Source organism: Eubalaena glacialis, chromosome 15, assembly GCF_028564815.1.
Source record: "Eubalaena glacialis isolate mEubGla1 chromosome 15, mEubGla1.1.hap2.+ XY, whole genome shotgun sequence".
NCBI lineage: Eukaryota > Metazoa > Chordata > Mammalia > Artiodactyla > Balaenidae > Eubalaena > Eubalaena glacialis.
The window spans coordinates 671,105-733,081 of record NC_083730.1 but is presented as its reverse complement, the minus strand read 5'-3'; the positions used below and the strand labels follow the sequence as shown (position 1 = coordinate 733,081).

The 61,977-nt window shown below is 47.6% G+C and overlaps 3 protein-coding genes and 1 long non-coding RNA gene across 6 annotated transcripts in view; 2 read left to right on the top strand and 2 right to left on the bottom strand.

Moving 5' to 3' along the window:
* The window catches only part of TXNL4A (thioredoxin like 4A), a 12,198-nt gene extending 11,566 nt beyond the window's left edge, over nt 1–632 (bottom strand). The window contains exons 1-2 of one of the 3 annotated variants that reach the window (XM_061169814.1): nt 568–632; nt 107–275 (exon numbers count right to left, since the gene is read on the bottom strand). In XM_061169814.1, coding sequence (XP_061025797.1) covers nt 107–259 — 153 coding nt within the window. In that variant the 5' untranslated portion in view covers nt 260–275; nt 568–632. Of the gene's footprint in view, nt 1–106; nt 276–386; nt 532–567 lie in introns of those variants that run through there. The other 2 variants (XM_061169813.1, XM_061169815.1) reach the window with 2 other exon arrangements.
* A 7,126-nt stretch (nt 633–7,758) lies between these two features.
* LOC133075991 (uncharacterized) lies at nt 7,759–23,719 on the bottom strand. Its single transcript, XR_009697439.1, has 4 exons — nt 23,606–23,719; nt 9,602–9,677; nt 8,821–9,201; nt 7,759–8,701 (listed from the first exon to the last, which is right to left on the bottom strand). It is a non-coding gene; the product is annotated as an uncharacterized LOC133075991 (long non-coding RNA).
* Nucleotides 8,375–19,069, top strand: LOC133075990 (putative 2-hydroxyacid dehydrogenase SERP1888). The gene is given in 6 exon segments (XM_061170492.1): nt 8,375–8,651; nt 12,616–13,000; nt 14,524–14,695; nt 16,471–16,541; nt 16,544–16,591; nt 16,594–19,069. Coding segments are annotated over 5 exon segments (828 nt in total). The 5' UTR covers nt 8,375–8,651; nt 12,616–12,618; the 3' UTR covers nt 16,749–19,069.
* On the top strand, nt 23,623–37,255 carry RBFA (ribosome binding factor A). The gene is made up of 7 exons (XM_061170491.1): nt 23,623–23,933; nt 26,621–26,663; nt 27,696–27,872; nt 28,440–28,552; nt 30,969–31,053; nt 35,255–35,325; nt 36,368–37,255. Exons 1-7 carry the CDS (start codon nt 23,806–23,808, stop codon nt 36,744–36,746), a joined length of 996 nt encoding a protein of 331 aa, XP_061026474.1. The 5' UTR covers nt 23,623–23,805; the 3' UTR covers nt 36,747–37,255.
* Nucleotides 37,256–61,977: the final 24,722 nt, after the last annotated feature.

Below are 61,977 nucleotides of genomic sequence, written 5' to 3'. Positions count from 1 at the left end.
TCACCGGTGAACGTGCCGCACTTTTAAATCTTACCGGCAAAGCCATCCAACACGATGAAATGACCCAACGGAAGGCGGGACGCGTTGGGAGGCGGGGATGCGTTACCTTTTCAGCTATGCTGTACAGAACCTCGTCCATCTTCATACAAGTAGGGTCCCAGTCGTGTCCAAACCGAATGACGACCACGCGGTCTTCTTCCGAGAGGATGGCCTGATCCACTTGCCAGCCATTGTGTAGGTGCGGGAGCATGTACGACATCTTGGGGCCGACGGGTCTGCGGGAGGGAACCACCGGCCAGCTCCTCCCGGCTCCAGCGCGGCGCACCCACGGGGCCCCCACCCCACGGAGCCTCCCCCCGCGGGGTCCCCACCCCACGGGGCCTCACCACGCGGGGCAGTCGGTGCGCTGCCGGGAAGGCCAGGCCCGCGTCCACCTCGTCCCCAGACCCCGACCCCACCAACGGATCGCCTCCGCCCCGCGGCCCAGAACCCAGGGCGAAGGGACCCCTGGGGTCGTACACCCACGCCTCCCTCGCCACCCGCTCCGGCCCCCGGCCCGGCACGCACACTGGGCCCTGCGGCTCAGCGGTCCTTTCGGGCGTGGACGCGCGCCCGCAGTGCGTGCGCGCCGGCGAGTGCGTGCGCGCGCCCCGGGCCGGGGCCTGGGGGCCGACTGGGCGCCGCAGTGATGGGCGTGGCTGGCAGGTCCTTATCGTGAGCGGCTCAGAGGCGGTTCGGCTGGATAGGGCTGGTCCAGAGCTGCTCCCTCTCCGGTCAGTCCATCGGAGTCTGAGCTCCTACGGTGCCACCGGGGCCCGGGGTGGACGGAGAGGATGGCATCGCTGAGGAAGGGCTCGTCCCCGTTTACCCCCAGACGAAGTCCCCCAAATTAATCATTTTGGCGGTCACGCTTTCCAGATGTAAACACAGTTGCTTTACTCGTCTAAAGCAAGTAATTAACAGAGGAGTCCTGGTAAGACTCACATGCGCTCAAATAATTTATTTAAATTAGTATTTCTAAACATTTTTTATTGTGGTAAAATATAGATAATATAAAATTTACCATTTTAGCCATATAGTTCAGTGGCATCGTTGACATCCTTGTACAGCCATCACCACTCCAAATACTTCTTTTGTTAAAAAGCTTTGTTGAGGTATTATTCACGTACCATAAAGTGATTCCCCCATTTCAAATAAGATGGGTTCTCCCAGAGTTGTGGAACACTACAGTCTGATTATGGAAAATTTTCATCACCCCAAATCCTGTACTCCTTAGCAGTCAGTACCATACTCCTCCCATCCCTTTGGCTTTTGTCAACTACTAATCTATCCTAGACATTTCATGTAAATGGAAGCATAAGTATGTAGTCTTTTGTGACTGACTTCGTTCACTGAGCCTAATACTCTCAAGGTTCACCCACACTGTAGCAGGCATCAGCACACTTGACACTTGAGCAACAGGGGTTTGAACTTACACATGTGCTATGTGTACTACATGATCTGCAGTTGGTTAAATCTGCAGATGGGGAACCGCGGGTATGAAGGGCCAACAGGAAAATTTTGCGTGGATTTCTGACTTCACAGAGGGTCATGGTTGAAGGGTCAACTGTACTTGGTTCCTTTTTGTTGCTGATTAATCTATTGTTTGGATATATTGCATTTTATCTCTCCATCAGTTAAGTGACATCAGGGTTGTTTCCACTCTTTGGCTGTTATGAAAAATGCTGCTATGAACATTTGTGTACAAGTTTTTGTATGGATTTTAAGTCTTCATTTCTCTTGGGTATGCAGGTGGCGTGGTTGAATCATGTGATAATTATGTTTACTGTTTTGAGAAATTGCCAAACTGTATTTAAAAGCGGCTATACCGTTTTACATTTCCAACTGCAATGTGGTGGGGTTGGATTTCTCCACATCTTTGTCTACTCTTGTTATTTGTGTGTTTTTGTTTTTGTTTTTTTACAATGATATCCTGGTAGTTGTGAAGTGATGTCTTATTATGGTTTTGACTTGCATTTCCCTAATGGCTAGAGATATAGAGCATCTTTTAATGTACTTACTGGCAATTTGGAGAAATGTCTATTCATCTCCTTTGGCCACTTAAAAATGGATTAGTTGTCTTTTGATTATTGAGTTGGAAGAGTTCTTTATATATTCTGGATAGAAATTCCTCATCAGATATATGATATGAAAATATTTCCTCCCATTTTATGAATTGACTTTTCACTTTTTATTGGTATCATTTGCAGCATAAAACTTTTAAATTTTGATTAAGTCCAAGGTATCTGTTTTTCCCTTTGTTGCTTGTGCTTTTGGTATTGTGTCTGAGAAACCATTGCCTAACTCAAGATCATGAATATTTATTCCTCTTTTCTTCTTAGACTTTTAAAGTTTTAACTCTTACTTTTAGGTCTATGATCATTGTGAATAAATTTTTATGTATGGTGTTAGGTAGGTGTCCAACTCTATTCTTTTGGTTTTTTGTTTTGTTTTGGCGGTGCCACGTGGCTTGTGGGATCTTAGTTCCCCCACCAGGGATTGACAGCTCTATTCTTTTGTATGTGGATATCCAGGTGTCCCAGCACCATTTATTGGAAAGAGTTTTCTTTCCCCATCAAATTGACTTGGCTCCCTTGTTGAAAATCAATTGACTTTAAATATAAGGATTTATTTCTGTAGTCTCAATTCAATTCCGTTGATCTATATGTCTAGCCTTATGTCAGTACCACACTGTCTTGATTAGTGTAGCTTCATGATAAGTTTTGAAATCAGGAAGTGTAAGTCCTCCGACTTTGTTCCTTGTCAAGATTGATTTGGCCATTCTGGGTCCCTTGCATTTCCATATGATCTTTAGGATTAGTTTGTCAATTTCTGCCAAAAAAAAAAAAGCATCTGGGATTTTGATAAGAATTGTGTTGAATCTGTACACCAATTTAGGGAGTATTGCCATCTTAACACTATTACGTCTTCTAATCCATGGATATGGGATGTCTTTCCATTTATTTAGGCCTTCTTTAATTTTTATGACTTTTATAGTTTCCAGTATTCATGTCTTGCCCTTTTAATTAATTTTATTCCTAAATATTTTATTCCATTTGATGCTATTTAAATGGAATTGTTATTTTAAATATTTTCAGATTATTCATAATCAGTGTATAGAAATAGAATAGATTTTTGTGGGGGGAGGGAAGAATCATTTTTTATTTTTATTTTATTTTTTGAATCTTTTACAGTTGTATCAACCACACATAATTTAATGGAAATTTTTAGTGACTCATCTTTATTGCCTTTCTAAAGCATATAACTTAGTCGTCATAGATATAAGCATTCTATGCCTTTTGCACTCATACTTCGTAGTTTTATGGGACATTTAAATTATGTAACTTCAATAATCCACAAAATTTGCATAAACTGGTTTGGGATTAAATTCGATCACATATAATTCAATTGGTGACAGCAAAAATGCACAGATGTATAGGGAGCTGCTTGAGCATTCAGCTTGGTTTGTGAAGAGAGTGAAGAAATGCAGTTACTCCTAAGAATCTATTAGGTAGAGGTCAATTTGAAGATCTTTGAATGTATATGGAAAGTGATATTTGCATGCTTGTAGATTTTACAAATCTATGTTATCACATTGAATAAATATAGTAATACGGAGACTGCAAAATAGAATTGATTTTTTTCATCTGTTTTTATTTTGTTTTTTCTCCAAGTTTTATTGAGATGTAATTGACATATAGCACTGTATAAGTTTAAGGTGTACAGCATAATGCTTTGACTTATGTACATCATGAAATGTTTATCACAATAAGTTTAGTGTAGATGCAAAAGAAAAGAAAAAGAAAAAATACTTTTTCCTTGTGATGAGAACTCTTAGGATTTATACTCTTAACAACTTTCATACATAATATACAGCAGTATTAATTATATTAATCATGTTGTACATTACATCTCTAGTACTTATAACTGGAAGTTTGTACCTTCCGACCACCTTCTTACAATTCCCCCTCCCCCAACCCCCCACCACTGGTAACCACAAATCTTATCTGTTTTTCCATGAATTTTTTGTTTGTTTTTTGAAGTATAATTGACCTACAACACTATGTTAGTTCCTGGTGCACAACATAGTGATTTGATATTTCTGTATATCACAAAATACAATTGAGTTTTGTATAGTGATCTTGTAGTCTGCAACCTTGCTGGATCATTTATTATTTTGAATAGTTTTTTAGTGGATTCCTTGGGATTTTCTATATATAAGATCATATCATCTGCAAATAGGGACAGTTTACTTCTTCCCTTCCAATCTGGATGCTTTTTATTTTTTCCTTGTCTAACTGCCCTAAAACATCCAGTACAATGTTGAATAGAAGTGGCAAGAGCAGACATTTTGTCTTGTTCCTGATCCAAGGGGGGGAAGCATTCAGACTTTCACTGTTAAGTAGGATATTTATTGTGGGCTTTTCACAGATGCCCTTTATGAGGTTAAGGAAATTCTCTTCTATTCCTACTTTGTTGAGTGTTTTGTTTTTTTTTTGTTTTTTTTTTAATCATGAAAGGTTGTTAGGTTTTGTCAGATGCTTTTTCTAATGCATTTATTGAGATGATCATGTGAGTTTTGTCCTTTATTCTCTTAATATGGTGTACCACATTGATTTTTGTATGTTAAACCAATCTTGCATTCCTAGGATAAATCCTATTTGGTCACAGTCACTTTTCAAAATATGTCTCTGGATTTGGTTTGCTAGTATTTTATTGAAGATTTTGTGTCTGTAACTCACAAGGGATATTGGTCTGTAGTTTTCTTGTGGTATCTTTGTCTGATTTTGATAATAGTGGCCTCAAAGAATGAGTTGAAAAGTCACCAGCCCAGCCAAGAAAAATCGATTATTTGACCAAGACTCCGCATTTCTACTTCCATTTGACTTCTTCATTTAAAAAAATGACTAAACATAAGCATTAAATAATGCAGTCTCGTATTCTCAAGTAAGAGCAAGACAGATGTTTGGTGGAAGATGTCCCTGTGTCTCCTAACTGGGAAAGGATACACATGTCCAAACAGAGTGCCCATTCCTGCAGAGCAACTGGCTTGAGTTAAGTTGAGAAGAAGGCAATTTGACTGAACTAATTGTTACTAATAAAAAAATCACTGGAGAGGCTTATAACTTTTCTAGAGGGATTTGCATTTTTAAAAGAAGAAATGGTTTAAGTCATATGTAAGACAATGTTACAGTGAGACTTTCCTCTCAAATTTCAGCAGAGGCCCCAAATTGAAGATTAAATGATTTAAAATGCCATATTCCAAATAAAGAAGGCAGACCAGCTTTTTCCAGATTTTGCAGAGAAGAGAGTAGTTTAAACACTCTTTGTCCATCACTCTTGAGGATATGGAAGAGGAGGTAAGAAAATGTGTTAGGGAAAAATTGTGACATCGTTTCTTTGGAGGAAGTTGTGGAGTGATGTACAGTCCCATTCTCATTCTCTTCTCTTTGGGAAAGAGAGGGATGCTTCCATCCTGCCTCAAGCCAAGCAAAGGAGTTCTAAAAGAACCCCTCACTTTGGGTGGGAAATGGTCAGGAGGCAAAAGACCCTGTCACCCAGGACTGTATGCTTAGGTGAAGAAATTTCTACATCCAGGCCTGCTAAAGGGACCAGAGTTGAATTCTTGGGAGAAACCCTCAAATTTATACAGTGTGCTCTCTTTGAAAGTGGCCAGTGCTCAACCTTACTTACCCTAAGAGCAATGCAAATATCCAACTGCAGAAAAATAGATAAACTGAGGTGTACTTATTGATATTATATAGCTGTAAAGATGAATGACTACACCTCCATGTATAAACGGGGATGAATCTCACATACTGACAAGCTTAGAAAAAAAGCAGGTTACCAAAGACTACATAAGGTATAATTCCATTAACATAAAATGCAAAAATATGCCAAACCAGACAATATATTATTTAGGCAAATTTTCTATCTATCTATCTATATCATAAAATTCAAGATTGGAGTTATATCTGGAGCAGCAGGGAGTGGCACAGGGAAATTCAAAAGTAGCGGTAATGGTATATTTCTTAAGTTTGGTGGTATATAACCAGGGGCTCATTTTATTGCTGTTTTCATAACATGTATATTTTATAACATTGTGTATTTATAACATGTGTACTTAATTTAAAAGTTAAGGCCAGTTTTATCAAATTCTAATTTTTTCATTATATTTACTTCCAACTGAACACAGCAGGGATTCTGGCAATTTGTGAATTCTTCTTGCTGGACCAAATTCAATAGAGGCCCTCTGGCTAGGTAGCTGGTTGGTAATAAAACTCCAAATAATCTTTCGTGACAGGTAGTATTCACTTTTGCAAGGCGATGCTTTCTCAAGAGTTTTTTATGATCTTGAGATAGAATAGTAAAACTCTATGTCCTCTTTCAGTCTAGACTTTCCAAACAGTTCTAAGAAGCTTTCTTCCCTTATTTGTATTTTATTCTTTAGTTTTTCAACAAATATTTATTGAGCATGTACACATGCCAGACAGGATATCAGGTGCTGTTATCAAGAAATAGGACAATAACACGACTGAGTCCCTGCCCTCATGGAGTGGAGTCTAGCAGAAGGCCTGACGTTACACAGAAGATCGTACACTGAATTTGGATTCACAAAAAAGTCCTACAGGTAAAGAGTTTAGGGTATTACGAGAACATTTAGCAGGAACACACTTAGTTTAAGGAGTTCAGGAAAGGCTTCCTTAAGGATATTACGCTTAAATGGGGACCTGCTAGATGAGTGAGGACTAGGGTAAGAGCTGGGGTCCAGTCCAGGCAGCCAGGGAACAAGTCCAGTGCCATGAGCATGGCAGTTTGGGGCAATGTGCAGCTGAAATGACCGGAGCACACAAGTGGTTTGCTGGGTGGACAGGCCAGATAATGGGACCTCTGTGCTTAGGATTTTGTACTTTACCGTATGAACAAGGCGAGCTGCCAAGGGGCTTTAAGCTGGGGATTAACATGTCAGATTTATATGTCCTTCAGGCATCTAGGCTGCCATGTACAGGAGAAAGGATTGCAAAGGGAGTACTTGAAGAGAGGGAAGTAGGGAGACTAGCATCAGCGTAATGAAAGCTGCCAGAGAGGAGTTCTGGGCTGGAGATAAAAATTTGAGAGCCATCAGAGTAGAAGGCAGCAAGTGAAGCCAGGACACTGGATGAAACACTCATCAGTGTTTCCTAAAGAGGACTACAAGTGTTCCATTACCTGTTCTCAGTAGTACCATCTAGTCTAATTTTAAAAATACCAGAGATATCCCCAGATAGTATTATTTTTGACTAGGTAAGTAAACACTTGAGTTGATTTTTAATTTACTTAGGGGGGAAAATGAGTAAATAGCAACACAGGTGGTGTGTGACTATGAAAAATGACTGAATTTGTGACACACTGACCCAGAACCGTGGAGACACAGGAGTAAACCCTCGCGGGTGACTTAGAGCAGTGCCTAGGCAGTGCCAAAAAGGAGGAGGCCTCCTGCCGCAGGGAGGGCCTGCGTCATCCACCGCCCACTTTCCCGGGAAGAAGGCAGTCCTGATCTCAGGGTGAGACTTGCTCTTTTCAGAAGCCAGCCAGGCGCCAGCGTGCAGACCCTGCCCAACAATGCGCCCCCGCAAGGTCCCCCCACCTGACCACCTAAAACAATAAAATAGCTGATTACTTTACCAGCAGAATGGGTTTATTCAGGAACAGCAAAAAACTGCAATTTAAAACGCTCAATCTATGGCAAACCACAGGCAAGTCCAGAGAACAAAGCAGGGGAAACTCTTTTATAGAGGAGAAGGGGGAGTTGGGCGTGGCTGCTTGTTATAAACAAAGAGCCCATTGGAGGGAACCCCAAGTTGGAAGTGTAGTAGCTTCCCATTGGCTGGGCTGTTTCCAGACTCGGAGAAAGTCTTCCTTCCCCGTCTGTAGCGAGGTTGTGCCCTTTTTCCTGCTGGATCTCCAATCGAGGGGGAGTGGTGCCCAGAGCTATCCCTTCTGGCCTCCCGGCTCCATCTTAAATGAGGTTTCTGTGTATTAATTTTCACACTCCCCACGCTGAAGCAGGCCAGCAACCTTCCCCACCACACAGGCCCCACACCCGACCACCCAGACTCCGCTGCTGAAGGAGGCTCCATCCCAAGCCCGCCCGCGATGGGTGGGGCCTCGGCAACCTGCCCGTCAGGTGGCTTCTCGCATGCGCACTCCTGGCGCCCAGAGTTCCCGGCCGCGAACCGAACGCCGGAGATGTGAGCGCGGCCTAGTTGATTGGGCGGGGCTAGCAGAGGAGGACCAAGCTGTGGGGCTTGGGACGTGGCCTTGGGCACGGCAGGCGGGCTTAGGGCGTGGCTGGAAGGTGTGGTCGGCGGTTTGGGGGCGTGGCTGGGAGGTGTGGTCGGCGGGCTTTGGGGCCTGGCTCCGGCGTGGCTGGCCGTAGGACTGGGGCGGGGGCACTACGCTCTCTGACCTCGCGCCTTCGCTGTCCGGGTCTTGCCTGGGAGACAGGGCCTGCTGGAGCGTCCCTGGAATCTGGGGTCTTTTTAAAAGACCCGGATGTCGCGGTGTGGGCGGGAGACTGGACTGAGCTCTGCCGCGTGGGTGTGACTGACCTGGAACTTCACCTGGGGCAGGTGGGCAGCATTAGAATCCTAAGACCCTTCTGGGCTCGCAGGGCACGATCCTGAAGAATTTAATAAGGAAAATACATTGTTGTTATTTATACCTGCCTTGTTCGAGAGAAGACTTAAGGCGGCTTCAGACACTGCCAGAATCTAAAGGTCATTTCGGACAGGTACTTACTTTTTTCTAAGCTCCAGGCAGTGGCAGATTAAGCTTTAAATGAATAGATTCAGGTATCCACATCAGATTTTATAGTTCATTCCCCTGCATGAATCCAGGTTTGTTTGTTTTTTTTTAATATATTTATTTTTGGCTGTGTTGGATCTTCATTGCTGCGTGGGCTTTCTCTAGTTGTGGCGAGCGGGGGCCACTCTTCACTGCGGTGCGCGGGCTTCTCACTGCGGTGGTTTCTCTTGTTGCGGAGCACGGGCTCTAGGCACGCGGGCTTCAGTGGTTGTGGCTCGCAGGCTCTAGAGTGCAGGCTCAGTAGTTGTGGTGCACGGGCTTAGTTGCTCCGTGGCACGTGGGATCTTCCCGGACCTGGGCTCGAACCCGTGTCCCCTGCATTGGCAGGCGGATTCTTAACCACTGCGCCACCAGGGAAGTCCCTAGGTTTTTTTATCTTGTCTTTTTTTCCTTAATGTTTAGAAGGCCCTGACAAACCATTTCTTAGGGAAGCAACTGTTTTTGCTGAGACACATTGTGACAGTATTGGTTTTAAATTACATTGGATTTGTTGATACCTGGTGACTGGAGAAACCTCACATAAAGGGTGTAAACAGTGCAGTTTTCATTAAGCTAGAACTAGCAAACACACCCTCAAGGATATGCCCTTTGGTATATCTTAAACTTTTAGGTACTCTTATCTAGTCATGAGTGAACAGATTGTTCTCCAACAAATCCAGAATATCAAGCTAAGGATGATTATAAAAGCAGAGGGGCTAACCATGGCGTCACCTACCCCTCATTACGGAGAATTCTTTTTTTTTCCCAGGCTGTTTTCTGAGCCTCTTTGGAGCAGAAGCTGGGCTGGGAATCTGTAGAGGACAGAAAACAAACAACTTTAATTTTATACCCATAGACAGGGCAGAGAACTGCTTGGTAGGTGAGATGAGGATAGACTTTGAAAGGGATTGGAGAGAGGATAAGAGGACAGAGTGGCAGGGAGAGATGAAAGTCAGTTGGCGCCAGTTTGAAGCAAGTCTTGGCACGTTGGGGATGTGAGGATGATGGGGGGCGGGTATTGGACTCACCTCTCAAATATTAAGAGAGGAAGCTTCATGAGGAAATAGGATTTTAAGAAATGTTACTGTGTTGTATGAATTCAGTCTCCCTCTTTGGTGTAAGTTTGTTTCTAGACACTTGGGTAAATATCTAAATTGTTGTTCAGATTTAAACATTAGTAACTCCCATTCATTGAAGGCTTGCAGTAGGTTCTCCAGGCTCTGAATGTTCTCTTTCACTGTCAGGGCCACCACGCCAGGCGGTCTGTTCCCCTCACTTTACGTTGGAGGATAGCGAGTTTGAGGGAAGCACAGCCAGGCAGAGCAGCCTGAACCCAATGCCCAGCTCCTCCTTTGCACTTGGTCCTGCTTTGTCCTCTTTCTGCCCTCACCCCATCTTTGTTTCTTTCTCTCTGTCCCAAAAACTAAAACATATTTTTATTGGTTGCAATTGGTTTTTATTTTCATTTTTGCTTTTTAAGTTAAAAATACCTTCCTTACTCCCCTGCCCCTTGCCTGCCCCCGTCCTTGCCCCTTCTGTGATTTCAATTTGTTCTCTCTGTACTTGTGTTACCCCAGAGCTCCTCCTGCCCTGTCCTCCTCTGGGCCCAGAGTCCAGCTGGGCAGTCACAGTCACTGGTCACGGGTCTGCATGCCTCCCTCCACACTTCCCTCTCATGAGTGCTATACAAACGTCAGTCTTACTTTCCTTTGAAAGAAGAGGTTGGAAGTTCATTCTACTTTATTTTTCTTTTTGTGGGTCTCAATTTTACAGGGACTTTAAAAGAAGAAAATCCTGAATTTAGAGCCTTGGGTCTGTTGAGGGCAATTTCAACAAAGTTAATACATATTCTTTTATTTTTTAATTAAGCAATCATTTCGCAAGGAGAAAACTAATTTTTAATCTGTGCCAGCAGTTCAAATTAAACAGTGTAAGGAGAATGCACATAGCAGTTAGAAAACGTAGTCTAACTACATTTTCACGTCTGAACTATCACTCTGTTAACCAAAAACAAAGCTGTAAAATTTTTGACTTTTCCAAATTTCACACATGGGTTTATCTTTTGACTTAGACAAAATGCAGTTGTGTAAAAATACACCTACTTTGTGGTGAGTTCCTTTGTTGTCAGAATGTTCCCAACCTAACCATCGTGTCAGTTCTGTGCATCCAAGGACACCTGCCAGAGGCATGTCCACTTAGCTCTCTTTATGCAGAAATTAGGGGAGGAGAATGAAATGTGATCTTACGGTGCAGCTCTAAAACACTACCTGTTGATATCACTCCGGTTTCACCAAGAACGCAGGAAGCCTGGGAGACATTCGATCAGCCGTAGAGCTGTGCCAGAGCCAGAGTTCTCGCCTTCCGGCCCTGCCCGCTCCTCTGAGCACAGGCATAGCACCAGCGGCAGACAGGGCTCACGCTCCCTTCTCCCGAAGTTGTTGATGGCGGGTCCCACTTCCTGTCTCATGCTCCTTTGCTGGACTCCTGGCTGTGAGTGGAGATGGTCAGAGGCTGGTGCTCGTGAAAGGAGTTATAGAGCAAGAGACAGAGCCCAAGGATGGAGCAAGCTCTTGCATCTGCCCGGTGCTCCCACCCCTGCTCCGTCTATCTGTCCCGACTGGGACTCTCTCCCTCTTCGCATTTGGAGCAGCCACGAGTCACTTGGAGGATCTTGGATCTTTTCCATGTACGACCACTGACAATAATGGTGTGATGGATGTGTGTCATTGCTCCATAACCAACGTTAAAGCAGTCAGGAATTGAGACTCCTTTCTATAAAAATAACTAAAATCTTATCTTGAATGAAACTCTTTTAATCTTTTACTGAAAGTCCAAAAAGTAAACACAAGTTTTTTAGCCCATTATGCTGTGAGCTTTGAACACATTGTAAACATTTTTAGCTAAGTTTGTGACCCAAAGATAAAATGCATTCACTAGCCTCAACTCTTGAAAGCAACTGGTTTTCTTTTTGGAAGAAAGCTATAAAATGTTAAAAATATCTTCTTTTTAATTAGGAACAAAGAACATAAAACATTATTTAATTTGTTTGACAGACAGTAAAAAGTATCTTTTACTTTCACAGTAAAAAATGGTCAGTTTTGTTAGTTATTGTTGCATAAAATTACCCTAAATTTTAGTGGCTGAAAACCACAAACCTCTGTTATCCCCCATGTCTTCAGGTCGGAGTCCAGGAGTGGCTTAGCTGGGCGGTTCCGGCTCAGGGTCCCTCGGGAAACTTTAGTCAAGGCGCTGGCCAGGGCTGCGGTCATCCCCAGGCTCCCAGGCCGTTGGCCAGCCTCTTAAGTCCTGCCTCCCACTCACTTGGGCCTTGGCACAGGGCTGCCTCCCAGCATGGCCCTGGCCCCCCGGGAGAAGGGGGAGTAGGGGAGAGCAGGACCCCCCTTCGCTTCTGCTGCGTTCTCTTCACGAGGAGTGCACTCCAGGCTGGGGGTCTCACGAAGGCGTGACCACCAGGAGCGGCCATCAGAGGGGGCCCGGAGGCTGCCACCACAGCCGAAGGGCAGAAATAAAGACCCCTGTCGGTGGGGAGGAAAGTGGCAGTGATGGGAGCATTGGTACCTTCAGAGTCCAGCTCTGCTGCGTTACAGGTTTTACAGGAATTTATCCAGGAAATAAAATGAATTCCAGTCCTGTTGTAATTTAGAAAATCTAAAGAGCAGTAGAAGAGCATATGGGTTGTTCTCTTGGAGACTCTCTTTGACAGCAGAAATTGCATCTATCTTTCTGCAGGCCATGGGCGATCAGGACCTACCTGGAGTTTCGGTGTCTGGACTTGAAGGACAATATGGTATATGTGAAGATCATGCTGGAGACCTGCAGAAACACTTTAATCTCATTACCATGCAAGAATTTTTGGAAAATAAAACACAGCTGGGTCCAAAGATCCAAGCTGTGTACATCTGGGGCGGAAGGCCGGCCGTTAGCCAGGAGCTGCTGCGCAGCCCGCCCTCCTTGAAGATCCTTGCCAGCGTAGGGGCGGGGCTGGACCACCTGGACCCGGGACTCGTTGCCAGCTTTGGTGTGAAGGTGGCCAACACGCCACACGCCGTTTCCAGCCCCACGGCAGACCTGGGGATGGCCTTGCTGCTGGCCGCAGCTCGGAGAGTCATGGAAGGTAAACAGCCAGGAGACGCTTGTTTTCCAGAGATCAGATGACAGATACTTAATATCACACCTGATAAAGCCCTGATCTCTTCACACTGCGTCCAGGACTTTGTTGCCCTGGACTTTGTGCCACTTTTGGTTGTTTCAGCCCAGTCAGGCCCGAGCTCGGCACCCAGGCACATGCAGTCCATGTGGTCTGTCTGATACACTGTTTTCTCCTCCACCAAATTCCACTCACTACGCAACGTGTGAAGTACTTTCAGCACCGCTGGGGAAATGCCCTTGGGGTAGTTCACTGGCCGCTCAGCATGCTACCCTGGGGTGAAGGCCCACAAGTGAGCAGGCAGAACCCCAGCTCCCCACACACTGGACGTTGCTGGGCGCGCCCCCGGGAGGAGCAGTGCAGCACTTCAGCACTTGGCCGTTGTCCTGGTGGAGCTCTGGGGTGAAGGGGCTTGAGGAAAGAGGAGGCAAGAACCAAGCATGTTCTGCGTCTTTTTTTTTTTTTTCCAATATTTTAATTTTAATTTTTAATTTTTGGCTACGTTGGGTCTTTGTTGCTGCCCGCGGGCTTTCTCTAGCTGTGGCGAGCAGAGTCTACTCTTTGCTGCGGTGTGCAGGCTTCTCACTGCGGTGGCTTCTCTTGTTGCGGAGCACGGGCTCTAGGTGCGCGGGCTTCAGCAGTTGTGGCATGCAGGCTCAGTAGTTGTGGCTCGCGGGCTCAGTAGTTGTGGCTCGCGGGCTCTAGAGTGCAGGCTCAGTAGTTGTGGCGCACGGGCTTAGTTGCTCCGCGGCATGTGGGGTCTTCCCTGACCAGGGATTGAACCTGTGTCCCCTGCATTGGCAGGCAGATTCTTAACCACTGCACCACCAGGGAAGTCCGAGCCGGTTCTGTTTCTGACTGCTGGTTCACATGTGCACACTCACAGACACATGCACACACGCATGCACACACAAATATATGCACAGTCACACACACATACACATACATGTAGTCACAAATGTACAGACACTTGCACACACCAAAACCAACAAATTTTAACCAGAAATCCTCCCTTAATGTGAAAGAAGTTGCTGGGTTTTTTTTTTAATATTTATTTATTTTTTGGTTGCACTGGGTCTTAGTTGCAGCAGGCAGGCTCCTTAGTTGTGGCTCGCCTGCTCCTTAGTTGTGGCACGTGGGCTCCTTAGTTGTGGCATGTGAACTCTTAGTTGCGGCATGCACGCAGGATCTAGTTCCCTGACCAGGGATCGAACCCGGGCCCCCTGCATTGGGAGCCTGGCGTCTTAACCACTGCGCCACCAGGGAAGTCCCAGAAGTTGCTCTTTTAAAGCATTCTGCCAGGAGGCTGGGGTTTGTTGTGAGGAAACTGCCCTGTTCCTGTCGTTCTTCCCTTGCAGAAACATTTTGCTGTCGGATAGGAATGCGTGAGCACCCAGGGTCCACCCCGGGCTTCCTGTAACCTCGTCTCCCCTTCAGGCGGCCCAGTGAGGGTTGTCCACACTGCCCACTCTGCATCGTGTTGATTTTAGGTCATCAGTTGGCTATTTCGCCACATACGGAGAACTCTCCTCCAAACTGGATGGGTTAAGAAGTGACAGGGACCACTCTGGGAATGATCGGCGTGGGCAGCATTGGCTATAAGATCGCTCAGAGGGCCAGAGCATTTGAAATGGAGATTCTCTACCACAATAGGAAATGCAGGTAAAATTCAGAAAACGGACTTGAAACTAACTGAGCAGAACTTGCGCCATCACTGCCTTAAATACAGTTTAGATACGTTATTCCTCCACTTTTCATACGATCCTCTATATATTATTCCTCCACTTTTCATACGATCCCCTATATATTATTCCTCCACTTTTCATACGATCCCCTATATATTATTCCTCCACTTTTCATACGATCCCCTATATATTATTCCTCCACTTTTCATACGATCCCCTATATATTATTCCTCCACTTTTCATACGATCCCCTATATATTATTCCTCCACTTTTCATACGATCCCCTATATATTATTCCTCCACTTTTCATACGATCCCCTATATATTATTCCTCCACTTTTCATACGATCCCCTATATATTATTCCTCCACTTTTCATACAATCCCCCTATTCTGCTTCTCCAGAAAGTAGGATTGATGATCGAGGAAGGGACTGTGGTATTTTTATGATCACCCAGAAATGCAGCAGATAATCTTCTCTTCACTGAAAAAATTTCACCAGAGAGAAAGGAGATTTTGGCTCACCTACAGCTGTGCTCTGTTTCAGTTTGTAAAGTGATTCTTCCTGATCATGGGAGATGCTATTCACACTCGAACACACATAACACACAGGTGTGTGCTTCCCCCCCAACAGTATTCAGTCTGAAGCCCTCTTCCTCTTACTCCACCAGCAGCATTCAGCCCAACACCCAGTCTTGTTAATTCTGTCTCAAAACAACCCTCAGACCTGCCTGTTCACTCTCACTTCATCGCTGCCACCTGCCACCGGCCTAGGCCCTGGCCTTTCTCACCTGCAGTATCTGCCCCCTAAGGGGCTGCTCTCTGCTCTCGAACTTCAGCCCCATCTGCAGACCGGCCAGATGATGGCGCTGTTCACAGCCTTTCAGTGGCTTCTGTTGCCGCGGAATAGATTTCCACTCCCAGAGGCAGGGTGAGCTGGGAGACTTTACATCAGGACCGCCCCCTTTTCAGCCACCCTGTTTGCACAGTGGATAGTGGCGAGGCTTCGGTAGCTGCCACAGCTCCCAGTGCGTTGAGGGCCGACGCAGAGGCCAGGACAAGGCGTGTGAGGTGGGCAGGGCTTTCTCAGTGGCAATGTGTGCTGGCCGTTCCTCTCTCCTTCAGGTGGTCCGCTGGCCAAGATGTGTAGAAAGAATTCACGTAGTTTTGTATTCCATATTTGTAGGGCAGTAGTGGCTACCAGGGATGCTGTGACCTCCTGGAGCTTGGAATTTCTGTTGAATAATCAGCTGTCTGGGGTGCCCAGAGCAGGAGTTAGGACTGGACCCAAAACAGAGCACTCATTCCTGCCTGAACCAGACCCCTGGATCCTTGCTCTCTGTTGAACAGATGGCACTCCCAGGCTCTCTCCCGTTTTGTTGTTTTTCTCTGGAAATTCTGATGTGTTTGCCCATATTCAGCAATGCTGGACGTCACTGAAAGCCTGTCTGACGCCATCGGGCTTGTACCCGACTCTGGGGGCTCAGAGTTGAGTGAGAGGAAGCTCCTGACCTCAAGGGGCTCGCCGTCTGGTGTGACACCCCACAGACACGGGGCTCAGAGCACCCAGAGACGCCCACGGCGTTTCCATGGGTGAGCCCTGGCCTCGGGGTCCAGCCGCCTCTGGACCCACGTGAGGGTCTGGCCCAGGGGAGGACAGACGGGGTCCATGACTCCTCTCAGAAACTCCTTCCGGGAGCTGATGGATTTCTAACTAGAGAACGCCGGTTTTCTCCCTTGTTCCCTTCACAGAAAATCGGAGGAGGAGGAAGCCACTGGGGCCACTTACCGTGAGGGGCTGGATGACCTGCTTCAGCGATGGGACTTGTGATGCTGGCTGTGAGCCTGACGCCCCAGGCCCGGGGCCTGATCGGAGGCAGGAGCGGAGTGGGATGGAGCCCACCGCCATTCTCCCAGCATCGGCAGAGGTGCCTGCCCCGCCGCTGTGTGTAGGCCGGGGGGCTGTGCAGGAGCGCCCCGCCCCCAGCCCTGGCCATCCTCTCAGCACTCCCAGTCAACCTTTTCCCTGAACGGTCTGAAAAATCCACTTAGACTGCTGGGTGGTGAGCTAAAGGGGTTTTACTTTATATTTAGAAATACGTCTGATTTTTGTCTTCACGTCATTTTGAACCTCAAATTAGTAACAAAAAGAATGAGAATAGTACACTGTGGGGTTTCAGATCCAAGTATGGGCATCTCCTTGGGGAGCGGAATCACAGTTTGACCTTCCACATATAATCAAGCAAAATTTATGGGGATGAATTTTCTGAGCCTCAGTTTAAAAAAATAACTTTGTGTTTGTTTGGTTGGTTCTTTGACATTTACGTGGAGCTTTGTTTGCATACAGGAGGCTTTAGGCCCCGCGCGATAACCAGATTTTCTGGTGGGTTGGTGTGGCATTTGTGAAGAAGAAAGCGTCGGAGTGCTTGGCGCTGGGGGAGCCAGCACACGTGAGGGTCGGTGCTGGCCTCAAACGTGCGGGCGGCTTGCCTTTGGGATCGGCGGCCGGAAGACACGAGAGAGCTGGCATCACCAGGAACCACCCGTGTCTCTCCTCCGTAAAACAAGGAAAACAGGGCTTGCCGTGAACCCCCACAGGGCCAAGCCAGTGTGCTTGAAGGTTTTCTGAAAATTCAGACCCTGTAGGTGAGCAGGAAGGACCAGTGCATTATATGCTTTTGGTAATGTCAGAGGTCGGTGACAAAGTAAAGATTCTGGAAAAACAATCACCCCAGGAAAGAGCTTGGGACTAGTTTCTCCACCAGCAGCACAGGCAGGCTGGGTGCTGTGTGACCTGCAGGGCGGCCCAGCCCGCCAGCGGGAAGGAGGTTCCTTGCAGGGCTCTGCTGGGAGGAACGGGTTTCCTTCTCAGCTGCTGCTGCTACCTTGTATTTGAAATGCAGTTATGGGTGATGTTTGTGGCTGTTTGGTTTTTTAATGTGTACCTAAAACTACTATCTGGGGGCTGTTTCCTGGAACCCTGCGGTGGCTTTGGGAGGCGGTGTGGTGAAGTGGCAGGGCCTAGGCTCAGGGTCAGGCAGATCTGGGCTCAGATCTGGGTAGATGCTTTAGAAGCATGTGACTTTGGCTGAGCATGTAACCTACAAGCCTCACCTGTAAAAAGAGTATTGACTTTTGCTGGGTAAGTGGAGGAGTTGGCGAGACAGCATCTGTGAAGGGTTTAGTGCACTACCTGGCATGTAGCAGGCTGTTAGTGTCCGAGAACGAAGTGGCAGAATGAAGTTCACATGCTGTCAAACCTCTGACAAGATCAAGACGTGTCAGAACAGTAGTGAATGTGACCAGAGTGCACTGTCTAACTGTGGGACCTACCGAGGAGGGGTCTCGTCCACCCAGGTCTGTTAGTTGATCAAGATGCCCTGGTGGAAGCCCTTCAGACCGGGGTCATTAAAGCAGCAGCGCTGGATGTGACGTACCCAGAACCCCTGCCCAGGTAAGGAGGCCACACAGGATCTACGGTTTTCTCGATCCAGGTGGGGCAGTCCTCAGACAACTGTTGCTTTTGGCTTTTGCAGCCATGTTGAGCCACGTGTTGTAATCGCGTAGGGTCTTGGCCTTGGAGGGGCCTGAGCAGGCCCCTGGTGACCTGTCCAGTTCTGCAGCGGGTCAGGCCTCTGCTCCAACACCTCGCGGACAGGGTGCTCAGGGCCCTCAGGCCCCCGACCCCGCGGATGGAGACTGCACACAACAGTCTTTCTCACATCAAGCCAAGTAGTCCTCCCTTTACCCACCGACCCTGGTTTGCCTTCTGGAGCATCAAAGGTGAACTCTGATTATTCTCCTCTTTACAAACCTTCACGTATTTTAAGACAACCAGTACATTTCATCTTAGTCTTTTTTTTTTTTTTTTTGAGGCTAAGTATCTTCATATCCTTCAGTTGCAGCCTAAATGATGTCATTTCCAGACACCTTGCCTTCCAGCACTTTAGATTTTACAGTCCTTTGAAAATGTGCTCCTGAGAATGGCACACAGTATTCATGTTGTGGCCTGACCACTGTAGAGAAATTACACAAAGGTTGTGTTGGCAGCACCCTTCCTCGAAGCCTCACTGCACCTTAACTCGTTTTTAGTCAGCTAAAATTGAAATTGTTATTCTCTCAATTGTTTTTTAAAGTTTATGTGTGGAATTTTACATTTATTTGTATTTAATTTCATTTGCTTGTGTGTTTTGACCCAGTGATCCAGCCTGTTGGGACTGGAGTCTTGGTTCTGTCATTTATTTTGAATCTTGATGCCGTCATTCATTAAACCAGCTATTCCTAACTTTGATTCCTCCAGCTTTGATTTCTATCCAGTAAGCAAATTACTGTCAGATGAATGTTTGACATTATGACCAAATTTAATACCTAAGTTTATCGAGATTGGTCATAGAACTTAGACATTTCTGAGAAAAACAATAATTTATTCAGAACAGAGTTTCTCAAAATGTGGTCTGGAGACCCTTTCAGGGGGTCTATGAAGTCAAAACTAATTTTTTTTTTCTTTTTAAAGGTCTAACTGGATTTATTTAATAATTCATGAATCAGGCAGCGTCCTATCTAGCAAGTAGAGAGGAGCTTCCAAGTCAAAACTATTTTCATCATATACTGTAAGATGTTATTTATTTCCACTCATGTTTTCTCACACAAGTGTACAGTGGAGGCTTCCAGAGACTTAAGGACATGTGATGACATCATCACTCTGACAGCTAATGAAATGTGTGCTTCTGTATGATTGTATTAAATTTTTTTCAGTTTTCATTTCTAATACAATAAACGTTGATAGGCATAACCCTCATAAACACATGTTCTTTGGGGTTCTTAATTTTTAAGAGTGTAAAGACCAAATAAGAGAGCCACTAATCTAGAACAAAAAATAATTTCAATATAAATAAAGAAGCATGACCATTTTAGACAGTTGTCAACTTACTCAAAAATGGAGAAGTCATGTTATCACCCCTGTTGCCTGCTACAATGAACTTTTACTCACAAGTCACAGGGCAAATACCAGGGTTATATCCCAAAGCTTAGTTTATTCTAATAGGTGATGCACTCCCAGTGTCCCATGTGAAATCATTTTTGTGGCCAAGAGGTTTAACAACTATTTTATGAATAACTTATATTCAGATACCCATGTTAATTTCTAATCTGTATATTTATCAGATAGGTCTGAGTTTTCATCTTGGTTTTTCAGGGAGACATTTTGATGCCGCTTACTGTGAAAAAAGTAATTTAGAAAGTAGGAAACCTGTCGTTGTTTAGTCATACTACATAAGTATTCTTTGCTTTACAAAAGGATTTACTATGTATTATTTTAAAAATAAAATATTCATTTGCCAATAGCGCCAGGAGTCCCCAAGATCACCTTCAGCCTTAATGATTTGCTGGCAAGACTTGCAGAACTCAGAAAAGCTTTTCTACTCACAGTTACAGTTTATTACAGTGAAATGATATAGTTTAAAATCGGCAAAGGGAGAAACCTTACAGGGGAGTCGAGGAGAACCAGGCTGGCCCTTCCAGTTGTCCTCCCAATGGAGCTGTGTGGACAGTGTTTACCACCTCCAGCAATGGTGTGTGACAACACACGTTAAGTATTTCCAACCAGGGAAGCTCAGCCCAGCCTTGGTATCAGGGGGTCAGTCACGTAGGTGTGGAGTGCCCACATGTCTGACACTGGCTTCTTAGTCTCCAGACCCTGCAGAGGTCAAACTGATACAGATTGGCCCAGAGCCCTAGGCGAACAAAAACAGGCATTCACCACAAATTAAATCACTAGCATAAACTATCTGGCTTTGCTCAGGGCCCCAAGTATAAGACACTCTTACCAGGCAGTATATCTCAAGGGCTCACAGGTTATCTTCCAGAGGCCAGTCAAAGGCCAGTCCTATCTTTGGAATGTGCAGGGTTCAAGAACTCCAAGCCTGCCTGCTGAGTTAATTCTTTACTACACAGGCCAGCCACTGGCCCTTGGCCTTAGCTGTCTCAGAGCAAAATGATATTTATTGGATTATCTACATTTATTAATTTATATGACAGATACAGCAATAGTATCAGTATGACTTCGCCTAACATTTGGAGGAGCCAATGTGGGGCAGGGATAGATTTAAAGAAACTAACCCATTGTATTTTTGTACTAATTTGATTACTTGTTCCCCCCAACCCCTTGATCTACCACTATTTGTACATTATGATGAACTTGTGTAGTACTATTTAGTACATAAATTAGCTGATACTTACCTAAATCCAGTATTTCCTCAGGCCAGTCATTTCCCATTGATCGTCAATGTCAGTATTATCATCTGACTTACTTACATGAGGTACTTAAATCTTACCAACAATGCCAGTGTTATACCATATTGCAATATTGTCACGGTACAATGCAGTTTCATTACATAACAAATCGATAACAATTGCAGAGGTATTTGCTATGCCTTCTCAACAAAATTGTCTCTTGCCTATACACCAGATATTATTATGGGCAGGTGTTGGTACAGTTAGCCGTGATTCAGTTATTTCTGGGTTCCAAGTCAGTTGGGACAAAGCCAGTCACCCTGTCTCAGTTTGCACCCTTGTACTGTTTTCCAGCGTGTGCTGTTATATAGTAGGGCCCACCTCCTTCATAAGGGGAGGATGAGTGTTTTTCAGAATAGTTTGTATCCCTGCTAACTGTACCACAGGATATGTCTTACTTCAGTCATTCCTGGAGGTGAGGGCAGTCAAACTACATTGATATAAATTACAGGTGCCCCCAGAGAACTTCCATAGGTTTTGGGGTCTGTAAGATTCTCAAGGGTGTGCCCCTTGAGCCTCAGTATCTATGATGGGGGACCACTGCCACATGTCTACTTTGGCCTCTGTGTTAAAATAGTCAGGATGCCCGTTGGGCCAGGTGATAGCACTTTCCCAATCCTGGGTGCTAATATTATCCATCATTATGCTTGAGTCTGCCTGACCCACTTCACTAAAACCTCATTATCTTTCCAGGCTAACTCCCATCCTTTGCCTTCTTCCTGGAAGAGAGCTCCCTCTAATCTGCTAATTCTAGTTAATAAATCTTTCCCTTCTGAATGCTATTCCCATTAAAGGCACATTCAGCTTGTGCCATGATGCCTAGATCAGCACCTAATTCCCCAAGGCCCTTTCTTGTCTTGTGGGTCAGTGTCATTTAATCCATCACACATGTTGTGCAATTGTGAACTAATGGCCTGGGTGCAGTTAGGATACGTATTTTACACCCAGAAATGTTGGGTCACCCAAACCAGGGTTAGATGAGCAGTGGTCATACCCAGATGTCATTAAGAGTACACCATAAGGCTCCCACAGCCTTCCCCATCTCAGGGTAGGGGATATGAAACCATAATATGACATTAAAGAAATGAAACGACTCTGAATAGTTTTCCTCAATTAATCTGTATTTCAGAGATCATCCTTTGTTGGAGTTGAAGAACGTCACTCTGACACCTCACATTGGAAGTGCAACTCATCAAGCAAGATGACAAACAATGGAAAATTTGGTTGAAAGCATCCTGGCTTCTCTCAATGGCCTTCCTATTCCTAATGAAGTGCTATTTAAATGATTTATGTGGGCTGAGAATTCAATGGGATGAAAACATGGCAGATTAAATGGGCAAAAAACACTTATTTTGTATGTTAAGAGTCCATTATATAGATTGAATTAATACTACTTAGATGAAAAACTTAAGGAATAGTAATAATAGTTACCACCCGTTGAGAGTTTGTTAAATGCTTTCCTTACACCCTCACTTCATCCTCAAGGCAGCTGTGTGAGGGAAGTTATGTTGTTATGATTCGTAATGAAACTGAGCACAGAGAATTACTTGTCCAAAGTCCAAAAGCCTGCACTAGGTCTACGGATTTCCCAGTGAGCTATGTTGCTTTCGATCCGTATAAATTCTGATACTTTATTGGATTACATAGTCCCCCGGATACTCTAATCACTATCCATTTGTTTCAATCATTCAAAAAAAAAAAAAAAGGATTATTGAGCACCTTCTATGTGCCAAGTCCTGTTCTAAGTGCTGGGGCTGCTATAGGAAAGAAAGTCCCCACTGTCAAGCGGTTTACTTACTAGTGGGGGAGAAGACCAAGCAGTGCCCGTGGGGCTGGGAGCCAATGATGAGCGCGGGGGAGACAAGGAGGGAGAGAGTGCCCAGTATGGGATTATCAGGGATGACCGTGAAGAGGGGTCTGAGGTGACTATGCCTCCTTTCTGGAGTAGTTTGCAAGCTGTGTCTTTCTCCACGTAGACTGGTGAGGAGGTATTACAGGAAGTGAGCAAACGAACTGGCAGCGGAAAGAGGAAGAAACTACTCCTTCCTAGTGGTGCAGGCAGAAGGGGCTCTGCTCCGGGACGCCCACCCAGTGAACACCTCTTACCTCCCTGCTCTTCATCTGATATTCTGTGGCAAGGGAGTTGAAATGCACCCTTCTCTGTTAGCTTCGTGCGTTTGCGTAAAGTGTATTCCTCGCTCCGCAATCTCCGCATCCGGGTGGTTTGTGCGCTTCCCCACCACCGAGTCCCACCCTACCTTGCACTCGGCGGCCTGTGGCTGAACCCAGCTCGCCGTGGGAGAACGGCGTGGGGCGTGGCCCAGTCGCCCCGCCCACGCGCCAGCTGGCCCTGCCCCCGCACAAACGTCATCACGTCCCGTCCCCGCTCCTCAGTTACGTCATCAGGCTCCGCTCCCCACCACGTGTCGTCTGGCCCCGCCCACAGGCGTCCCGCCCTTCCCCGTCCTTCACGTCACCCGGCCCCGCCTACTACCCCACCCACGCCGTGTCTAGCCACCCCTCCCTCACGCGTCGTCCCGCCTGTCCCCGGCTCTAGCCGCACGTCGCTCCGCCCCGCCGCTTCACGTCCCGCTACCTGTCCTCCAGATGCCGCCTCGTCCTCTCGTCCCGCCCATAGTCTCCCGGCGACTTCGCACGTCGCCTCGCCCCACGTCGCTCCGAGCCGCCTCACGTCGTTCCGTTTGCACGTCTTCCCGCCCCGCGTTTCCCCGCCCCACGTCTCACCGCCCACGTCAGCCCGCCTCGCGTCACCCGGTCGGCCGTCGCTCGGCGGACATGTGGGCGGCTCTCGGCGGGGCCGGGGGGCTCCAGGTGGGGCTCCTTCTGGGCGGCGCTCGAGGACTGCACAGCTCGCCGGTCTCCTGCGGCAAGAACCTACTCAAGAAATTTGCTTCGAAAACCAAGTACTATTCCCCGCGTGGGAGCGGGGGCGCCGGGGACGGTGGCCCGGGGTGGGGGCTCCGCGGGCGGGGGCTCGGCGGGGCGGGGGGCTCGGCGGGGCGGGGTCCCGGCGGGCGGGGGGCTCGGCGGGGCGGGAGGTCCGCGGACGGGGGGGGTCCGCGGGGCAGGTGGCTCGGCGGGCGGGGGGCTCGGCGGGGCGGGGGAGTCCGCGGGCGGGGGGTCCGCGGGGCGGGGGGCTCGGCGGGCGGGGCGCTCGGCGGGGCGGGGGGTCGGCGGGGCGGGAAGCTCCGCGGGCGGGGGCGGGGGGTCCGCAGGGGGGTCCACCGCCGGCGCGTTGGCTTGGCGCCCGAGCTCCCAGCCGGGTCAGTAAGCGCAGCCTCTGCCTATTAGGTTAATGGTTGTTGAAAGTTCAACAGGGAGCCCACCTCTCACAGTTAACGTTTTTCCCACCCAGCTTTTTTTCTGTTCTTCTGCACATCTGTGATGGTAAAGTTTTAAGTCTCCTAAAAGCTAACAGTGCATCATGAATTTATGAAGCAAAGTGATGTATACATTTACAGTCCATCCTGGGTCCGAGGTTCCAATCCTCGGATTCAACCAACCTTGGATTGAAAATGTTCCGAAAAAATTCCAGAAGTTCTAAAACACAAAACCTGAACTTGCCTTGCTGGCAACTATTTACGTAAAATTAAGTAACCTAGAGATGATTTAATGTATCCGGGAGGATGTGCGGAGGTTACATGCAAATACAGCGCGTTGAGCATCCTCCAATTTTGGTATCTTTGGGGTCTTGGAACCAGTTCCCCACAGGTACTGAAGGATGATGATTCTTGTTACTAGAAGCGTTTTTCAGGAGAGTAGTTGGCATCACATAAAGAGAAAAGGAAGAATTTCCTTTCCATATTAGTGCTTTCTCTGTGGGGTTAACGTGAGGAATAAAGAAAGCTTGTCAGGATAGGTTTTTTATGATGAGAGAGAAGTATAATAAAATAGGTTGATTTCATATCATTTCAATTCAGTTGTAGATATGTATGTATGTATATATGTATGTTTTTGTTTTAATACACTTTTTTAAAAGTTTAAGGTTTACAGAAAAATTGGCGAAGATGAGTAGAGTTCCCATATAAGCACACTCAGTTTCCCTTCTATTAACTTCTTACGTTAGTGTGGCACATTTGTTACAATTGATGAACCAGCATTGATACGTTATTATTAACTAAAGGCCATGCTTTATTCACGTTTCCTTAGTTTTTCCCTAACGTCTTTTTTCTGTTCCTGTATCCCATCCAGGGACCGCATTACATTTAGTCGTCATCTTTTTAGGCTTCTCCTGACTGTGGCAGTTTCTCAAACTGTCCCTGTTTTGATGACCTCGACAGCTTGAAGAGTACTGGTTAGATATTTTGTAGGATGCCCTTTTATTGGGATTGGCGTGATGTTTTTCTCTTGAGTATACTGGGGTTTGGTTTGGGGGAGGAAGACCACAGATGTAAAGTGCCATTTTCATCACATCCTATGAACACATGCATGCTCTCAGCATGGTGTACCACTGTTGATGTTGGTCTTGATGACTGACTGAGGTCATTTGTGTCTGTCAGGTTTATCCACTGTAAAGTTACCGCCCAGCCCCCCAATTCCATACTGTCTTCTTTGGGGGGAAGTCACCGTATGCAGCTCACACCTTAGGAGTGGGGAATTATTCGAAATTCATGAATTATTCGAAATTTTGCAGGGGAGATGTGTCTCTTTTTCTCCATTTATTAACTCATCAGGATGGACTCACGGGTTATAATCCAGTACTACTTAATTTTGCTCAAGTTGTTCCAGCTTTGACCATTGGGAGCTCTTTCAGGTGTTTCCTATATCCCTTTGACACACCCCGTTGTAACGGGGTTTTGAAGTAGTTTTTAAATTAGAAAACTTTTTTTTTTTTTTTAGCACTTCCTTACTTTCTGGCACCACAGGATGCCTCGGCTCTAGAATCAGCCATTTCTCCAAGGAGCTCTGGTTCCTTTATTGGAAACAGGCATCAGAAACCATGATCTGAGAGCTTAGTATGTTCACTGCTACTGGGGTGTCTGTCTTTTAGACCCTTCCAGCTGACAAAGCAAAAAAAAATATGTGTTTATGTTAATCCCTGTGTCTGTGCTTATCTAGAAACGTTTCTGCGTGTCACCACCTGTAGCTGTAATAAGTGAAACTTGAGTTCGTACTGATCTCCAGCCCTAATCCACTAGCACACGGATCATTCTCACTTCCTTCCCTTGCTTGTCTGCAGCAGCAAGCAGCCTGGATCCCCCCCATCTGCCTTCTGTTTACTTAGCTGTTCAGTCCCAGTGGATGTGTGGCGGTATCAGTCGTTAAGCCTCCCCCGGGAAAGAGCTTTATTCAGTAGAGGACAGTGCTCGTGTGCAGTTTGGAAGGTGTGTGTTTAAGGTCCTCGTTCTCTACCTTTGGGACTAGAGGTAGACTTTAGGTAAAAGTTACGAGCTTGAACTGAAACTGTCGTCTGTCTCTCCCCACAACCCGTGCTGCTGTCCATTGGGTATCTAAATCTTTTAGGCCCCTAGTAACCTAATTTCTATGTCCAGGGCTAGCCCCTTAGAAACAGTTATGGTGTTAGCTTTTGTAACTGTTTCTTATTTGATTGCTGTCAGTATCCAGCATAGTTCTTATCTTCTCCCCATAGGAAGAAGTTTTGGTATGAAGGTCCTTCCTTGGGCTCTCACTTGGTAAGTATAGAGTAGTAGCGACGAGCCACTTGAGAATCTCGGTGGGTGTGAGGCTCCAAAAGTCGGCAGCTCTCCAGCCCTTCCATTTCAGTATTGGAGGGGACGGCGTCTGTAGAGGTGGGACCAGATACACTGGAACCACAGAATTTTTACCTTTAAAAAAAAATTACACTAGGGGACGTCCTGGCGGTCCAGTGGTTAAGGCCCCGCACTTAGGCTGCAGGGGGCGTGGGTTCGATCCCTGGTTGGGGAACTAAGATCCCACGTGCCGCACCGTGTGGCTGGAGAAGAAAGAAAACAAAATTTACGGGATGTCATATCTGTTATCAAATTCTAATATGGTAATGTCCATTCAGTGTGTGTGTGTGTGTGTGTGTGTGTGTGTAACACAGATATGTGTAGATACACAGGCATACCTTGTTTTATTGCATTTCCCAGATACCGTGTTTTTTACAAATAGAAGCTTTATGACGACCTTGCATTAGCAGGTGATGTTAGCATTTTTTTAGCAATATTTTTAATTAAGGTATGTATATTGTTTTTAGACATATTGCTATTGCACACTTAATAGACTACAGTATAGTGTAAACATAACTTTTATATGCACTGAGAAACCAAAAAATTCGTATGACTCACTTTATTGTGATATTTGCTTTATTGCGATGGTCTGGAACGAACCTGCAGTATCTCTGAAATATACCTGTACTGTGAGAGTTTATGTAATGAATGGTGCTTGATAGAAAAAAATACACTGTATATACTAGAAACCACCGAATTGTACTTTTTAAGAGGAAGAATTTTATGCTATGTGGATTATATTTCAATAAAATTTTTTTTGGAAAAAAATATATGCTTGGCAGTACTCTTGATCTTTAAGGGATGGTAGGTAAAATCTAGAAAGGTCCTGGTCTGTAAAATAAACTGTATCTTCATGAAAACTAAGATGGCCGAGAATGACCTTTATCGTCAGTTAGTACAAGTTTATGTACAGTTGTAATGTTGCCTGTGTGTCTGCCTTTCTTCTTAACGGAGACTCACAAGCCGTCTCAGTGGGCATCCCTGACCAAGAGCACCTCCAAGAGAGCCAGGAGGGAAGACCACGTGCGCCTGAGGGCCCTGAATGGCCTCCTCTACAAAGCGCTGACTGAGTTGCTGTGCACCCCGGAAGTGAGCCAGGAGCTCTGCGACTTGAATGTGGAGCTCTCCAAGGTAGGCCTCGGGGCCAACGAGGGACTGCGGGCCTTGTGCCTCCGTCGTCGCCTGACAGAAAAGGCGGAAGGGATGCTCAGTGTGGCCGTCTGGGTATTAAGGAGAGGAAGGTGCTTGTGGGGTGCAAAAGCAGGTGTCTCGCTGTGCACGGGGTGTGGGGGGGGGGTCTTTGCCCAGACAGCACCGAGGGTGCTCAGAGCCCAGTAGGTGATGAAGTGGGGCGTCTGAAGGTCTGGGGGTCAGATGAGTGGTGGATGATCTGCCTTTATCTTGGTGTAAAGACCCGGGAGGTGGCTCCTGCCATCTGTGCCCTCAGACCGGAGCGCGTCCAGCCCAAGGGAAAGGAGGAGGAGCGGTAGCAGAGCTGAGGCACTTCTGTGCGTGGGGCTGAGGCTGGGGTCGGCTCAGGGCAGGTGCAGCTTCCGCCTTGCCCAGCGCTGTGCTTGGGGCACCAGCCCTGAAGGCCGGTGCCTGAAGCCAGGACTGCCCGAGAGTTAGTGCTGCTCCCCTGACGCCCTCTGTCTCCAAGGGCCCCGGTGAGCTGAGAGTAACTGGGGCTGGGCTCAGGTCTCTCTGACTGCAGACTTCTCTGCCTGCCGCGTGTTCTGGAGGACGACCGTCTCTGAGGCTCAGAACGCGAACATGGAGGCCGTGCTGCAGAGGAGCGCTGCGCCCATGAGGTGAGGCCTCTCCTTGACCCTGCCTTCCCGCTGGTTTTGTTCACTATTTTTGCTTTTAAGGAACATTTGGGAAGCATTTTCTTGAATTTCAGAGCGGAACTTACGCCTTCATATAAGCCACAATCTAGGTCGGCAGTTCTCGAAGTGGGATCCCGGGTCCCCAGGGACCCCTGAGCTCCTTTGTAGGGGGAGGTTGATGAAGTGAGAGCTTTTTCACAATGAGGTGTGGTTTTCCATTCTCACCGTGTTGACGTTTTGTATTGAAGCCATGGGGGTAAAACGGCTGGCCCAGATGTCCTGGTGGTCATCGCAGCGTCGGCACGTGCTCGTGGTCGTGCCCTGCCAGCTTTATTTAAGGATATCCGTGATGCGTGTCTCAACCCTTTGGCACGTCTTTTTAGTATCTGTGGTGGGAAGTGTGCAAGAAGCTCTGATGGTTGTCTTGCAAAAACACTGCAGTTGCTGATTGTGACCCAAAATAGACACTTCACTTGAAAGAACAAGTGAACCAATTATGGTTATTCAGTTGTGGGTATAGGACAGACATTTTCTCCAAAGTGAGCAAAGTGAACCTGTCACTTCAGGGGCACAACTGACCATATTTGTTGCCAGTGGTAAAATGTAAGCTTTCAGTGAAAATCAGAATTTTAGAAAACTTGTATCCACCACTTTGAGTTTGACAGCTTCATGGTACGTAAGACCCTTTTGATGAGATTGGAGGTGACGTATTGTAAAATACATCATCATTCTGAAAATCTGTGTGACTTGGTGAACCAGTCTTTTCTAAAAGACCAAGGCATGGGGTTACAAAATCACACACGGGGAGAGATCAATTCAAAGGGCAAGAGGGCCAATGGATTTTAATGTACAGAGAATGCTGTTCATTGATCTGGTTTCAGATTCCACGTTGCAATCTTTAATAAACTACTATTTGTTGAGTTTTTGTGTAGCATCAAAGAAGATCTACACTTTTCTGAAAGGCTGTTCGTATACTCTTTCCTTTTCAGTTACAGATCTGTGTGAGGCCAGATTTTCTTCTATTTTAAACAAAATAACAACAGATTGAATACAGATACAGAGATGAGAATCCAGCTGTTCCATTATGCTAGGTATTAAAGGAATTTGCAACTACATAAGCAATGCCACTCTTCTCATTAATTTCTTTTAAAATATAGTAGTTATTTTAAATGAATTAATAAATACATATTTTTATACTTTTCAGCTTTCATTTCTAGTCTGGTATGTATTGGTAGATGTAACCCACATAAACAAAAGGTCTTTGGCCTCCTCAGTAATTTTTAAGAGTATAAAGGGGGTCCTGAGACCAAGGATTTTGAGAACCACTGAGCTGGGTGAGAGTAAAGAAGCTACTCAGTTTTCTCCTCAGTCTTAAAGATGCAGAGACCTGGCCGAGCAGCCCTCGGGACTGGAGTTCCTGCTGTTTTCTGATTAGTTTTTAGGTAACAGAAAATTCAGTTGAACAGAATGTCCCTTTTCCCAACTCTTTTGATCACCAAGTTTTAGTGTAAAGGTTTTCCCATAACTGCGTCACTCAGCAGATGTGCTGTGTGTCACAGCAGTGTTTTCACTGGATACTTGTCGCCCCTGGATCCGCATGTATTGCATGACTGGGTAATACGAAGATCGTTTCTGTGTCTGACGTCCGGGAAGCACAGGCCGGCAACCACACTTCTGTGGCGCTGTTGCCGATGAGTGTCGGTTGGATGGAGGGACGAAGCACTGGCGGGTTGTTGGTGCCCAAACCACAGAGCCCAAGGCCACCGTGATGCCCAGGACTGTCCCAAGTTCACGTCAGACTATTTATAAGGATCTCAAAAGTTGCATTTAGAGAATTAAAAACAATCGTGATCATGCATTTTGTATCCCTGTTGAAATGTGGCAGTTGGCTAAGGAAGACTTTTCATCTTTGAAGAATGTGATAAGCAAAACTCATGCCTCGGGGCTTCCCTGGTGGCCCAGTGATTGAGAATCTGCCTGCCAATTCAGGGGACACGGGTTCGAGCCCTGATCCGGGAAGATCCCACATGCCGCGGAGCAATTAAGCCCGTGCGCCACAACTATGAGCCTGCCTTCTAGAGCCCATGAGCCACAACTATTGAGCCTGTGTGCCACAACTAGTGAAGTCCGTGCGCCTAGAGCCCGTGCTCCGCAACAAGAGAAGCCACCGCAGTGAGAAGCCTGCGCACCGCAACGAAGAGTGGCCCCCACTCGCCGCAACTAGAGAAAGCCCATGCGCAGCAATGAAGACCCAACGCAGCCAAATAAATAAAATAAATGTATTAATTAATTAAAAAAAAATCATGCCTCACCTCTTTGTGAGATGACATTTTCTGTTTCTGGCACTGTCACCCCTCCACCAAGTGTCACCTGTGACTGCACAAATCTCTTTCTCCAGGCACCTTTTGATGTCCCAGCAGACCCTGAGGAACATGCCGCCAATAGTGTTTGTTCAGGACAAAAAAAATGCAGCTGTAGCGGAGGTAAGGCTTTTACATAATTACCTTTTTAGGATGTAAACTTTTATATGGGTAAGATTTTAAATCTAATTTTTAAATATTCAGAAGATAACGTATACAGTTTTTAAAAGGTAATAGAAGGGTATAGATGAAAAGTAAGGCACCTGTGCCCTTGTTCTCAGCCCTGTTCCCCAGAGGTAGCCACTTTGTATGGCTTTAATGTTTTAATGCTTGTCGGTATAGCCCTAACTAGTAAAGCAGATCCCTCTCTCTCAGTTTACAAACTTGAAGCAGTCAGAGCTGCCCTCCTGTGCTTACCTCCTTCTCTCACTTCCCTAGATTTCAGTCTGTCTATGGTTGCTTTACACTGTTAAGGCTGACACACTTACGTCCTGTCCTGTAACTGTAATTGTTTCATAATTATTTTCCTTGTTTTAGGTATAGGTTAATTATAAAGGTTAAAAACCTGCTAAAACATACATACGTTTTAATCTGGGTGGTGGTTACTTCGTGGTTATTAAGGTATGTTATACCTTTAAAAAGTTTACCGAAAAAAACAGTAGCATTTACGGGATTATGATTAGGTGGCTGTTACTCACTGTAGGACTAGGTAGTATTTAGATTCACAGAGGGGGAAAAAAAAATCTAATTGTACATTGTTGTCTTTTGTTATTCATGATACAAGCGATACTGAAAACATTATGTGGGTAATAAGTTTGATAGATGTGTGATTTCCTAGCTAGAAAGGGGAACAGGAGTGAAGTTGCAGGGCCGTGTACAGCTCAAGTCATGGGGGTGCTGTGCAGATACTCAGCAGGAATCCCGGGCACGTCGGGTGGGGCTGGTGGGAGGACCCGCCTGTCTCAGAGGATGAGCCCTCTGCTGACTCGTCCCTCTCTCTGTGGAGGAAGAATTCAGAGCTGCAAGGTCCTACCTGGCTGTGTGGGTTCCTTTCCAGAAAAAGTCACTGGAGGGAGGGAGGTGCATGTGCGCTTAAGCGTTCCCTTATTCCAGAGGCTGTGCTGATGGGCGTTTGCTTTGGAGACCTCTAGCGTCCGTCCTGCCCCGTGTGCTCTGGGGAAGTGGCCACGGGTCGGACACGTGCCGCGTGGTGATGGTGGGTCCTGCACGTGCCCAGAGCTCAGCGGTTGACCTGGGGGCCAAGGGCCGGCCGGGCCTCGGCAGGCGCCTCAGAGTCCTGCAGTGTCTGCCTCACTGTAGTGAGAAGTGAAGGCTGGACCAGAGGGGTTTCTGATTTGGGTAGGTGATCATTTGAGGGCATGGTCATTGCTTCCCCTGGCGTAAGTCAGGGCAGTGTTTTTCAAATACTGTGTATGTTTTTAATAGATTTAAAGTCAGCCGTTGATAAAGCACTTGGCTAGAGACAGAAATTTGAAATTGGGAGTCCTGGACGAAACTTTGAGTCTTCTATCAGTCAGTTTATTTCTTTCTTATATTGGTTGCACCAAAAATCACAGGTAGCTGCAACTGCTAACACGTTACCAGTTTCAGCAGCTTACTTTGCATTCCCAGGATAGTCTTCAGGTCACCAGTCTGGACATTGGAAAGAGGACTAGTAATAAGCTCTGTCTAAACTGAACCCTGAGTAATTCAGCAGTATTGACGGTACTGCCAATAAACACACGCAGAGGTGCTCGTCAGGAGAGCAAGAATGAAAAGCAGATTCCAGCGCACACCCCTCCGTGAGGGCTTTCCTTACAGGGGTGAGGCCTGGCGGGAGGGCGGCGCACAGCGCCCCGGTGGAGACTGGCCGTCCCCACGGAAGCTGAGTCTGTGACCCTCGAGGCCCCCCTCCCCCCGCAGTACCCACGGACACGGCCGGGAATGTTGGCACAGGGTCTCTCGCGAGTGCAGTTAGCAGAATGGACGGACGTGCTCTGGAACGGTCACCTGACCCACCTCCCACCGGACGTGAGCCAAGGAAAGGCCACGCTCTGAGTGCTTCTGTTCATAAAACGTTCAGGAAAAGCCTGACTGACCTTTGGTGATAGAAGTAAAAGTAATGGCTGTCATGGGGAGGGGAGTGAGCAGGAGGGGCCTGAAGGAAGCTTCTGGGGTTCATCTTCTGAGTGTCGCGGGGGTGTCCACAGGTGGGTTCAGTTTGTGGAATGTCACTGAGCTACACTTAATGATTTGTGTACCTTTCCCATAGATGTTACACTTCAGTCAAGAGGTTTTTAAAATGTTGATTTTTATTGTAACTATAGAGGGAAAAACTTTTTTTATCTGAATTTTTAAGGGAAATACATAAACTCTGACACCAGTATTGTGGTACATGCACGCTCGTCTCCCCGCTGACCGTCAGGCTTGCAAGAGCAGGTGTCGGGCAGCCGGTGCCCACTGCGCAGGGTCTGGCCCGCACCTTCTGAGCCCCGAGCTCCCCTTCCACACGAGAAGTTAGCCCGCTGGCCTGTGTTAACGTGTTAGCATTTGAGGTTGTGTTTGGATTTGGTTCTTTGTTAATAAAATAAGCTTTACCGAGGCTTAATTTATGTTGAGATGTGCCTCCTTTGACAAACGCATACCTTTGTGTCATCGCCACCCCTGCTCACCCCGGTCAGCTCTCCCCTACCACCCGTCTGATTTCAGTCACTGTAGGTTAGTTTTGCCTGGTGAGATTTCTGTAATTTCACGTGAATAGAATCGGGATGTTGTCTTTTGCATCTGGCTTTGCTCAGCACAGTGTTTTTGAGATTCATCCATGTTGTTTCATGTGTAAGTAGTTCCTTTTTTATTGGTAAGCAGCATCCATTGTACAACTGTACTGCAGTTTACTTACCCATTCACTTTTTGATAGACATTTGTCTTTTTTCCCAGTCCTTGGCTATAAAGAGTGAAGCACTGTGAACATTTGTGTACAGACTTTTGTGGATGTATGTTTTGTTTCATTTAGGTCAGTTCCTAGGAGTAGCAAGTGTATGTTTAACTTTCAGAAAACTGCCAGGCTGCTTTAACCACGGCCGTGCCGTCGGCACTCCCACCGTAGCGTCAGAGTTCCTGATCCTCACATCCTCGCCAGCCCCTGGGGTTGCCATCCTGATGGTTTACACTTGCATTTTCTTTCTTTTTTTTTTTTTTAAATTTTGGCTGCGCTGGGTCTCTGTTGCAGCATGCCGACTCTTCGTTGCGGGCTTCTCTCTAGTTGCAGTGTGAGGGTTTAATGCCCCGCGGCATGTGGGATCTTAGTTCCCCGACCAGGGATGGAACCCGCGTCCCCTGCGTTGGAAGGCAGATTCTTAACCACTGCGCCACCAGGGAAGCCCCCTAAACTTGCATTTTCTCGATGACTAATTATATTGAGCATCTTCTCATGTGCCTACTGGTCATTCCTCCTTTTGTGGATCAGTTAAAGTCTCTTGCCCATTTTTAATAAGGTTTGCTTATTATTGAGTTGTGTAGGTTCATTGTATATCTGGTACAAGTCGGTTGGCAGAAATCTTCATTGTGAATATTTTCTCCCACTTTTAACTTCGGAGGAGGCCAGTTTGTCCTTGTTCTGTAGCATCGTCAGTCCTGTTCCTGGTATTTTCTGTGGACTGATTTGTCTCCAGTTCTGCTTCTTTTCACCTTTGTGGTTTGATTGGTGTGTCACCGGTTGGTGGTGATGCTTTAGTTCCTGCGTATGACAGGGCCCGGTCGTGGACCAGGCTCGCCTGGGCTTGCATCGAAGCAGGAGGTCGAGTCTCAGTGCACGGCCCCAGTAGGACGACCTGGCGGCAGTCAGAACAGATGCGTGAAGGTGGAGAGGCCCTCGACGGGCCCTGCTGAGGAGCAGGGTTTGTCCCCAGCGTAGGCCCCTCAGCCCCGGCAGGACCGGAGCCACACGCTAGACTTTGGACACTCATGTTACCACACTGGGGGGTTCCCCCGCAAATCCTGTGGCAAAATTGAAGCATTTTATAAAACTCCGTTAGAAACCAGTAAGCGTTAGTAATTCAACTAATATTTAACTGGTTTCTTTGTAAATTTGACTAACATTTACAAGTTTTAAGTGTAGTTTTTAAAAAGCCTCAGTTCATTATCAGAGAAAGTGTGATTAAGGTAGCGAGTGTGGGCAGCGTCACCGGAAGGGACGATGTCAGGTGGGCTTGAGGCCTGTGGTTGAGCTGGCACTGGGCAGCGGATGCGGGCACTCAGCTGGCGCCCGGCTCCAACGCAGGCAGTGGCGTGGCTCGAGAATCACCCTCTGTCTGTTCCTTTTCAGGTTGATCGGTTACTGGCAATTGCTGATTTTGGACCCCCGGATGAAGAAGACTTTGTGCATGACGATTCCAGGTGATACGTGGGGGCATATGTTTTGGATCCGCGCAGATGCCCAGGTGTGGCCTCGCTGGTTCCCACAGCAGCTGCACCTCCTGCCTGTCCCCAGCCAGGTGTTGAGGGGCGGCGGGCCCTGCTTTGTGCCCTTGGGTCTTGCCCTGGGGCCCAGCCCGGTGTCGGCGTGCAACGGGTGAACTACCCAGCACCTGGGCGAGGCTGTTAGGAGGGCCTTGGGGGTCCACACAGAAGTGCTGGGGCCTGGACTCAGTGCTGGCAGCAGCGGTTCATCCTCTCCACTCCCTTGGCGCACTGCTGCCTGGCAGGCCCTGTGCTCGCACTGAGGGAGTAAACATCAGGGCAGGCCTCTGAGGAGGTGGCGTGAGGCTTCGGGGGCGGGGGGGCCCCGTTCCGGGTGCGGGAGCAGCTGCACCCCGTGTCTGGCCCGTGTGCCATAGACCGACTGGGCCAGCATTGCAGGGGCGCCGGCAGGGCCTTGGGGTGGGGGCCCCCAGCCTGCCTGCCGCACTCGGGCCCTGAGCCAGAGCCGAGGCCCCGGGCGGCAGGGAGTGCCCGGGTTCCGGATCAGCAGTGAGTGGGCGTGGGGAGAGGCAGGTCGGGAGCCCTTCCAGATCAGAGTTAGGGTTAGAGGCATGATGTGGCCAGATTTGGGCTTTGAAAGGATTGCTCTGGTTTTGCTCTCAGAATAGACTCTTCTCTTTTGGTCCGTCAAGTAACCTGAGCGACAGATCTAAAGACCCCTCCCCGCCCCCCAATAATTCTGTTTAACTAGCCTAGTGCACTAGCCATGTTTAAGTGGGGAAAAAATTAAAACGCATTTAATGTCAGTGTACAACGGCTGCACCAGAAGTATGCTGGCCTGAGCCACACACGGGCTCCAGGAATACTGGCCGAGAGGTTCTGGACTGGAGAACGCCAGACCAAACCCCACTTCTGTCCAGTTTCCACAATTTCCCTTAGAGAGGTGTTAGGACAGTGCATAAGCAAATGGCTGTAGGAAGTATTGTGCATGGTGTGAATTTCTTCTTCTCCCCTCCAGCGACCCCGAGGCCCTGGACACTGCATCGCCGTGTGATACCCTGGGCCCTGCCGCACCCTCGAGTCTGTGTGGGATCGACCACGAGGCTCTCAACAAGCAGATCCTGGAGTACAAGAGGAGGAGAGAGAAAGGGCGTGGGAGCCTGGGCCCAGCGTGGCCGGAGCCCACGGCTGAGCTGATGGGGAAGAGGAAGGCCAAGCCCCGCATGGACGACGACCTCTCTCCCAAGGACTGCCTGTGGGAGACGGGGAGTGCCGAGCCCCTGGACGACGGGGCCCTTCCCGAGGAGCACACCCCGGGGTACGCATGGGGTCTCCAGGGCCAGAGCGGGAACCAGAGGCAGAGAGAAAGGATTGCGGATCCTGACCCGCTCCCGTGAGCGCACAGAGACCCGCGCTGCTGGCGCCCCCCGGGACGCCTGTGTGCGGGTGCACGCCGAGCTGGGCGGGCGTCATCCCTGAGCCCTTCACACCTGTTGCTGTGCTGCAGTGAGAGACGGGGCGAGGCTGTGAAATCTCCTAGGCCCATGGCGTACGGTCCGCCCTCCGTATTTGGGGTTCCAGGCTTGCATGTTTGCTTGCTCGCTAGAGTTTCTCCACGGCCCCCAGATCCATGCTTGTGGCACTTTCGTGGTCGTTCTCGGACACGCAAAGACCAGTGGGATGCACACGTGGCCTTGTGGTCGCACGAGGCACTGCTCCGGCTGCTTTGTTCATCTCGGGCTGTGAACAGCCGCCCTCTCTGATCGGGTTAGCGCCACGTTAGTGCCTTCTGACAGAGATTTCACTCGTGCCTACGTGCAAGAGGCCGTGATGTGTCTCCTAGAAAAAGCACGTGTTAGATGAGCCTCGTTAGGAAATAAATAAATCATTTAATTCTGACACAGAAGCGTTGTCCTGGGCTTGGGGCATCTCCATTTCCCAACTAGCATCAACCGTGAAACACTGAAAATGATAAAGTTCAGATGATTGGAGAAAGGTACACTATTAAGCTAAAGTAAGGAAGCCTGTAACGTGGCTTTTCAGGGAGTGTAGTTTCCCTTCCTGTAAACTCTTTCAGGAGGGAAAGCATCGCCTTGCCTCTGCAACAGCGGCAAGCCCCAAACGCCACTTTCCCTGTCGGCATCTGGGACCAGGTGCGGTGCCCCAGCAGGGATATGGCACCAAGAAGCTCTGTCTTTGCCGGGACAGTGGCCCTCACTGAAGGGACAGCATCACGGGACGCCCCTGTGGATGCTCCAGGCATGTTGCTGTTTGAGTGGTGCTTGTGTGATCCTGCCCTGGAAGGGTGCACATAGCCTGTGTGTGGGCTGTTTCCATTAGGAGTGTGGGTTGCTTACACAGCCTCTTACGACCAGAGAAATGTCCAGAGGGAGGATTGACCTGTGTTAAAATGTACACGGGATGTGTCCTGATCAGGTGTGATAAGATGACAGACCTGGAAACTGCTGCCTTGAAAGAAGAGTTCTTGACGCACAGCTCCCAAGAGGAGGGGTGCACCACGCTGCACGGGGCCCACGAGAAGCACCAGGGTCTGTCAGCAGGCCGAGGGTGAGGAGGAAGCGTGGCCGAACCCGTCTCGTGGCTCCTGGAAGAAGGAATGGGCGAGGTAGGGTGAGCAAGTCTGGGCAGGCCTGGGGTTGGATAGGTTGAGTCATTTCAGCAGGCTCTGGGCTTTAGGGGTGGCTTCCAGTTGTCCACTCCCTGGCCCTGGGGTGACCTGGGGCAGAGGAGACCCTGGCCTGGGAGGGTCAGAGCTGGGAGTGGTGGTTGGGGAGGATTCCGGCTTGGTAGGTTTGCGTATGAGTGGCGTGCTCACAGGTGTCCCCTGCCACCCCTAGGAGTTAGCCAGCTTGGGAAGGGGTCTCTTCCCAGCCCACAAGGCCCCCAAGATGTCGAAACATTACAGAAAATAAAAACCGTGGTTAATACCCGACAGCACTGAGCAGTCTTCTCCACTGACTGCGTCTGGGTCTACACTGCAGAAAGTGCCCAGATCCCAAATCGCGAGGGGCAAGCATGGTGGCAGGCGCCAGTCAGCAAAAGGCGATCAGTGCACCAGCCCTGTGTGCGCAAGAAGCCGGGACCGTAGGAGAGGCTGGTGCACGATGCCGCTTGCCCTTCTTCCCGCCTGTGCCCCAGCCTAAGTTCTCTATGAAGTTAAACGGCAGGAACAAGGGTTTTTTGCTCAGACCAGGATTTTTTGGTTTTGCTCCATACTCTTACAGGAAGGAGTTACAATGGTTTGTAAGGGTACAGGAGGGGCCAGGAATCAGACAGACGGTGTAGAAGGAAGGAGCCTGGAACGTGACCCTGGATGTCCTCCACACGGGCCCTGGAATGGCGATGCCGGGATGGCTGATCCCTGATAGCTCTGCATCCGCCTCAGGCACCTCACCACAAGTGCAGATGCCGTCTAATAGCTGCAGGCACGCTGCACATTTGATGTGAAAAGAGACAAAACTGAATACAGGACGCACCAAGTTCACCTTTCGTTTCATTCAAAGGGCGTAGAACTTTGCTTCCTCAAAGCACGTGGAAGGAGCTCCCAGGCTGCTGGACACATGGAGCTGGGGAGTGGCCGCTCAGAGATGGGGGGAGGCTCCATGCCCTTCCTGGTCCCTCGCCCTGTGCACCTCTTCCATCTGGCTGTTCCCGGGTTACATCCTTTCATAGTAAACCAGTGACCTGCAGGTGGAGTTTATTAGCAACCAGATGTCCTACAACTTAAACTTACTGAAGACAGAACAAAGGGACTGACTATGGGTATCTTAGAAAGGGCCGTCTGAGCAGCCAAAGAACAAAGCTGAAAATGACCGAATATTAAACTTGTAAAAACACCCAACAGGAAAGAAAAATTGACAGTCTTCCAGGGGAGCACTGCCCATGAAAGACAGTTACTTTTAGTCTTGAAAAACTTCATGTTCTTCAAAAGGGTTTTTGCACCTTGAGTTTTCCTCTGATGTCTTGGCCTTCCAAGTCCTATCAGTAGAGTTCAGAATACCTAAAATTTTTTTACGGCATCTTCTGTTCAAGAGTTTGTGATACATATAGTTTTGTTTTTTGTTTTTTTCTTTTTAATAAAAAGAGTAAGTACTTTTCATCATATGTTTTAAAAAGCATATTCAAGTCATCACCATCAAAACTGTGACGTATCTAAGCTCTAGAGTAAAAGATGAGGAAAGCCTAAGCAAGTGAACTGCCCCATCGTTTACCTGCCTGTGGGTTCAACACCAGCCTGTTGAGAGGTGTGGACACCCCTATCCGAAGGTCGCATTTCAGAATTTGCTCAACACTTAATTGAAGGTTATCAAAGCTATGTAAAATGGAACACTGGAAAGAATAATGCATCATGTGACAAAATAGAGCTCAAATTTGCCTTTTAACAGTTCGAGATGAAGAACCAAAATCTACCAGATGAAATTTGACAGGAATACACATAAACTCCTATGTTTGAGATTTAAAATGTTAATTATTAAACTACAGGATTGTGGGTTAGGTGAAAAGGGTCTGGTGGTCTCACTGTGTGAGTTCTGGCTGAGCTGAGGCAGGTGCGCTGCTGAGGGTGTGGATGGAAGCTGCGGCCTGGCCGGGGCTGGCCGTCACTCTGGCATCTGACACTGTGGAGCCGAGTTCAAACAGGACTTCGATGGTAGGGGACGCCGCCCTGGGAAGGGTTGGGTAAGCCTGCTGTGAGACACGCAGGGGAAGCTGCAGGGTTATTCCGTGGTAGAGGGGAGCCGAGGCCAAGACCGGCAGGAGCTGCCGAGGAGGAGGCCTGACCTCCCAGCCTGGGGCACCTGCAGGTCCGCTTTGAATCTGCATGTTTACCTTGAGATGTTACTTCTGTTAGAAGCAAAGGCTCCTTGCTAAGTGTTTGACTCACATTTACCCCTCTTTTCCCCAGCCCCCCACTTGTCACCCCCCTGCAGGAGTGCTTCTCTCCAGGACCCCTCAGCACAAGAGGCCACTCAAGCCGCAGCCCCGTGGGCAGTCCACACGTGCGCACGGCCTCCGCTCCCGGGGCCTCACTGCGCTTGCTCCCGCGGCTGCATCAGGCCTCACGCCCTTCCCGCTGCTCCCGCCTCTCCCGGTGAGGAGCCCGCATGCCCGTAACCCAGTCCCCAAGGCCCTGAAATGTGAGCGTCAGCCTCTCGGGCAGAGCCACGGTCCTCGAGACCTGCTAGGCAAGACTGAAGCACGTGTCGATCTGCCAGCAGTGGACTGCTCTTCAGGTTTGCCCCAAGGTCGAGGGCAGACGTTCTCGCTGCTCAGAGGAAGGAGAAGACAAACAGCAAACGCAGGAGTGGCTTTGAGGCTCTTTCTCACCCTGTGCCTGAGAAAAGCAGAGAAGAAACAGACGCGGAGCCAAAAAATCAGACAGACATTGGTCATTTGGATCACTGGAAAAAATCAGGGTTTGAGGGTGAGTGGGAGAAGCAGAAAGAAGACAAGACACAGATTCTCTGCATACAAGGAGGACGGAGCCCCGGGTCATCCAGGTCCGACTGAGGCGGAAGTGGCAATGTGCTGCAGAGAAGGGCTTTTCAGCCATTTGGCTCTTAAACCTGTCGCCCTGGGTTCAGTACTTGGATCTGACACTTGGTGGCTGAGTGGCCTCTGCTCCGTTTTCTCCGTGGTCGGGATACTGGTGGCATCCACCTCAGGTCACTGGGAGGACTGCGTGGGTGGCACGTGTGGCAGCACTGAGCAGAGCCTGGCACATGGTATGTGCTCCACGAGTCCCAGTTCTTGATGCTGCCTTCCTAGGGCTTTGGTTTCAGCGACAAGTAAAGGGATTGAGGGGGGCAGTTGGTTCCGCCACGTCCGTTGGCGGAGACGCACAGCCTACCTCGTGAGCACGTGCAGCACCGTCGGTGCCCCTGGCTGGAGCTGGCTGGGCCTCTGCAGGGTGGGCCCACAGACGTGACGGAATCGTACACGTGGCCAGGTTTTCATGTCCTTGGGACACGAAGATGAAAGGAGGAGATCAAAGTCTGCCTGTTAGAAGTGAACTTTGTTGATCAGAATCCAGAGCACTAAGGATACACCTGAAGCGTCTTATTTATGCAAACATCTCTGCAACCCCAAAATAAATCCTGTTGGGAAAGCAGAAGCACAAACAGCCTTCTCTCTCAGGTTTTGTCTTTGGAACATGAGGACCCCTGTGTGGCTCTTCTGCATTAATTTGAATACCGTCCAGCACTAGACTTGAATAAAACCCGAACAGGAAGCTGAATGTTGACAAGTTGTTTTCATTCTGGAAAGTGAAGCTTAGTGTGATTCTTAGGTGTGGACTCCTTATAACCTCCTATGTTGAGATTCCCAAGCTGCGGCCACAAGTCCACCCGGTTAAGCCCTCAGCTGGTCATGGGGTCTCAGGAGCCCCCCTCAGAGGACATGGGACTCAGACATCCAGGATAGACAGTATGGAGGAGATGAAAAGAGGCAACAGAGCATCACACAGTCCAAGGCCAGTGGTCAACAAAGACCCATCAGGTCCCGTTAAGGACTTCTCTGTTTCGTTTCCAAGTCTCCCTCCCCAGCGTGGCTCATTTGCAGGCCTCAAGCCCCACGTGCTCGGATACATTGCCTTGTCTTTCTGGATGCCTCCTGGGCGTTTCTGATGCTCCTGTCTTGCCAGGCCGAGACCAGAACTCACACTTATGCCCTCAGAGGCCGAAGAGATGACGTCTCAGTTCTGCATGAAAATTCATGGCGCTGCAGTAGCATTCACATTGAAGAAACGATGGGTCATCTACTGCTCGCATTGGGAGGAACCCCTGCTTTGCAGCGGTAACAGCACCAAACTGGCCAAGTCTAGCAAGATGGCAGCAGAATTCCAGCTTTCCTAGATCTCAGGGCGCCTTCCCTTTTTAATCCCCCCCTCCAACACACACACTCTCAGTGCAGTGTCTTAGTGCAAGAGTCTTGGTAGCCTTCCCTGCTACTGGGCCTTGGTTTCTGAAACTGAATCTTGGTGCGACGAGTGTTGGAGGCGGGGTGGAGGGAATTGTGCTTCTTTCCCTTCTAGAACAGGAACTATGCAGATCGGCACATCTTCCAGATTTTGGCCATGCAAGGTGTCAGGAGTGATTCTCTGTTTCCCAGGTGCAGAGGGCAGATGGGAGGTACTGTCACATTCCCCTGGGGATGGGTGCTCCGGGTGCCCAAGGACTCACCTCTAGAAACATCCAAGCAGCAGCTTCTTTCCCTGAGAAAACTCAAGCTCTGTCTAACCAGGCACTTCGCTGGACATGCTGTGTGGGAAGCAGTTCTGACTCGGCCTTTCAACGTGTCCCTTTACCCTCCGTGAAGTGCACACAGGTAATCAGACCAGTGTTAAGAGAACTCCCTTCCCTTCACAGCTCTGAGGAATCTTTGGTGGAAGACGGATGTGGGACGTCTCATTGTGCCACGTAATCCAAGATGACATGCAGTCACTATACAACTACTGCTGAGATCAGAATCCAAGTGTTCCTGGTAAATGTGGAAGCAATCTAATTTACATCTATTTTTTAAAAATAGGTTTTCAGTAACTGAAGGAAAAAAATGTAGCCTACAATATTTCATTTAGCTCTGGATAACGGTTCCCAGTTTTATAGAATGCAGGTCCCTGCAACACTGTTTTCTGTACGTATTTTCAAATTCACTTATGCATAGCGCCTCTCAGCGTGGAGCATGACATTACTAGGTACAGCTTTTTAAAGTAAGCTGTTCTGGGAAGAATGTGTATAGAAGGAACTCTCAAATGTCCAGTAAAGCCTCTTCACTCAGCCCCAAACATAAAATTCCCCTCTGTGCCTCCACTGCATGCAGATGGCTCATGCACTGGCTTTGGAGAAGTGCTTGATGCAGGTTCTGCAAAAATGAGTGAAATGCAATGGGGAGAGATGCCCCTGCAGCTGGCAAACATTCAGTGTGGGGCGGGGGCTGGTGGGCGGGTGCTGAGCCGCGTCAGAAGAGCAGCCAGCTGTGTTCGTACCGTGACCAGCATGATGGTGGCATCTGTGTTGCGTGGGCTGGTCCTTCCATCTGGATAAGTGGAATTCCCGATGTCAGTCCCTGCTCAGCCCATGACTTGCAACTTGGCTTGCGGGCTGGATGGCTGCATCACACAGTATTGGGATCAAGAAGCCCCATCTGGCTCCCATGCTCAACTACTGGAACTTCAAAGCAGGTTTCATCAGAGAGATATTAATCTTGGTCACAAAGCCAAGAATGATTGTGTATGAGTGTATTTTAGTGACCAGACGAGGAAAAGCGGAGAAAGAACCATTGAGAAATGACAAAAGACTCATTGCAAAATCTTGCCTGAATTCTATCTGTGTAACTCTTAGAGACTGGCAGTGTAGTACATATAACAGAGCACTGTACCCTAACTTTCCCCCCCCAAAAATGAAGAGGCAGGAACACTTCCCACCTTATTCTAGAAGGCCAGTGTAACCCCAATACCAAAGCCACACAAAGACACTACAAAGTAAGAAAAGTAAAGACCAATATCCTTTATGAACATTGATGTAAAAATCCTCAACAAAATACTAGCAAACAGGTTTCAGCAACATGTTGAAAGGATTAGGGCTTCCCTGGTGGCGCAGTGGTTAAGAATCCACCTGCCAATGCAGGGGACACAGGTTCGAGCCCTGGGCCGAGAAGATCCCACATGCCATGGAGCAACCAAGCCCATGCGCCACAACTACTGAGCTCACACGCCTAGAGCCCATGCTCTGCAACAAGAGAAGCCACCGCAATGAGAAGCCCGCGCACCACAACGAAGAGTAGCCCCCGCTCGCCACAACTAGAGAAAGCCCGTGCACAGCAACGAAGACCCAACACAGCCAAAAAATAATAATAATAAAAAGAAATTCATGAATCCTGATTGGTTCATAGATATATATATAAAAAAAAAAGACTCCATGCTTCCACTGCAGGGGGTGCGGGTTCAATCCCCGGTCGGGGAACTAGGATCCTGCATGCTGCATGGTGCGGCCAAAAAGAAAAAGAAAAAATAGACAAATTGGACTTCATGAAAATCTTAAAATTTTGTGCAGAGCCAGTATCAGTAAAATAAAAAGGCAATCCACAGAATGGGAGATAATATTTGCAAATCATATATCTGATAAGGAATTAATATCTAGAATATATTAAAAATGACTACAACTCAATGACAAGGACAACAAAACAATTCAAAAACAGACAAAGGACTTGAATAGAAATCTCTCCAGAGAAGATGTACAAGTGACCAAAAACCATATGAAAAGATGCTCAATATCACTAATCATTAGGGAAATGCAAATCAAAACTACAAGATACCAACTCATAACCATCAGGATGGCTACTATTTTAAAAAATAACAGAAAATTACAAGTGTTCTCGAGAATGTGGAGAAATTTGAACCCTTGTGCACTATTGGTGGGAATGTAAAATGGTACAGCCACTGTGGAAAACAGTATGGCAGTTCCTCAAAAAATTAAAAATGGAACTTCCAAATGATACAGCAATTCCACTCTTGGGTATACACCCAAAAGAATTGAAAGTAAGGTCTCAAAATCATAGTAGCATTATTCACAATAGCTAAAACATGGAAGCAACCCAAGTGTCCATCAATGAATGAGTGGATAAACAAAATGTGGTATGTCCATACAATGGAATATCATTCAGCCTTAAAAAGGAAGGAAACTTTGCAATATGCTACAACATTGATGAACCTTGAGGACATTATGCTAAGTGAAATAAGCCAGTGACAAAAACACAAATTACTGTATGATTCCACTTATATGTAGTACTTAAGAGTCCTCAAAAATCATAGAGACAGTCAGTAGAGTAGTGGTTGCCAGGAGCTGAGGGGAGAGGGGATAGGCAGTTAGTTTTTAATTCTTATAGAATTTCAGTTTTACCAGATGAAAAGAGTTACAGAGATGGATGGCAGTGATGGTTGCACAACAATATGAATGTATTTAATACCACTGAACTGTACACTTAAAAATAGTTAGGATGGTATATTTTGTTTCGTATATTTTACCCAATAAAAAGTTGGAAAAATGTGTGCAAATAGCTGACATACAAAGATTCAAGAAAGACAAAATTTTATCTTATTTATACTAGTAACACCTCTGAAAAATATCCATAGGCCTGTGATCCCTTATCTGAAATCCTTAAGGTTTGAGGCAGCACACTGTATCAAAAACATTAATATTTATGCAGTTAAGCATTTAAATATCCACACTAAGTAGTTTAAGTAGAGGAAGACCCTTGGGAGAAAGGAGGTAATGATAGTTGTAGCAGCTAACATTCACCACACTGACCGAGGGCAGTCTCGGGTGTTCCTTAACAACAAGGCGAGGATGCAGGTGCTGGCAACCCCACACGCCAGAGGAAGCGCTTTAGCTCTGGGCGCTTCAGTAACTCGTAGCAGTAACTCTGCAAGTAACTGGCAGCTCTGGACTGTCCACCAGTTTGACTGAAGTCCCACTGTTCCTGGTGGGCTTCTTGGGGTCGAAGCATCACAGCATATGGGGTAATGGGGTTCCCCCTCTTCCTTGCTAACCGAAATCCTACTGGGGCAGCATGTGTTCCCTGCTCTTCGTGCCAGCGCTGGGTTTAGAAATGGACACTCGGCCGATGAGAAGTGGGGGCCAGAGGAGACTGCCCCTTTTTCTGCTTCTGGACGCCGTGGCTGAGGTGTGCTGGGCAGATGTAACGCAGCACAGGGAACCATGGCCTGGGCATCTCTGCCCTTTTCTCTTGTTAGTGAGATGAGGAGTACCTGTACTGTTAAAGCACATTCACTTTGTCCTGTCAGTTGCGTCCAGACGTACCCTGACAGATGTAATCCCTGAGAATTCCCCAACTGAAATCCAGATGCTGCATGGAGGGGGACAGGCTAACTCACTACTGGCCATTAACACCTCAGTAGTAATGAGTTTATCAGACAAAACCTATCACGTTTGAGAGCGGGAGCATATGGTGCCGAGGAGAGTAATAACAGACCGCGTTCGGCAACCTCGGAGGCAGACTCCGTTATCGCCTTTACTTTATAGATGAGGACACTGAGGCAGAGGCTATGTAACCAGTACAAGGTCACAGAGCCAGAGGCAGCCTGCCGTCCTGACCTCTGCTGCGTCCCATCATCTGTGGGCGGGGAGAGGGCGCTCTGATGCCACCTTTAGTAGGGGAAACGTGCATCCTTGGTCACATTAAGATGGGCAGGCTATTTTCTTGCTACCAAAGATACTGTTGCCTTCATTTTGTCTCTGGGGTCCTTTCCAGCGTGTGACAGGACTGGTGTGTCCCGGGGCAGCGAGGCCGGCACACTGGAGAAATCCAGGGACGGGAAAATGCAAAGGGGGGTGGGCTGGGGGTGGAGAGCGGGGCAGAAAGGCGCGGGCTTGCAAGCTCAGCCCTCATCTTACAAACAGGGAAACAGGTCCAGGCAGAGGTGAAATGCTGCGCTGGAGGAGCTGACCAGTGTCTGGGTCAGCGCCGGGCTCCTACCAGAGCGTGCTTAGTGTCTCCAAAAGGGCAGCAGTGGGCACGTCTCCGAGATCCTGTCCTAGATCTTGCTGTTCGCAGAGTGAACCCAGTTAGAGATGCAGAACCTCGCTCCCTGTCCTGTGGGACAGTCCACACCTGGGGGTTTCCCGAGACCCCCAGATACCTCAGTCCACAGTAAGCACGAGAGGTTGGGAAGTGCTGATCTAGTGAAGTCCTCAAACCAGCCTTGTGAGCACATCCGTGAACCCATTCTCTGCAAACACGTCTCACTGCGAAATGGCTGCTGAAACGCGAAACGAGTCTACGCGTTTCAGTCTAAGAAATTCCTGCATCAGCGCCTGTTATTCTGTTAGATAGGTCAGCGGTTCTCCAGCTTCAGTGTACACCCCCGGGGCGCTGGTAAGACCAGACGCAGGCCAACCCTAGCCCTCCGGATTCGCAGGCCTGAGGCCCGAGCACCTGCACTTCTGTCGAGCTCCCTGGAGATACGCATGCTGCTGGCCCAGGAAGTACACTCTGCAAACCACCGAGGCATTTCCAGGAGAACTTCTCCCAGGAGGCAGCACCATTCGCCGTTCCCCGCTGCACCACGGGGGCTGCGCGCGGACCAGCTGCACGCGTGGACCGGAGCTCTCATGGGCAACACTGGCCGTCTCGGGGCCGCCGCGGAGTGACCGAGACACACCTGCGTCCGGACCCAGGCTCAGGGCTTGGAGACCTGGGCGAGCCTCTTCCCCTTGCGAACCTCCGTCTCGTCTGGGTCGCGGGACAAGGCCCCCAGCCTCCGGCCAGCACGACCGGCCCGGCAGAGGTAGCGGGTAGGAGTGGGCGCCGCGTCCCCGCCGCCCTGGCCCAGGATGGCCCCCTGAGCGCGCACAGGTGTGTTATCTTTGGGCCTCATCCCCGGCCCCCTCCCGTCGCCCCACCCCGTGGCGGGGGCCCCCCGACCGCCCTGCCCCCCACCGCCCCGCCCCGGCCCCTCCCTACCGCCCAGCCCCTCCCTATGGCCGAGGCCCCCACGACCGCCTCCCGCACCTTCCCCTCCTTGGTTCCTGCGCCGGAAGCAGGCCCCGCGCTCCGCCCGCCCAGGCTGCGCCCATGCACGTGCGTGGGTCTTGCGCACCGAGGCTGCCCGCCTAGCTGCCCTGGCCCCGCGGCTCCGGCTCCGCCCGGCTCTCAGGAGGGTGGTCTTCCGTCGGCCTGGCAGCCGTCCACCTCTCCCGCGCCCCGGGCCGGGGTCGCCTGCGGCGGTGGAAGGAAGGGCGGGAACCCTGAAGCCTCGCCTGCTGCGAGGTCTGAGGAGGAAACGTCTCGAGCCGCCGAGCCAAGTGGACGACCTTCGCTCCGGCCCTTTTCACCTGCAGGCGGACCTGGGAGCTCGCGCAGGTGCGGCGCAGGGTGGGTCCGGGACACGGCGCGTGCGGGGCTCAGTGGCAGTGGCAGGGCGCTGCGGGCCGGCGCAGCCTTCCCCCAGGCCGAGCGGGAGCAGCTGCCGGCCCCGCCCGATGCCCTGGACACGTGGCGCCGGCGACCCCGGGCTGTCCCCGTCCCCTGACCGCGGGCGGGCAACTCCGAGGGCGACGTGCTCTGGCCGGGCGGGTGCCGGCGGAGACCCGGGTCTCCAGCTGTTGCAAGTACCGCCCACCTCCTTTGAGCCGGGGAGCGGACCTTCTCTTTAGCCTGGATTGGGGCGGGGGACGGCGGGGCGCGGGGCGGGGTCGGGAAGAGGAGTCTCTGACCCTGGGCCGTGGGGCAGCCGGCGGGGAGCCTGCCCCCAGAGTTTCCTGCCCTCGAGGTCGCAGATCCCGCCCCGGCCGGTCGGCTTCGGCGGCTCTAGGTGGGAGAACCGCTAAATGTTCTTCTGCAGGCTTCAAAGCAGAACGTGGAAGCAAGGTCGAGGGGAAGAGACGTTAAGTCCCTTGTTTAAAAGAAAATCTGGCAGATGGTTTTCTCCTGTGTTTTGTGAAAGTCAGCAGGTAAAGGGGGAGGGGACGGGACCACCTGCTAGAAACCCCTCCGTGTGAAGCCCGGTCTCTGGTGCTCTCGCCAGGTTCCTGAGCGACTTTGAAGGGACTGGATCATTCTTCCTGGGAAGGAATGCGCCAAAGGACGGCGTAGTGTGGTCTTTTCTGAACTGACGATTATAAGCAAAACATGCATTTGCGTTTTCTTGGTCTGAGAGCCGAAACCCAGGAGCCCGTTGCTCAGCTGTCCTTGTGAGTCCCACGAAATGGATTGCTGGATCTTACGGTAGTTCTATTTTTTTAAAAAATAAATTTACTTATTTATTTATTTTTAGCTGCGTTGGGTCTTCGTTTCTGCGCGAGGGCTTTCTCTAATTGCGGCAAGCGGGGGCCACTCTTCATCGCGGTGCGCGGGCCTCTCACTATCGCGGCCTCTCTTGTTGCGGAGCACAGGCTCCAGACGCGCAGGCTCAGTCGTTGTGGCGCACGGGCCTAGTTGCTCCGCGGCATGTGGGATCTTCCCAGACCGGGGCTCGAACCCGTGTCCCCCGCATTGGCAGGCAGATTCTCAACCACTGCGCCACCAGGGAAGCCCCGGTAGTTCTATTTTTAATTTTCAAAAGAACTTCCATAGAGGCTGCACCAATTTACATTCCCACCAACAGTGCATGGGGGTTCCCCTTTCTCCACACCCTCACCAACATTTGTTATTTGTTTTTTTGATAATAGCCATTCTAACAGGTGTGAGGTGACATCTCGTAGTTTTAGTTTGCATTCCCCTGATGATTAGATGTTGAGCATCTTTTCATGTGTCTGTTGGTTATCTGTAGGTCTTTGGAAAAATGTCTATTCAGGTCCTCTGCCCGTTTTTTAATTGGGTGGCTTGTTGTTTTGATGGGGGGAGACCAGGGGGGGGCCCTGGTGAGCGTCTGTCTCGGACTAGAAGGGGGCGCGGGAGGCCCAGGGGCTCCTGTTGGCAGCGGCTGTGAAAGGGGCGCGGGAGGCCCAGGGGCTCCTGTTGGCAGCGGCTGTGAAGGGGGCGCGGGAGGCCCAGGGGCTCTTGTTGGCAGCGGCTGTGCCTCCTGTTCTGAGTCGGAGCGGCTTTGGGGGGCTGGGGCCCTGGAGGCCCCTCCGAAGGCTGGAAGCAGGCATTATCGTAGGACATCAAAACAGGACTCCCCTGCCCGCTGCCCCTCACCCTCCTGCAGCTGCCATTGGGGGTGCAGCTGCCCCCCAGGACGGCCAAGAGCTAGTGCAAACCCGGACTGTCTACAGGGCAGACGATGCAGGTTCCTGTTTATGATTTTTGAGCATTAGCAGTGTAGCAGGGCAAGGCCAGACACAGATTTTACTTCTAATTTTATAATTTGGAGTTAGATAAAGGACAGTAAAACCCAAAAGAGAAGGGTAGGAGAAGATCACTAAGGAAGAAAAAAGAAGTGAATAGATGACACATATAAAAATTATACTACATTGTGCAGACAAGCTTCTGTGTGACATGTAACGCTGGAGACAGGGGAAACTGCTTTTATCTTAAAGCCTAAGTTTGAAGCTTTGTGCCTGTTTGAAGAATGGTGAGCATTCTGCTTTTATAGGAAAAGAAGTAAAATTTATTAAAACATGACAATTACGATAAAGGAGAAATTCTGAATTAGGTATTGTACTGTTTTGTTTTCTATATAAAATATATAGTTTGAATTTTTGTAAATGTCTACTTTTAAAGCTTCCTTCGCTGCATTCCATTTCATCTGCACCTGCCAGGGTGCTCGGCAGAGTAGGTGTGACTGTACGTATGTTACCTGGAGAGCCAGCCTCTTAGCTGGGGTTCAGAGTGAGTTCAAGTGAGTTCTCAAAGGGAGCCTCACTGACATTTTATTTTAAAATGCAGTCATAAACTTTTCCTCTAAACAATTCAGAAATCGTTTTTCCCATGGCTTTTTGAAAGAAAGCGTGTCCTGGTATGTAAATGAACAAGAATCACCTCCACTTCCAGCTGGTTGGGACCAACACTTTATGAAAGAAAAGAAAGACAGTGACAAAGGCGGGAGTGGAGAGGTGTGTCCGGCAGGAAAAGCTGTTTCAATCACAGTGGGGAGAACGCGGAGGAATGACTTGGCAGACGAAGTCCCAGTGTCATTAAGTGGTGGCTCTGAACTTGAACAAAACCCAGAATGTGAACCTAAATTAGATCTGGAGGGAGAAGAGGACCAAAAACGAGGTTTAGAAGACCTCAGCGTTCGGGTAGTTCTCTGGCCAGCTCCCTCGCCGCATCGGGGGTTTGCACTCCGCCTGCCGTGCGGGCTCTTTTCCGGTGTCGGAGGGAGATTACGATACCTGTGGCAGTGGTGCAGAAAAGTGGGAAGACCAGGAGCGTGCAGTTGGGTGGCCTGTCTCTGCACACAGTTGGGGCTGTGAACTCAGTCACCTCCTTCGTCTCTCTGAGTTGCAGTTGCCTCACCTGTAAAATGAGACAATAACATCTCTGTGGTTTTTGAGAATTAAGTATTAATTCTCCTTCCCCTTTGCTACCTTTTATGATAACTGTGTGTTTTTTGTTTTTTAGTTTGGGAATAAGTGTGTGTAAACCAATTTTTAAATGATGACTTTTTCCCCCTAAAAATACTTGCATCCCTCTTCTTCTTTTTTTTTTTTTTTTAAATTTATTTATTTATTTATTTGGCTGCGTTGGGTCTTCCTTGCTGCGCGCGTGCTTTCTCTAGCTGCGGAGAGCGGGGGCTACTCCTCGTTGCGGTGTGCTGTCTTCTCATTGCGGTGGCTTCTCTTTGTTGTGGAGCACCAGCTCTAGGCGCGTGGGCTTCCGTAGGTGTGGCATGCAGGCTCAGTAGTTGTGGTTTGTGGGCTCTAGAGCGCAGGCTCAGTAGCTGTGGCGCACGGGCTTAGTTGCTCCGCGGCATGTGGGATCTTCCCAGACCGGGGCTCCGAACCCGTGTCCCCTGCATTGGCAGGCGGATTCTTAACCACTGCGCCACCAGGGAAGTCCCCTCTTCTTTTTTAAGATTTTTTTTTTGGCTGCGCTGGGTCTTCATTGTGACATGCGGGCTCTCTAGTTGTGGCGCTCGGGCTTAGTTGCCCCACAGCATGTGGGATCTTAGTTCCCCGACCAGGGATCGAACCCACATCCCCTACGTTGGAAGGCAGATTCTTAACCACTGGACCACCAGGGAAGTCCCACTTGTATCCCTCTTCTAATAAAAACTTAAAAATACCACCGGGAGGCCAGAAGTTCCCAATGTTTTGCTATTTCTCCATTAAGGCGGGATGAATCTGATTAAAACAGCTTGTGAGACTTAATTCTGGGGAACCTGAGAAGCAGAAGGAAATGACTGGAGTAGAGACTGGAGACACGAAAGGAAATGGTGAAGCGAGGAGGGGCTCGGGGTGCAGCCACTCTGTGCTCTGTGGTGGGCCGTTGTTGGCTGCGTTCTCTTCCGTCAAGGGGCAGAGGGTCGTGCTCTGTAGAGCACCACAGGGGCACATACAGTTGATTCTTATGATCTGAGGTCCTTACGCACAAAAAGCCGCTGTGAACCCCGAACCCTGGCTCCTCGGGAATTACCCGGGCAGCTTCCCCCAGGCCTCTGGTCACAGCATTCTCCTCACCCGACCAACAGAACCTTGCTTTATGTGTGCTTTTGTTTAAAGATGCCCTACTTCTGCATATTGTTGATACATTAACATTGACCTCGTGGCCAGCAGTGCCTGATTCAGCGTGAATGCAGCTCATCTAACACTGAGTTTTCTCCTCCTGGGCTCAGGAACCCTGAAAACACAAAGAAAAGGGACCAAAACGCAAAAAAAAGTGTCACTAAATGGACCACAAAAGAATATGTGTACCTGTGAGCTGAAACAGGAAGGCAGAGTGTGGCCTGTGCCGCGTCAGCTAAGTCAGGGTGTCCAGAGCACGCGGCGGATGCTCAGAAATCAGCCTCGTAGTCAAAGGCTGCAAGGCTCCCGGGAGGAACCAGAGAGGGTGCCGCTCTCGAGATGCTGGCTGGGTGGCCCAGGGGGGATGCGCACTTAATACCTCACTGATAAAAAGCTTCCTTAGTAACAGCAAGTTTTTACTTTCTTTTTTTTTTTTTGGCCGCGTCACGTGGTTTGTGGGATCTTAGTTCCCCAACCAGGGATTGAACCTGGGCCCTGGCAGTGAAAGCGCCGAGTCCTAACCACTGGACTGCCAGGGAATTCCCCTTTACTTTCTGTTTGTAAGCAGAATAAACCCAACAAAGTGAGAGGTCAAGGAGCAAGAGTGACTGCATTTTTCTCTAAATTTGCTTCTTCTCTTGACCGTGAGCCTGCCCTAGGCTTTCTAGGGCCTCTGCTCCACACCCTCCAGCGTGTTTCAGCTCTGGTCTGTGATGCACGTGTGAGCTGTGGCCTCCACACCTCTGTGCTGTGAAGGTCCCCACTTAGCTTCTCCTATCTAAGCCATCACTGCTGTTCTCCGAAACACCAGACAGTTTTGGAAACTTTCTCCTCCTCCTCTTCTCTGAATGACGCTGTACTTCCTCTTTTTTTTTTTTAATTGGAATATAGTTGATTTACAATGTTGTGTTAGTTTCAGGTGTACAGCAAAGTGAATCAGTTATACATACATCCACTTTTTGGTTTGTTTTTTAGATTCTTTTCCCACATAAGCCATTACAGAGTATTGAGTAGATTTCACTGTGCCCTACAGTAGGTCCTTATTAGTTATCTATTTTTTTTAAAATAAATAAATAAATTTATTTATTTATTTATTTTATTTTGGGCTGTGTTGGGTTTTCATTGCTGCATATGGACTTCCTCTAGTTGCGGCGAGCAGGGGCCACTCCTCGCCGCGGTGCACGGGCTTCTCACCGTGATGACCCCCCCACTGTTGCGGAGCATGGGCTCCAGGCTCGTGGGCTTCCGTAGTTGCGGCATGCGGGCTCAGCACCTGTGGCTCGCGGGCTCTAGAGCGCAGGCTCAGTAGTTGTGGCGCACGGGCCCAGTTGCTCTGCAGCATGTGGGATCCTCCTGGACCAGGGCTCGAACCCGTGTCCCCTGCATTGGCAGGCGGATTCCCAACCACTGTGCCACCAGGGAAGTCCTAGTTATCTATTTTATACATAGTAGTGTATATATGTCAATCCCAATCTCCCAATTTATCCCCCCCCACCTTATCCCCTGGTAACCATAAGTTTGTTTTCTACCTTTGTGACTCTATTTATGTTTTGTAAATAAGTTCATTGGTACAGTTTTTTTAGATTCCACATAGAAGCAATATCATATGATATTTGTCTTTCTGTGACTTACTTCGCTCAGTATGACAATCTCTAGGTCCATCCATGTTGCTGGAAATGGCATTATTTCATTCTTTTTTATGGCTGAGTAATACTCCATTGTATATATGTACCACATCTTCTTTATCCACTCCTCTGTTGATGAACATTTAAGTTGCTTCCATGTCTTGGCTATTGTAAATAATGCTGCAGTGTAAATTGGGGTGCATGTATCTTTTCAAATTATGGTTTTCTCAAGATATATGCCCAGGAGTGGGATTGCTGTGTCATATGGTAGTTCTATATTTAGTTTTTTAAGGAACCTCCATACTGTTCTTCATAATGGTTTACATTCCCACCAACACTGTGGGAAGGGTTCCCTTTTCTCCACACCCTCACCAGCATTTATTGTTTGTAGATTTTTTTGATGATGGCCATTCTGACTGGTGTGAGGTGATACCTCATTGTAGTTTTGATTTGCATTTCTCTAATAATTTGTGATGTTGAGCATCTTTTCATGTGCTTTTTGGCCATCTGTATGTCTTTTTTGTCTATTTAGATCTTCCATGCATTTTTTGATTGGGTTGTTTGTTTATTTGTTTTTTGGTATTGAGCTGCATGAGCTGTTAGTGTATTTTGGAGATTAATCCCTTGTTGGTCACTTCATTTGCAAATATTTTCTCCCATTCTGAGGGTTGTCTTTTCGTTTTGTTTATGGTTTCCTTTGCTGTGCAAGAACTTTTAAGTTTCATTAGGTCCCATTTGTTTATTTTTGTTTTTATTTTCATTACTCTAGGAGATGGATCAAAAAAGATATTGCTGCAATTTATGTCAGAGAGTGTTCTGCCTATGTTTTCCTCTAAGAGTTTTATAGTGTCTGGCCTTATATTTAGGTCTTTAATCTATTTTGAGTTTATTTTTGTATATGGTGTTAGAGAGTGTTCTAATTTCATTCTTTTACATGTAACTGTCCAGTTTTCCCAGCACCACTTACCAGCATCACAGAAGAGACTGTCTTTTCTCCGTTGTATATTCTTGCCTCCTTTGTCATAGATTAGGTGACCATAGGTGCGTGCGTTTATCTCTGGACTTCCTATCCTGTTCCATTGAGCTACACTTCTGTTTTTGTGCCAGTACCATACTGTCTTGATTACTGTAGCTTTGTAGTATAGTCTGAAGTCCGGGAGCCTGATTCCTCCAGCTCCGTTTTTCTTTCTCAAGATTGCTTTGGCTATTCGGGGTCTTTTGTGTTTCCGTACAAATTGTAAACATGTTTTTTTCTAATTCTGTGAAAATGCCATTGGTAATTTGATAGGTATTGCATTGAATCTGTAGATTGCTTTGGGTAGTATGGTCATTTTGACAATATTGATTCTTCCAATCCAAGAACATGATATATCTCTCCTCATCTGTTTGTGTCCTCTTTGATTTCTTTCATCAGCATCTTATAGTTTTCTGAGTACAGGTCTTTTGCCTCCTTAGGTAGGTTTATTCCTAGGTATTTTATTCTTTTTGATGCAATGGTAAATGGGATTGTTTCTTTAATTTCTCTTTCTGATCTTTCGTTGTTAGTGTATAGAAACGCAACAGATTTCTGTGTATTAATTTTGTATCCTGCAACTTTCCCAAGTTCATTGAAGAGCTCTAGTAGTTTTCTGGTAGCATCTTTAAAACTTTCTATGTATAGTATCATGTCATCTGTAAACAGTGACAGTTTTACTTCTTCTTTTCCAATTTGGATTCCTTTTATTTGTTTTTCTTCTCTGATTGCCGTGGCTAGGACTTCCAAAACTATGTTGAATGAGAGTGGTGAGAGTGGAATCCTTGTCTTGTTCCTGATTTTAGAGGAAATGGTTTCAGTTTTTCACCATTGAGATAGATGTTAGCTGAGGGTTTGTTGTATATGGTCTTTATTATTTGAGGTAGGTTCGCTCTATGCCCACTTTCTGGAGAGTTTTTATCATAAGTCGGTGTTGAATTTTGTCAAAAGCTTTTCTGTATTTATTGAGATGACCATATGGTTTTTATTCTTCAGTTTGTTAATGTGGTGTATTACATTGATTGATTTGCATATGTTGAAGAATCCTTGCATCCCTGGGATAAATCCCACTTGATCATGGTGTATGATCCTTTTAATGTGTTGTTGGATTCTGTTTGCTAGTATTTTGTTGAGGATTTTTGCATTTATGTTCATCATAGATATTGGCCTGTAATTTTCTTTCTTTCTTTTTTTTTTTGTGGTATCTTTGCCTGGTTTTGGTATCAGGGTGATGGTGGCCTCATAGAATGAGCTTGGGAGTGTTCCTTCCTCTGCAATTTTTTGGAATGGTTTCAGAAGGATAGGTGTTAACTCTTCTCTAAATGTTTGATAGAATTCACCTGTGAAGCCATCTGCTTCTGGTCTTTTGTTTGTTGGAAGTTTTTAAATTACAGTTTCAATTTCAGTACTTGTGATTGGTCTGTTCATATTTTCTATTTCTTCCTGGTTCAGTCTTGGAAGGTTGTACCTTTCTAAGAATTTGTCTATTTCTGTACTTCCTCTTAAAAGGAGTTTGTTCACACAGGGCCACTTCATTTTACTACCTTGCCTCCTAAAATTGTCAGACCTTTATTCTGGCTTTTGAAAGCACTAAATCAAACAAAACATGAACTGACAGCATTAAAAAGGGGTGTGTGTGTGTGTGTGTGTGTGTTTTAATTATGGAGCTTCTCTGAGCTTCTAAGAGAAACTCATTACAAATCTCTAAGAGAAGCCTGTGAGGATCCCCTCAAGGGTGAGGGGCCTTCAGGGTTGTCTCAGATAACTCTCAGGTAGGGTGGAGACAGAAAACAGTAATGAGGGCATAAACGAGGTGAAGGATCCAGAGAGGAGAGCTCAGAGCAAGAAACTTTCTCAGAATAATAAAAGCAGGGCTTATGGACAGGGGCTAAAAGGAAATCAGGGAATACTGTGAGGGAACTGGAGTCTTGGATGTACTGATGGGAAAGGGGCTTGATGGGCTGGGCAGGGACTTCCTGCATACAGAGTCCCAAGGACACCAGGTTGGTTATATTTTCATAAGCTGTTCTCATTTAGAGTCAAAAGCAGGTGCGCTGGGCCCCAAGCTGTAAAAGAGCCCACTTCTCTGTGTTTGACCCAAATCTTATCCTTCAGGTTTCTGAAGAACAACACAAGATGATGTCACACCTCTCCAGGCATTTTACCAAAAGTTAGGACATTGACTGGGGAGGAGCAGAGCCCTCAGCAGTGGAATAGGGATCTTTGGGTGGATTCTGATGAGTATGAGAAACTTGAACCTCCAAGTTCCTCTGAACCTCCCTCACTGCTAGAGTCCAGTGTCCTTCTCCCATCCGAGGAGACCAACCTCCCCTTGTGAAGACTTTGTAATGTTCTCAGCAAGGCAGTTAGCTTTCAAGAGAATGCCATTCTCAAGACCAACCCACCACAGTCAGATCCCTGTGCATGGGGGATGCATACCAAGTCTGGCCCGGGGAGAGAGGTGTGCAAAAGGCTTGTTCTAGTTGTTATCAACGGATATCTGAGCATAACGTTTGAAAATGGATTTTATTGATATTATACGAGGAGGAAAACAATGCTGGATGGAACAGAATCTATTGATATGGGGTACTTAGCAGATATCCTGGACTCAGCGTTAGCCTCAGCAGCTGGGAGTTACTCTCACAATTTGCTTAGTTGGTTGACTGACAGCCGGAGTAATTGGTGGCCACATTAAATGAATTTGAGATCCATAACTTTCTTGATTTAATGTATACAAAGGAATCTCCAGGCTTAAGGAGTTAAAAAATAATGGAATGGGTATGTCAAGTAAGACCCACTTGTACATTTTCTCCCTAGGTTCTGGTAAGAAGGCACTGAGACACTCTTACCAAAGCATGGAGAAATATATTAATTAAGAGAACACTAATATAATCCACTTCTACTTGATAATGGGATGCTGCGGCACATGCACAATTCGATGCCTCTCTTGCCTCAGCCTGAGGATGGTCCTGGGGTGGGTGTCCCTTATCCAGCATCAGAGCCGAGCCTTGTTATTGCTTTCTCCTTGGGTAGCAGGAACTCTGGAGAAGGTGCTCATTTTAGGTGTGGTCACAAGGTGGTAAGAAAAAAATTAGACTGTTCTGTGATGCAGGAAGACTCCTCGTCAATCTAGGGAGTCGACGCCATGATGATGGTGTGTGTATGTGTGCGCACGTGTGTGGTCACGGGCAGGCACCACGACTCATTGTTGTATATGCTGATCCTCTACGTACAAGGCCTTTACCTTCCTGCTCTGATGGTCTAAAACTCCATTTGTTTTTCAAGATTCAAGTCAGGCCTCATCTTCTCTAGGAAAAGTTTTCCTACACATCCCTTCTCCATCCTCCTTCTTCCAGAAGATACAGTAGATCTGTATCTGTATCTGTATCTCTTGCCTACCCTTCCCACTGACTGCCTTCTCAAAGGCAAGGGCTGTCGGTGAACACTTAACAAGATATAACAAAATCTCTATTACAAAAAGGTGAATAATTCAGCAAAATGGTGACTTTATTTTTTTTGGTTTTACTTTACTGTTTGGGTAAAAGGTTCAGATATGAAGTATCTGAAATAGATTACAAAGTTCATTTGGAACTAATAAATAGGGAAGACTGCAAAGGTGATAAAAAGAGAATAAAGGAATAACAGAGCTTCTGTTTTGTTCCATTTTATTTTATTTACTTTTTAATTTTTATTTATTTATTTATTTATTTATGGCTGTGTTGGGTCTTCATTTCTGTGCGAGGGCTTTCTCTAGTTGCGGCAAGTGGGGGCCACTCTTCATCGCGGTGCGCAGGCCTCTCACTATCACGGCCTCTCTTGTTGCAGAGCACAGGCTCCAGACGCGCAGGCTCAGCAATTGTGGCTCACGGGCCTAGTTGCTCCACGGCATGTGGGATCTTCCCAGACCAGGGTTCGAACCCGTGTCCCCTGCATTGGCAGGCAGATTCTCAACCACTGCGCCACCAGGGAAGCCCTTTTTTTTTTTTAATTTAAAAAAATTTTGGCTGCACTGCATGGCATGCATTATCTCAGCTCCCCGACCAGGGATCAAACCCGTGCCCCTTGCAGTGGAAGCGCGGAGTCCTAACCACTGGACCGCCAGGGAAGTCCCCTTTTTTGTTCCATCTTAAATCTTCTATTCTGCTTCCCTGCTCTGACCTGCTTTCTAGTAATGTAGACTTTGCATAAAGAGAATCATATCAAAATCTGAATTTGCTCCTGAGGAGAAGAAAACACTTATAAGCAATGGAAAGGTAAGTTAGCTTCCTTCCTGTTGTCATGTTTAACGTCTGTAATAAATGTGCCACATCAGTCAAGACAGTGGACTTGTTAAAGACTGACTTTTCCTGTCCCTCATGTGAGCTGTATTCCCTCCTCCTGAAAAAATTGGCAAGTGGGGAAGCAACAACATAATTTTAATTCAGGTACAGTTTTTTACTCATCACCAATCATTCTGAGTGGACTTCATGCACATCAGGTAGACCTGGTAGACCAGGAAAATGCTTGTTTGTGCTTGACACTGTCCTGGTAGCTGAGTGTGCAAAGCATGTTAGAAGTATTAGAAACAGGGGCCACAGGCGGCTCCAAAGGCACAAACGAGTAATTCTGTTTTTTCTTACCAATAGCCAGTTGATCCAAAGAACAGACACTCAGGCTGCCCTGGTGGTGCAGTGGTTGAGAATCCGCCTGCCAATGCAGGGGACACGGGTTTGAGCCCTGGTCCGGGAAGATCCCACATGCCGCGGAGCAGCTAAGCCTGTGTACCACAACTACTGAGCCTGCGCTCTAGAGCCTGCGAGCCACAACTGCTGAAACCCGCACACCTAGAGCCCGTGTTCTGCAACAAGAGAAGCCACCGCAATGAGAAGCCGGCGCACCGCAAAGAAAAGTAGCCCCCGCTCGCCGCAACTGGAGAAAGCCCGCGCGCAGCAGCGAAGAGCCAACACAGCCAAAAATAAATAAATAAAAATAAAAATTAAAAAAAAAAAGAACAGACACTCACTGTTGATTCAAAATTTAATGACCAAGGTGCACTTAAGAATGTGTATTCTGCTGCTGTTGAGTGGAGTTTTCTGTGTATGTCTGTTAGGCTTAATTGGTTTTTAATGTTGTTCAAGTCCTCTGTTTCCTTATTGATCTCCTGTTTAAATGTTCTATCCATTATTGAAAGTAGAGAATTGAAGTCTCCAACTGTTCTGGTAGAACTGTCTCTTTTCCCCTCCAATTCTGTCAATATTTGCTTCATGTGTTTTGAGACTCCACCTTTTTAGTGCATATATATTTATAACTGTTATATCTTCTTTTTTTAAAATTACTGAAGTATAGTTGATTTACAATGTGTTAGTTTCTGCTGTACAGCAAAGTGACTCAGTTTTATATATATATATATGCACTCATATATTTGTGTGTGTATATATATATATATACTTTTTCATATCTTTTCCATTATGGTTTATCACAGGATATTAAATATAGTTCCCTGTGCTATACAGTAGGACCTTGCTGTTTATCCATCCTATATATAATAGTTTGTATTTGCTAATCCCAGACTCCCAATCCTTCCATCCCCCCTGCCCTTGGAAACCACCAGTCTGTTCTCTATGTCTGTGAGTCTGTTTCTGTTTTGTAGATATGTTCATTTGCGTCGTATTTTAGATTCCACGTGTAAGTGATATCATATAGTATTTTTCTTTCTGACTTACTTCACTAAGTATGATAATCTCTAGGTCCATCCATGTTGCTGCAAATGGCATTATTTCATTCTTTTTTTTTAAACATCTTTATTGGAGTATAATTGCTTTATAATAGTGTGTTAGTTTCTGCTGTATAACACAGTGAATCAGCTATACGTATACATATATCCCCATTTCCCTCCCTCTTGCGTCTCCCTCCCCCCCCATCCCACCCCTCTAGGTGGTCACAAAGCACCGAGCTGATCTCCCTGTGCTGTGCAGCTGCTTCCCATTAGCTCTCTATTTTACATTTGGTAGTGTATATATGTCCATGCCACTCTCTCCCTTTGTCCCAGCTTACCCTTCCCCCTCCCCGTGTCCTCAAGTCCATTCTCTACATCTGCATCTTTATTCCTGTCCTGCCACTAGGTTCTTCAGAACCATTTATTTATTTACTTTTTTTAGATTCCATATATATGTGTTAGTGTACGGTATTTGTTTTTCTCTTTCTGACTTACTTCACTCTGGATGACAGACTCTGGGTCCATCCACCTCACTACAAGTAACTCAGTTTCATTTCTTTTTATGGCTGAGTAATATTCCATTGTATATATGTGCCACATCTTCTTTATCCGTTCATCTGTCGATGGACACTTAGGTTGATTCCATGTCCTGGCTATTGTAAATAGAGCTGCAGTGAACATTGTGGTACATGACTCTTTGTTTTTTTAATAATTTTTAAAAACTTATTTATTTATTTGTTTGTTTATTTATTTATTTGGCTGCATTGGGTCTTTGTTGCGCCGCATGGGCTTTCTCTAATTGCGGCGAGCGTGGGCTACTCTTCGTTGTGGTGCGTGGGCTTCTCATTGCGGTGGCTTCTCTTGTTGTGGAGCATGGGCTCTAGGTGCATGGGCTTCAGTAGTTGTGGCACACAGGCTCAGGAGTTGTGGGTCCTGGGCTCTAGAGCACAGGCTCAGTAGTTGTGGCGCATGGGCTTAGTTGCTCCGCGGCATGTGGCATCTTCCCAGACCAGGGCTCGAACCTGTGTCCCCTGCATTGACAGGCGGATTCTTAACCACTATGCCACCAGGGAAGTCCCCATAACTCTTTCTGAATTATGGTTTTCTCCAGGTATATGCCCAGTAGTGGGATTGCTGGGTTGTATGGTAGTTCTA

Bases quoted from the DNA above. Each gene is read 5' to 3' on its own strand.
- RBFA (XM_061170491.1), top strand. From the start codon at position 23,806: ATGTGGGCGGCTCTCGGCGGGGCCGGGGGGCTCCAGGTGGGGCTCCTT. The intron at 27,873-28,439 runs GTAGGCCTCGGG...GGCTGGGCTCAG, and splicing joins TGAATGTGGAGCTCTCCAAG to GTCTCTCTGACTGCAGACTT. The intron at 35,326-36,367 runs GTGATACGTGGG...TCTCCCCTCCAG, and splicing joins TTTGTGCATGACGATTCCAG to CGACCCCGAGGCCCTGGACA.